At 39.6% G+C, this 72089-nt stretch overlaps 1 pseudogene; it reads right to left on the reverse strand.

Moving 5' to 3' along the window:
* Positions 1-28580: 28580 nt before the first annotated feature.
* On the reverse strand, positions 28581-60264 carry LOC148999032 (uncharacterized; annotated as a pseudogene).
* Between the last annotated feature and the right edge of the window lie 11825 nt (positions 60265-72089).

Here is a 72089-nt window from a genome sequence, read left to right on the forward strand (position 1 = left end):
GGCAAGTGTCACACTTGGCCACAAAATATTCCACGCCGTTCTTCACTCCGATCCACCAATAATGTTCTCTTAGATCTCTATACTTCTTGGTTCTACCTGGTTGCACAGTGAGTACTGACTGATGTGCTTCTTTCAAAATCTCCTTCTTAAGTTCTTCTACTGTTGGCACACATAGTCTTCCTCTATAAGTCAATGCACCATCAGTAGACATAGAATTCAGGTTCTGCTTCTGGACTAAAAGAGATCTTCTCAATCTTTTCTTTCAGTTCTGGGTCCGAGTCTTGTTGGGCAATTACTCTATCCCTTAAAGTGGACATTGTTGTCATAGCTGCAAGGATCACTTTAGACCCTTCTAGAACAATTTCCAATCCTTACTCCGAGATAGAAAACATAAGTGGTTTACTCATTGCATTCAAATCAAACATAAGTCTACTTCTAACCCTATTGGTCATCCAAATATAATAAACAGGAAGCTCTCATGTCTTCTCACGGGTTGTCTACCGGTCTTAAGCGCCCATGAGCCCAGGCTTATTATAATGTGAACCTACCAATGAATGGGCCCCAGATTGTGATTGTGTCCTCTCATGCGTTGGATACTGGTCTTGAGCGCCCACAATCCCCATTGTTGCCATGGGTCACTCGGTTTCAATACCCACACTGATAAGGTGTGATATGATGGGATTTCTAACCAAACACCTCTAGACAAATCCTAAGTATGTCATCTGGTAATCATGGAAAGCGCCAAAAGGCACCATAGGAATGCGTCCCATACCACCTCCACTAGTGTCCCAAGACAGAAACACCCAATTGGCATCCCCCATTCCACAATCACAACCTAGGCAATCACATTACAATATGATTCCAAATATAACATCATACCATAATCCAATTACATTCCAAACATTCACATTCTTACAAATATGCATAGAAATATAATGAATAACATCTGAAATTACAGAGACATATCTATCATGAACATGTCCTAAAACAACAATATCATGCATTCAAGTTCTATTATAATTAAGAATGTAATCTAAGCTATTTGTAGGTGAACGTCCTCACCTTGTCGTCAACTTGGATCCTTTGAAGAGTAGACCAAAAGGTAGGTTCAAACTTGCTAAAGAAACCCTAATAAAACGATGAATTAATGATAGGAACAAACCCTAAATGTTCGAAAATGAAAAGGGGTCAAGATAGACAATTTGCTGTCACTGTACCCTTTGGTTGCCCAGCTTGGTCACCCGAAGCTGCCAAGCCAATTAACCAAGGCTACTGTGTACGGATAGTAAAACCTAAAATCTATCGAAAACTCATCGTTTAAGTTCCAACACACTCCAAAATTAATTCAAAAACTTTGATAATGAATAGCAATATAATGGATAACATTCTAAAATTACAGAGACATATCTATCATGAACATGTCCTAAAACAACAATAAGATCATGCATTCAAGTTCTATTATAAGTAAGAATGTAATCTAAGCTATTTGTAGGTGAACGTCCTCACCTTGTCGTCAACTTGGATCCATTGAAGAGTAGACCAAAAGGTAGGTTCAAACTTGCCAAAGAAACCCTAATAATACGATGATTTAATGCTAGGAACAAACCCTAAATGTTCGAAGATGAAAAGGGGTCAAGACAAACAATTTGTTGTCACTGTACCCTTTGGTCACCCAGCTTGGTCACCCAGGGCTGCCAAGCAAATCGACCAAGGTTACTATGTACAAATAGTAAAACCTAAAATCTATCAAAAACACATCGTTTAAGTTCCAAAACACTCCAAAATTAATTGAAAAAGTGAAATAATGGTGGGAAACTCTCTAACACGATTTAGGCATCCATCATGGTCAAAAAAGTGAAAACCTAACGAGTCCAATATTAGGTTTCATCCGAAATCAAACCGCAGATTCACTGATAGATCAGAGTGAATGGGGATTCACTCTAAGACTAAGAAAATAATAGAATAAGGTCTTAAAACAACTTAGAACATGGTCTAACATGGATTGGAAATCAAACTAATCAAAGAGAAAAACAATCATATAGATTCATGCTAGGCTTGTGAAATCCAACCCTATCCTAACCCTAACCCTGACCCAGAAACCCGATTGTTTATAGGTCCGAAGACCCGGAGTAAAAGAAGAAGTCAACTGTGGGCCATCTCAGTAGAAGATATGAAGTTTGACTCTGAATCCATGGATGTTGATGTTGGTGTTCCAATCTTGGAAGTCTGTGCAGAACTAGAAAGGAAACTGCACCTGACTAAAGGTGAGATTAGTTGAAAGACTTGGAGTATTATTTGACTTGGTTCGAAGGCATTTCTACACCCTAGGTATGTCACTTGATGTGTGTGTAAAAGCCCTTTAGGTTTGGTGTCCATTTGATCCTCTAATTCCTTGTTTGAATTTTGTTGATCTGATTGGTCGACTCATTGGTCGACCAAGCATTCGACCAATAGTGTGTTAAATCCGAGAAAATCCAATTTTAGGGTTTTTCACTCTCTATTTAAACACACTTCGTGTTTCTTAGTGTCCTCTGCCTCCAAAACACTCGAGAACGTGGGAAGACTCGTTTGAAACTCTCCTCGGTGATTTCAAAGAATTCTCTGCAAGATCTGAAGCCTCTCATCTCCGATCTGCCAATTCAAGGTTAGTAATTTTTCGGTGTTGTGATTTATCATTCTTCGATCTTGTTCTTGTCTGAGATTGGGAAGAAGATGCTGCATTCTTGCAACTATCTCTTCCATGATCTCATTCTTTTCTATAGAGTTTATGATCAGCATAGAGATCTCAACCCTAATCCTTGTAAGATCCGTTTGAAACCCTAGTTCTTCTTATGGATCTGATTTCTTACCCGACTGAATCAAATTTTCATAACATACTTTTAATTGATTATGATTACCTTTTTCTTGGATGAAATATAAATCATCCCTAGTCTTTTCTGTGATTTTCATAGTATGTTTTTCATCGAATTCTAGGGTTTTCACCCAATTGGGGAAAGCATGATTTTATATTTGAAGGTAGTGTTCTTAACCATTATTAGTGCCCGATCTTTACTCCCTTAGTGTTAGAATACTATCATATAGTTTTCCTCCAAGTTTCGTGAAGTTCCGAACCCTGTAGATTGAGTTTCGAATCAAATTTCCCGTATTTGCTTTGTACTGACTCTGTTGGTCGACTGGGTCAATAGACCAATCAATCGACCAATGAAGTCAGAAGCTCTGTTTTTCGATCTATTTGGTTCGTTTGCTCTCTGATCTTCTAGACTTCTTTCCTAATGTTGTATCTATGATTGTTAGGGGTTTAATTGCTAAGTTTGGAACCTCTCTCTTTGATCTTTGGATTATCTTCTGTTATTCCCAGATTGACACTGAGAGGGGGGGGGGGTGAATCAGTGTCTTCAAAATTCACTTCAATGTGAAGCTTCTTTAATCTCGAAACAAGATTAATTAGAACTTTCTCGTAGCTATCAACTGCACAAGGACACGTCCACCACACACCACAATGTGGCTGGGTCTACCAGACAGTGTACCACCACTCTGCAATCAAGGCACTCCAATATGTGCAACAAAGAGAAATAAACCAAAAACGCAATGCACCAAAGTTTACGTGGTTCGGCCAAATTGCCTACATCCACGGAGTAATACCCTACCTAGGGTTTCGTATATTACTCAATACACTCCTAGATATTTTGACTACTATAACAGTCCAGGAACACCAATCCCTACTATAGTCTAAAATGCAATTCAGACAAGGGCACCAACCCCAACCCCTTAGACAAGCTCCAACTTGCTAGGTCACAATGTAAACCAATAATTCAAGTTCCCCAAATTACATATGATCTAGGTTCTTCATCATTTAACATAACCTAGAAAATAATAACTCGTGAATACGGGTTACCTCAACTTGTGTGAGATGCATGGTAACAATACTTGTTTCTCTTGGGTTATGGGCCCACCACGCTTCTGCTGCACTTTTTAGACAGGCTAACAACAACCCTTTATCTTTCTTGAAAGCAAGTAACTACAACCATGTTCCCTTCTTTTCTTCTGCTGCTTCTTCTTCCTTCTCTTTCACTTTCTTTCTTGTTCAGCAAAACAAAAGACTTCCTTCAACAACAACTTTTATTCCCAAGCTTCAGATCTCCAAAGGCAACCAACGTCTTCTGGTTCGACCTCCATGCTCTTCCCAAGCTCCTCAAAACGTTCTTCTCTTCTGCTGGAGTTTGCTCTCCTTTTATAGATTAATTTAACTCAGAGTTTGAATCAAACTCAGAGTTCCTATCTGACTTAAACAAGGAGTGTTTTAACATACAAATCGGACTAACTTCGAGATCTCCAATGAACAATCCCACCGTTGGATTTGAAGATCAAGAAGTCGTGAAGCTCTCCTCCAAACATCGTCTCAATCGGACACTGGATGACCATCCGATGAAGAGGTTGATCAAAACTGGACTCAGAGTTTGAATCAAACTCAGAGTTCCTATCTGACTTAAACAAGGAGTGTTTTGATGTACCAATCGGAATAACTTAGAGATCTCCAATGAACAATCCCACCGTTGGATTTGAAGATCAAGAAGTCTTGAAGCTCTCCTCCAAAAATCGGCTCAATCGGACACTGGATGACCATCTGATGAAGAGGTTGATCAAAACTGAACAGAGACCCTCAGAAACGGGATTCTTGAGTTTTCTTTATTTGAATTGGATTCTTTTTCTCAAATCTATTTTCCATATCAAAGCCCACTTAAGTTGCCAACAATGACAACACCTTCATTTTAGGCCAATGGAACAACAATCTCCCCCTTTGGGATTGTTGGCAACTCAACTTCCTTTTCTCTTTTCTCTCCCCCTTTGACAACAAGTACAAAGGGTGCTTTGTGCTCCCCCTACCATAGAGCTCCCCCTACATAGACTCTTCCATAGGAGTGCCCACCGCACCTTCCTAGCCTATGGAGAGATGACGTTCTATGTATTTTCTCACTTACTCCCCTTTGGAGCCACAACCCAAAGCTTTACTCTTAATCTCTTATGCCATAACAAGCTTTCATCCATAACAAGCTTTCATCCTCTTGACTCACCATGCCTCTGTCTTCACTAGTGTTTGATAAGACATATAAGTTTCTAGTTGTTCTGGTTCCTAAAGCCACTACTTTGCCATTTTTTTTTTGGCTTCTTGATTTCACAACCTTTTTTAGTGAAAAGAACTTAATATCCACCATCATAGATTTGGCTCACACTAAGAAGATTGTGTTTGAGCCCACTCACATATAGAACATTATTGGACTTTAACTTTCCTTTATCCAGCTTAACTGAGCCTTTACCTTCAATTTTGACCCTATCATTGTTGCCAAATCTCACTGAACCACCTTTCACTACATTAAGGTTTGAGAACCTATTCTTGTCACCTGTCATATGTGTGGAACACCCACTATCAAGAATCCAAGGTGTCTCGCTACTATGAGCCTTAAAAGCTGTTTGAACTACCAAGGAATTTATCATTTTTTTTTTTTGTCCTTTCTCAACCCAAACTGCTTTATCTGATACATCAATAGGTTCCCTCAGTTTTCTTTGAATTGTTTGTGCATGTCTTTGAGCTAGCTTTTGGGGAAGGTTTATCTCCTTCTGTGAAGGAAGAGCAGTCCAACAATATTTTGCAATATGTCCCAACTTGAAACACCTGAAGCATTCTATTTTAACCTTATCCAATGGGGCAAATCTGTTTATGTTGTTGAATGCCACAACCTTGTTTTGTCTTCTACAGTTTGCCACTTTATGTCCAAAGTTGTTGCATCCATAACAATACCCATTAAAGCCTTGACCATTAAATGTTTTATGATAAGCTCCAGTATAGCCTTCTTTACTCATCTTTGGCTTGGTCTTCCCAATATATGGATTCTTTTGGTGCTCCTCATCAAGACTCATTGGATTTGTTGTATTTCTATTTCCATTGGTCTTATTTACATTTGAACATTCCCCCTTTGAGTATCCAAGACCAGTTTTAATATGAGGTGACCTCTGAACACTCAAGATCTCATCTAGTACCTTATCTCTTTCCCAAGTAGAAGTAAAATGAGTAGTCCCTGTCACTTGATTTTCAACTGTCTTGTCCTTTAAGTTCAATGTAACTGGAGTGAATGATGTGGTAGCTTTTAAATAACTCCTCTTTTGTTCTCCTTCAAGTTCTAATCGTAACCTTCCAACTTCTTTCTCAAGTTCTTCACACTCTATACACTTGAGAGAGAGGCAAGATGATGAGTCATTTATAACATGCTCCAATTCACTAATTGTGACAGTCAACTCCTTGGTTGTTGTCTTAGAATTTTCAAGTTGATTCTTCATTTCTTTATTTTTCTTCCTTTCCTTTTTGAGATCAAGCAAGGCAGAGTACAACTCACCAACATAATCAATTTCACCTTCAGTGTCTTCATTATCATCAGACTTTTCTTTAGTTTAAGGTGATTCATCACCTTCAATAGTCATAAATAAAACCTCATCAGTTGAGTCATTGTTTTTTTCTTCAGTCATCTTAAGACTTTCAAATTGTGCTTTGAAGATTTGCAGTTTGGCTTTCTTAACTTTGATGTCCCCTTCATAGATGCTTATCAACCTGTCCCAGACTTCTTTAGTGTATCTGAGTCCATTACTTTAGCCATGACTTCTTCATTCAGCCCAGACATGATAGCATTTAATGCCCTGAGATTGTGTGCATAAGCCCTTTTTGCCTCATTGTCTATAAGCGGAGCTACTGATTCCTCATAGCCATTAATCACAGACTGCCATACATTATACCCTAGAGATCCAATGTATGTCTGCATTCTTCTTTTCCAAAAAACATATTCTGTACCATCAAAAATAGGAATTTTCCCAAAGTCTTTGGAGCTGCCTTCACTTGTGGCCATTTTTACAAACTCTCTGATCAAATCCCGAAGTGGTTACACTTCTCTTCACGGGAACCTAGCTCTGATACCAATTGTTATTCCCAGATTGACACTGAGAGGGGGGGGTGAATCGGTGTCTTCAAAAATTCACCACAATGTGGCTGGGTCTACCAGACAGGTGTACCACCACTCTGCAATCAAGACACTCCAATATGTGCAACAAAGAAAAATAAACAAAAAACGCAATGCACCAGAGTTTACGTGGTTCGGCCAAATTGCCTACATCCACGGAATAATACCCTACCTAGGGTTTCGTATATTACTCAATACACTCTTAGATATTTTGACTGCTACAACAGTCCAGGAACACCAATCCCTACTATAGTCTAAAATGCAATTCAGACAAGGGCACCAACCCCAACCCCCTAGACAAGCTCCAACTTGCTAGGTCACATTATTTTGACTGCTACAACAGTCCAGGAACACCAATCCCTGCTATAGTCTAAAATGCAATTCAGACAAAGGCACCAACCCCAACCCCCTAGACAAGCTCCAACTTGCTAGGTCACAATGTAAACCAATAATTCAAGCTCCCCAAATTACATATGATCTAGGTTCTTCATCATTAAACATAACCTAGAAAATAATAACTTGTGAATACGGGTTACATCAACTTGTGTGAGATGCATGATAACAATACTTGTTTCTCCTGGGTTATGGGCCCACCACGCTTCTGCTGCACTTTTCAGATAGGCTAACAACAACCCTTTATCATTCTTGAAAGCAAATAACTACAATCATGTTCCCTTGTTTTCTTCTGTTGCTTCTTCTTCCTTCTCTTTCACTTTCTTTCTTGTTCAGCAAAACAAAAGACTTCCTTCAACAGCAACTTCTCTTCCAAAGCTTCAGGTCTCTAAAGCCATCCAACATCTTCTGGTTCGACCTCCACGCTCTTCCCAAGCTCCTCAAAACGTCCTTATCTTCTGCTGGAGTTTGCTCTCCTTTTATAGATTAATTTAACTCAGAGTTTGAATCAAACTCAGAGTTCCTATCTGACTTAAACAAGGAGTGTTTTAACGTACAAATCGGACTAATTTCGAGATCTCCAATGAACAATCCCACCGTTGGATTTGAAGATCAAGAAGTCGTGAAGCTCTCCTCCAAAAATCGGCTCAATCGGACACTGGATGACCATCCGATGAAGAGGTTGATCAAAACTGGACTCAGAGTTTGAATCAAACTCAGAGTTCCTATCTGACTTAAACAAGGAGTGTTTTGACGTACAAATTGGATTAACTTAGAGATCTCCAATGAACAATCCCACCGTTGGATTTGAAGATCAAGCAGTCGTGAAGCTCTCCTCCAAATATTGGCTCAATCGGACACTGTATGACCATCCGATGAAAGGGTTGATCAACGCTGGACAGAGACCCTCAAAAACGGGATTCTTGAGTTTTCTTTATTTGAATTGGATTCTTTCTCTCAAATCTAATTTCCATATCAAAGCCCACTTAAGTTGCCAACAATGACAACACCTTCATTTTAGGCCAATGGAACAACAAATTGCTTGGAAATAAAATATTAATCCCCACTACCGGAATTTGTCTATTTTAGGCAAGTTCATCCTGTATAATGTAATATATTGTAAGTCTGCACACAGGATTTAAGGAAGATCAATGATGTTTTCCATGGTTGTTTTTGCAGTTTTTTGGACCAGATTTGAGGGTTGCTGGTAATATGCAGAGTGAGACATTGGATATAGCTAGGATCGTTGGTCAAAAGATGATAGGAACGGGCCACTTTTTCTCGGATGTTTTTTATTTTCTTGATTGATTTACAATATTTTTCTTTATTTTTATTTTGGTACATGAAAAACAGTGCATACATGTTAGGATTTTGATAATTTGAAATGTTACTTGTCACTCTAGGTTTATGTTTCTTCTAGATTAGGATGATGATTTTTTTAATAAAAAAGGGTAATTTTGGCGATGGGTTTTATTTCTACCGTCGCTAAAAATAAGTATTTATGCCTACGGTTGTCTAAGTAATTGTTGGCAAATATAATTTTCTGCGATGGTTTTAAACTAATGTCAAAAACCCAATTTTCCACAACACTTATCAAAATATTCATTGTAAAAAATATGTTAATTCCCCACGCACATAATACCGTAGCCAAACAACTTTTCGGCGACGGATACAAACTGTAGTCAAAAATATTTTCCTAGTCGGTGCTAAAAAATTATCGCCTATTTTCCATGACACTAGTATAGACGACGAATGTGGCGACGGTAGATAAGCATAGCCCTTTATTTTTTGCAACAATTTTGTTATTTTTTGTTACGCTAATAAACCGTGGCTAAAAATGGGTTTTTTTTTGTCGATCCCAATCTGCCACGGCTTGACCTTATCTGGATCAACTCTAATCCTTTCAGAAAATACCACATGGACAAAAAATACCACCTTTGACAACCAGAACTCACACTTGGAGAACTTCACATACAACTTCTTCTCTCTCAACCTTTGCAAAGCAAACCTGAGATGTTCGGCATGCTCTTTCTCATCCTTCAAATATATCAAGATGTCATTGATGAATATTATCACGAACTTATCCAGAACATCTTGAAATATCTTGTTCATCAAATCCATGAGAGCAACGGGTGCATTTGTAAAATTGAAAGGCATTACCTTGAACTTGAAAGGCCCATGTCTTGTCTTAAAAGCGGTCTTGCATGTATCACTAGCCTTCACTCTCAATTGACGATAACCCGATCTTAAGTTGATCTTGGAGAATACGGCTGCTCTCTTCAATTGATCGTACAAATCATCAATTATTGGCAAAGGATACTTGTTCTTAATTGTGAGCTTGTTCAATTCTCGATGGTCAATACACAACCTCATGCAACTGTCTTTCTTCTTCACGAACAAGACTAGAGCACCCCAAGGAGACACTCTAGGTTGGATGAAACCTTTCCTTAGTAGCTCATTCAACTGACGTGCAACTCTTTTAAGTTGGTAGGTCCCATATTGTATGGAGCTTTAGATACAGGAGCCGCTCTAGGGATTAGATCAATAGCAAACTCCAACTCTCTCTCCAGGGGTAATCCAAGAATTTTTTCAGGAAAAACATCCTTGAAGTCCTTTACCACCTCAAGATTCCCAATATACTTCTTTTCACACCTCACCCGCCGGTCTCGGTTACCCGCCCGACAACCCATGGGAGTGATCCGTCACAGGATCCACGGTTTTAGTCTATCAACAATAATAAATACAAATAAAGACAATCAAGAGTAATAATAGTTCAATTAATGAATTAAAGGATTACAGGAGTCCAAATACTCCAATAAAATAACCAATGAAAGAATAATAAATCAAAAGAATACGAGTTCAGCAGAAGCAATAAAAAAGAATCAAATTATTTTCTTTCCAGTTTCTTTTTCTAAGGCTAAATAATGTTTTTCATGAATTTCTAAAAAAGGGGTCCTCCAATTCTTCTCCATTCGCTGAACAAACTGTCTGGAAATCTGTCTCCTACGCCCATCAATGGGTGCGATAAGCGCACTCCATGCACTCGCAGGAGCTCCTGCATAAACTATCTCCATTTCCCATTGTCGGTGCCACATCTTCTTCATACAGGAAGGTTCCTTCATAGGAAACCAACCCATCTTCCAACACATTTCCTCCATCTGCGTAGACTAATAAAACATATTCAAATAAAGGAATGAGTTCTAGAGAACTCAGTACGAACAATAACAATTCCCATCCATATGTCAAACAAATCAGAAATGCATAAATGATATGTATGAATGCAAAGTATGAATACCGCTAAGATCTAACCATGCAAGTCTCTAACAGTTGACATGCTTTAAGATATACACCAGCCCTCCTCTAGGTAGGTCTAGTTACTCTGATCTGGCAAGGACTAGTTACCTCTGTAAGGATCCTGGGTAAAATGGAAAGTCCACACCTGGCTATCAAACCATGGCTGGGGTTAAGTCAACACTCTCTCACCACGACCATTGGCAATGAGTACTGGCGCATGTCGGGATTTCTAATCCAATGCAAGGTGATACAGGTAACATACCACATGAAGTCTAGATACATCCCCTATGGCACCAACCAACTCGGTTTAGTATCCTTCGTAACCTAGGAATGAGAACCCTCACAGACTGGCTACCGCTATTGGACTTCATTCCATAACCCTATGGTCATCCACATATTATTGGGGCGGAATGCTCTCATGACTCCTCACGACACCCAGTCCGTTCCTTGGACATCCATGAGCCCAACCCTAACATATGCAACCCTACCATTTATATGACTAACAGTGGACCATCGTCACATCACTGTCATCACGGGTCATCCGGCTTCAATTCCCCTACCGAAAGGGTAGTAGCATGTGGGGTACCTAGCCATGCAACTCTAGACTCTACCTAAGTATGTCATCCAGTAGTTATGACAGTAATGGAGACATCAGCAGGCATGTGTCCCATACCACAGGCTTCTGATATCCCAAGCTAAGATATCCAAATAGAATACCTTTTCCATCAGAACAACGTACTATCAACCAACATCATATCACATTCATAATTGACAAAGTGCATGTATAAACAATACAAACAGCGGTCATATAACAAGATCAGCATGTGAAACATGATTACAACAGCATATAAAATGAAAGGCTAATACTAACAGACACTAGACTAGCATGTTCAAGTCAATTCATAAAGATAGGAATGTATGCCCTTACCTGCATATAAGTAATTCGTCCGTAAAAAATAATCCGTAAACAATTATAAAACTTTCTCTTCAAACAGAGGACACCTATACACATGGTTACAATAAGGTATAAGTGAAATCGAATCAAAACCAAAAGCCATTTGGTCACTGGAAACCATCCGGTAGCTCGTGCCGGTCGCTTACGTTGAGTGACCGCCACTAGTGACCGCCCCAAAAACAGAGAGTTTTCAATCCGAAACTCAGGCTTCTGATCATCCGATTTCAATCCGAATTTTGAATGATCATAGTCCGAATCTCAAATCTATTACTCCCATAACCACGGGTGATACTAAACTTAAACAAAGACATCAATTTGGTTATCCAGAAACCTCCTTCTTGATTAGATCAGCCCTTTTCACGAAAGCATGGTTTCGTTTTCGGATCTGATCTCACCAAGATTAACAAAAAGGTAGGCGATGCAATAGAAGGATCAAGAACAACCAAAGAGAAGTACAAATCTACTTTTATAATAGCAAGTGGTGAAGCATAAGTGAACAGGGAATCACTTACCTCAACTACATTGACTATGGATGACAGTAGAACCTTCTGGGACTCTAACAACACTTCAGATCTGCTTCCAGCACTTCTCCACAGCCGTCTAAGCTCCAAAAACGGTAACCATGAATAAAATATTCGTAAAATAGGCGAGAGTTACTATTTATAGGAGTCAGGGGGCAAAATAGGGCAAAATCCCGCAACTAGAACCAGGCGGTCGCTTAAGGCGGTCGCTTGGTTCAATCGACCGCCACTAGCAACTGCCTCCATGTATTTTGCTATACAAGGGTGCTTTGCTAGGGGGTTGATGTCCAAGTACAACCTAACCCTAAAGAAGACATGGGGGAGATCTTACCTTCATTCCGGACATCTCCAGACGTCACTTGCCTTCTAGAAGTCCAACTATCAAGCAAGGCAGGCTCTTCAATCAAAGACTCCAGATCCATGGGTTCAGGGTATGGATCATGGTCTTCTATCCGGACACTCCACAAATTTACCCAACTAGACCTTCAAGTTCTCGGTCCTGCAATACGGATCCCGGGTTAGAAATACGGTGGTTGTTACACTTCTCTTCCTCCTTAACTTCCATGGAAGGACAAAGACTAGCACCACCAATCATTCCCTAACTTGTAGTGCCGCTGCTAAGGTCTTCTCACCATGGTTCCCTAGGTCACCTTGTAACTCAAATGTAGGGGTACCTTTGGGATGAAACTATATCTTCTTCTCCAAACAAGAGATGACTGCCTTCTAAGATCTTAAACCAATGCATACCTAGCTAGGATTACATTGAAAACCTTTATATCTAGTTTCACAAGTTGAGCATCTAAATCCTTTCCTTCCACTGATACAGAACAAGGTCCACATTATCTCATCAAGTTTCACCATGGACCAAGCAGGGGCGGAGCCAGGATTGAACATTGGGGGGGGGTAGAATAATGAGTCTGGATCACCTCTCCGTTGAACGAACACTAATGTCTTTTCACCATACATATTATGTGGGCCAATATGGGATGCACTATGGGTCCCATCTTTGAATTATTTTATTACATTTTGACGTGGGATTCACATTAAAAATTTAAGTAAATTAATAGGAGGACTAAAATATAGATAACAAAATTATAAGAAAATTATAAAAAAGGATATATTGAAATTAAGCATAAAAGGCCAAAATTGTGGGAGAAACACTTTAATAATCATAAAAGAAAAATGTGGGAAAGAAATTTTGGGGAGAAATTGTAGGAAAAAAGATAGATTTGAAGTCTATTAATTAAATATGGGGAAAATAGTCAATTTCCATAAATTAAGTAAAAAGAAAATTCAATGATTATAATTAGATCTAATAATATTAATGGCTGAAATTCTAAACATCCAACTAATAAAACTTAAAATTTAAATTGTTATTAGTAAGAATTGAAACTTTAGTAGAAAGTTTAGGGATTCAAAAATAAAATTATATGATTACGATTAGATCTGATAAAATTGATGGCTGAAATTTTAAAAGATATTTAAATTTCTATGAATAGGAATTGAAATACTAGGAGAAAGTTTAGGGATTAGAAGAAAAAATATCAATGATTATGATCCAGTAAAATCAATGAATGAATTCTAACGAGATTTAAATCGCTATTAGTATAATCGAAATTTTAGGAGAAAAAAAGAATTTAGTTATGCTTACTAGTAAAATCGTGGGAGAGAGAGAGAGAGAGAGATGAATAATTTGAGAAAGAGAGAGTAAATACGGAATACCTGATAATTGTGGAGAAGATTTAGGAAAACTCGAATGTCTGCTAATGACTCCAATATTTTGTGAGAGGTGTGAGAAAAAAAAATAGAGAAAAAATAGGGAATAAAACAGGAGATTCATGAGAGAATAACTAGGAATGAAAATATGAGAGAATAAATGGGGAGAAATTCATGGATCGTGAGTTAGTTTATTCCTTAAAACTAGGGGTTTAATGGTAACCATTAGATAATGATTAAGAATGACATCTATACCCATCATCTTTATCTTAAAATTTTATTTTTAATCTTAGGGGGGGTTAATAGTGGCATTTCACATGTGAAGTGAGAGGAATAAGGAAAAGATATAGGAGGGGGGGCATGGCCCCCCTCGGCCGCAACATGGCTCCGCCACTGGGACCAAGTAGGAGTGTTGACTACTAACCCTTGATTCAACTTCCTAGGTGACAACGAAATACGCATGGTAAATGATGAAGCAATGCATGAGTGTGACGTTCCATTGTCAAAAAATATATAAGCGGGGACTGAAGCAATGAGTAGCATACCTGTCACCACATCATGGCTCTGGTCCGACTCCAGTACGTGTCAGATTATACACCTTTCCTGCCTAGGGAGCCTGAGCTGGTTTAACTGCTGCTGCTGACTAACTTCCTATCTGAGGACATGCCCAAGACATGTGCCCTAACTTGTAACAATAAAGCAAATAATCTACTTTTGATCTAGTGTTGTTATTGTTGCCAATGTTGCTAGCCTATATGTTGAGAGTGGACGGAAGTTAGCATAGACTAGACATGTAGACTGAGGAGCACTAACCAGGAGAACGGCACCAGTTGCACCGCTTGCACTACCATACACAAACCCTGCAACTTGAGGCTGATAGTGTGGCATTGGGTAAAGTGTTGGCCTACTAAACTTTCCTTGATTTTTGTTCTCATAATGGCTACTTCCCTTGTTGACCATTGTTCTTTGCAACTAGTGGCTCTCTTTCAGCATCTTCCACTTTCTTCGAGGACTTGACTACCTAAGCATAGCTTTCAATAGGTTGTATAGACAAATATGCTCTAATTGATGGTTGTAGTCCCTTAAAGAACTTCTTGGCATTCTCAATGTCAACTTTCATGAAACTTTGAGCAAAGAAGAATATTTCCTTAAACTTTTGCTAATAATCAAGAACTGTCAAAGATCCTTGTTCGAGTGCCATAAACTCCGCTTCCTTCACATCTTTGATGGAATCTGGAAAATAATTGTTACAAAAGCATCATTGGATACATCTAATGTCACTTTTGGGTGTTAAGCTGCCAAAACTAGTTGGTGGCATTCCACCACGTGTCGGCTTCATGTTGAAGTTTCTATTACACACAAAGAATCGTTTGGGCTTTGGTACATTGCAAGTACCTAAATGCTTTCTCCAGTTCTCTTAACCATTTGCTTTGCTGCAAGGAATCTTTTGTCAGCCCGGTAAATGAAGGGACTTGAAGCTTTAAGAAGTGCTCCATGAGCTTAAGAAGTGCTTCAGATCAGGCACCTTAGCATTCGGTCAAAGCACCAAGATGGGGAGATCAAGGCTAAGGAGGCAGAGATCTCTCGCCTTCGGGAGGAGACCTCCCGACTTAAGAAGGGTACAGAAGAACTAATGATAGCCATAGGGAGAATGGGGGAGCTGATCAGGAGGTAGAAAGACTCCAAAGGGCCCTCAAGGATTCGGATGCTAAGGTATACAGTTTGGCGAGAGAGAAGAATGAACTTCTGGATCATGTTGCACCCTCTGAGCCCGAACACATATCAATTAAGGCTCAGAAAGCATGCATTCGGAAGTATCTCAACAACAAACCCTTCGGCCAACTAATGATCTACTACAACGCGATGGCCTATTGTGATGGACAGAACGAGGTTTGGAGGTCCATTCTGTCAAGAGGTCCTTTATTTGACACGGAGCCCCCATCAAGAATGTGATATCCAGCCTTATCCTAACCCTGAACCTGACCTGGAATCTTTGATGTTTGTAGGTCCGAAGACCCGGAGTGGAGGAAGGAGAGATTTGTGGGCCCTCCTAGTTGAAGATATGGTGTTTGATTCTAAGCCCATGGATATTGACAATGGTACCCCTTACTTGAATATATACGTCAGTGTTCAGTGAAAAACTACACCTAGAAGAGGGGAAGCTTAGTTGAAGTACTTGATGCGCTTTCGGTCTTGTTTCGAAGGTATTTATCTGATCTAGACTTGTTGATTGACTTGTAGGAGAAAACCCACTTCAATTTGAGTCATTCTAGCCTTTCATTTCCCTGGATCAAGCTTGCTTTTCTTGCTTGGTCGACTGATTGGTCGACTGGGCTAGTCGACCAAAGGATTCCCAAATCCAAGAATTTGATGCTTTTTGAATATTCTCTCCTACACTTAAGTGAACGTTGTGACTTGAACCCTATTTTACTCATTTAGCTTCCTGAGAACGTGGAGAGAGCTTCCCAAGGCACTCTCTTGGTAGTGGTGAAAGAATATTGCATTCAATCATTGCCAATCATTGTCTCCAATCTCCATTATCATCTCTAAGGTATGATTTCTCTCTCTTACACTCTATTCTACTCTAATCTCTTCTCTTACTTGCTATTGTAGCCATGAAGTTGGTGCTGCAACCTTGCAACCACCACTTCATGTGCTCATTCCTTGCTAAATGCTTAAGCCCCTTCCATTTCTACCTATACTATGCTCTCATTTTGATTCTTGTAGATGCATTTCCATGATTCTCTTCTTAACAACTTGTATTCTTGTCCTAAACTGATTAGGTTATGTATGCTAGGTCTGATTTTAAGCTAGCATTTGATTGTAATCTATTGCTTAACACTTTCCCTAGCTGATTCCTTGATTCCCCTTGCAATTTCATTTGATTTCATTTGAAAGCTATGATTCTAGTATATAGAACTTAGGGTTTCAATTTGGGGATTCCTAATTAGACCATTAGATTATGCTAAATACTTGCTAGATAGTGTTCTTATACTATTACTAACAATCCCTCCAAATTTCGGAGTGATCCGAGCTCCAGAAGATTGGTTTCGGACCAAAATTCACTATTTAGCCCCGCACTATTCACTTGGTCAATTGAGTCAGTCGACCAAGTCAGTCAACCAATTAACTGCTGAATTGTGTATTTTCTCGATTTGATCCGTTCGACCTCCGATTTTTCCGATTTCTTCTCTAATCTTTCATCTATGTTTGTCTAGGGTCTTAATACTATCTTTGGATCATTCTCTTGTGATTATCGGATCATCTTCACCTCGACTCAAGGTAAGGATGGTTATCACCATGAATGCATAGACTATGTGGTTATTACATTGGTGTTGACAACTTAGTAGATTCATCTTCTTGGTTGTATTTGGACATCTTATGACTACTGTAGGTACTTTAAGACAGTAGTATCATGTTTATATATATACTCTTTGGTTATCATGACTATTCTTTCTTATCAAATTACATGTATGATTGATCATGTGATTTATGACTTACTTTTCAATATGATGAAGTATCATGTATGTATGATATGGTGAAATTGAGAATGTGGTTTGACAAGTATGATTTGGGATTGGGGAATGTCCTTTTGACATTTTTGTCCTTGGACATCGGAGGGAATAGTATGGGATGTTTCCGAAGATGCCCATTGGCGCTTTCCCAGATCATTGGATGTCATACATAGGACTTGTCTAGTGGTGTTGGCTAAGATGTCCTTGTTGTATTAGACCCGAATCAGAAGGGCATTGAGACCAAACGACCCATGGTAGTGATGTGGATTTAGGGCGCTCAAGACCGGTGAGTTATATCTGTGAGAAGACCTAAATTACATTGCGGATACTCGTTAGAAACCATTTCTTGGTAGGGTTGCAAATAGCTAGACTTGGACTCATGGGCACTCAAGATCGGTGAGTTATATCTGTGAGAGGATGTGAGAGCTTCTCGTCTACTATTTGTGGATGACAAATAGGGTTGGTGAGTCCATATTTAAGAGAGTCGGATACGCTGACTCTAGTGTGAAGGATACCGAAAAGGATCCCGAGAGGGGAGGGATGGATGTATCTGGATCTGACTTGATACGACTGAGTAGATGACTTGCATTGAGCTAGGCTTTACCTTGACATGCGCCAATACTTAGACCAAATGGTGATGTGAGAGAGTGGTGACTTAAACCCAAACCATGGATTGTCCGAGATGGATGCAGGACCCAGTACCAATCGGAGCCGAGTGACTGAGACTTACCCAAAGAAGTATGGTGCTATGACTTAAAGCATGTCTACCATAGAGACTAGCATATATAGAGTTAGAATCATATTTGCATCATCTGTTTCATATCATTTTGCATCATGTTATGTTTTGTATCATGTGGTTTATATGTTATGGAATAACTGTCTTGCTAAGTTCTTTTGAACTCATTCCTTTCTGTGCAATTGTTTTGTTAGATTATCCTACAGGTACGGAAGGATTTGATGGGACCTACACCGAGACGAACCCGGATGAGGCATACTACCCTCAAGGTACTGGCTACCATGAAGATTATAGTGAAGATACCGAGGGTGATTACGCTTCGTACCAGGATTAGTTCGACATTGGTGTGGGAGCGGCCTTGCTTGGTCTCATATGTTTATACCTACGAAGACATTTTGTATAAGACCGAGGAAACAATTGTTTAGACTTTTATCTTGTCATGTCTTCTTTTAAGACTTGGATCGTAAATCTTAACTTGTGATTTGATCTACTTTCCGCTGCTACTGAGGGAGTGATTTCCGCTCACTCTCTTCCCTTTTGATTATATACATTGGTTTTTGTTGTGTTTAAACTTTCTGGGGGGGCTCTCTTCCCTTTTTTTTTTATTTTTTTTTTTTTTTTGTTCCTCCGCGCGGATATTGAGATGACCACCTTAAGAGCTCTCCAACCAAGTTGGAATAACTGAGATGCCTGCACACACAAAGAAAGCAAGAACGGTCCGGCCTAGTTTTGGCCTGGGAACCGCCTCCGACGCTCAAATCAGCCTAGGTAACAATAATGGTTCTTGAGAGAGTTCTCAAGAACGTAATGAGTAAGTACTCAGATGAAAGTTCTCGTTACCTTTCTCCATGTTGGAGGTAGGTTTATATAGAAGTTACTTGGAGGCGGCGATTCCTTAGATTCCGGATCGATAGTTGAGGAGTGAGTGGAGTAGTGGAATAACGGCTCCTTCTTTGTCGCACCTGATATCGCCGTTATGATGACTCACCTCCCCAATTCTCGGAATAGATATGCTGAGTGTTTATGAGTAACTAACTCTTCTTGACTTAGTCAAGAGAGTCTTCTGAGAAATGCTAGAGTTGGATATTTTTCCCAAGTGTGGCACTTCTCCAACGAAGAAACGAGCCTGCCCAAGAGGGAGGTATCTCTCCCGAATGAGGCCCTCGGGACCTTCTCCAACGAAGAAACGAGCCTGCCCAAGAGGGAGGTATCTCTCCCGAATGAGGCCCTCGGGACCTTCTCCAACGAAGAAACGAGCCTGCCCAAGAGGGAGGTATCTCTCCCGAATGAGGCCCTCGGGACCTTCTTCAAGGATGAGATGCACCCGCCCACGGGGGTGCCTTTCTCTCCCGAGATGGGGACTCGGGACTCTAGCTCCCCACAACAGAGCCCCCCATTCCGTGCGATCGGTTTCTCGAGTGTATGGAATGCTTTTCTCATACCTCTTTGAAGGTTTTTTCTTTTGAAGAAATTCCAATGCGTCGTCTTGAATGATAGCCATCATTTCTCTAAAGTCTCGTCGAGTCGAGAAGCCCCCAGCCTGGTTCTCCGAGAGATGCCATTGCCTTTATTAAGGGTGACTACCCGAGTGAGGTCCCAAGTGTGACGCCTTAGAAATTCCATCTCATGAGAGTCTCACTTGGATTTTCATAAGAGGTGGGGAAAACTCCCGAGTAGCTACCCGAGCGAGGTCCTGAGTGTAACGCCATTGAATAATTCCATCTCATGAGAGTCTCACTTGGACTTTCATAAGAGATGGGGAAAACTCCCGAGTGGCTACCCGAGCGAGGTCCCGAGTGTAACGCCATTGAATAATTCCATCTCATGAGAGTCTCACTTGGACTTTCATAAGAGGTGGGGAAAACTCCCGAGCGAGGTTCCGAGTGTAACGCCATTGAATAATTCCATCTCATGAGTCTCACTTGGACTTTCATGAGAGGTGGGGAAAACTCCCGTGTGGCTACCCGAGCGAGGTCCCGAGTGTAACGCCATTGAATAATTCCATCTCCTGAGAGTCTCACTTGGACTTTCATGAGAGGTGGGGAAAACTCCCGAGTGGCTACCCGAGCAAGGTCCCGAGTGTAACGCCATTGAATAATTCCATCTCATGAGAGTCTCACTTGGACTTTCATGAGAGGTGGGGAAACCCCCCGAGTGGCTACCCGAGCAAGGTCCCGAGTGTAACGCCATTGAATAATTCCATCTCATGAGTCTCACTTGGACTTTCATGAGAGGTGGGGAAAACTCCCGTGTGGCTACCCGAGCGAGGTCCCGAGTGTAACGCCATTGAATAATTCCATCTCATGAGTCTCACTTGGACTTTCATGAGAGGTGGGGAAAACTCCCGAGTGGCTACCCGAGCGAGGTCCCGAGTGTAACGCCATTGAATAATTCCATCTCATGAGAGTCTCACTTGGACTTTCATGAGAGGTGGGGAAAACTCCCGTGTGGCTACCCGAGCGAGGTCCCGAGTGTAACGCCATTGAACTCTCTTGGGTTCTTCGTTGATTTGAAGAGCGCTCCTGGGTTCTTAAGCTTGTTAAGAACTCTCCCGGGCTCTTCTTAAGAACGCTCTTGGGTTCTTGAACTTGTCAAGAACTCTCTTGGGCTCTTCGTTGATTTGAAGAGCGCTCCTGGGTTCTTAAGCTTGTTAAGAACTCTCCGTGGCTCTTCCTTAAGAACGCTCTTGGGTTCTTGAACTTGTCAAGAACTCTCTTGGGTTCTTCGTTGATTTGAAGAGCGCTCTTGGGTTCTTAAGCTTGTTAAGAACTCTCCCGGGCTCTTCTTAAGAACGCTCTTGGGTTCTTGAATTTGTCAAGAACTCTCTTGGGTTCTTCGTTGATTTGAAGAGCGCCTCTGGGTTCTTAAGCTTGTTAAGAACTCTCCTGGGCTCTTCTTAAGAACGCTCTTGGGTTCTTGAACTTGTCAAGAACTCTCTTGGGTTCTTCGTTGATTTGAAGAGCGCTCCTGGGTTCTTAAGCTTGTTAAGAACTCTCCTGGGCTCTTCTTAAGAACGCTCTTGGGTTCTTGAACTTGTCAAGAACTCTCTTGGGTTCTTCGTTGATTTGAAGATCGCTCCTGGGTTCTTAAGCTTGTTAAGAACTCTCCTGGGCTCTTCTTAAGAACGCTCTTGGGTTCTTGAACTTGTCAAGAACTCTCTTGGGTTCTTCGTTGATTTGAAGAGCGCTCTTGGGTTCTTAAGCTTGTTAAGAACTCTCCTGGGCTCTTCTTAAGAACGCTCTTGGGTTCTTGAATTTGTCAAGAACTCTCTTGGGTTCTTCGTTGATTTGAAGAGCGCTCCTGGGTTCTTAAGCTTGTTAAGAACTCTCCTGGGCTCTTTGTAAGAAATGCTTGTGTCTTCTTCGCTATAACTTTCTTTTCAAGAAAAAGGATGTCAGAAATGGAGACGTAGACTTTATTGAGAATCAAATGGTCTTTCGACTTGCTTGCATTTTCTGACATAGTCCACGGCATCTTTCTGAATAGTCGGCCAATAAAGGCCTTGGCGTATTATTTTGTGGGCTAAAGCACGACCTCCCATATGCGCTCCGCATATTCCTTCGTGTACTTCGGCTAAGGCATATTGAGCTTGAGAAGGGCCAACACACTTTAGAAGAGGCTGTGTGACCGATCTCTTATAAAGTTGTTCTTCAATAATGGTGAACTTTGCTGCTTGATTTCTAACTGCCTTAGCCTCCTTGACGTCTTCCGGAAGGATATCATTCTTCAAGTATGCTATAATTGGGCTCATCCAACTAAGCTCTTCTTCAATATCCATCGCCTCGGCCTCCCGAATGCTAGGAATTTCTAACTGTTCAATATAAACGGCTGAGCCTAAGGTCGAATATTTGGATAAAGCCAACTTGGATAACTCGTCTGCTACTTCATTTTCCTTTCTCGGAATTTGCTTTATCTCTAGATGATCGAAATAATGGCGACAATCATCAATTTTGGCTAAGTAATTTGCCATTCTTGTTTCCTTTGCCTCGTACACGCCATGAACTTGATTCACGATCAACTGCGAGTCGCTTCAGACTTCCAATTCTCGGACTCTTAGGGCTCGGGCAAGTCTTAATCCTGCTAGTAGGGCTTCATACTCGGCCTCATTATTAGAGGCTTTAAAGTTGAATCTTAAAGCATAATGAATAGTGAATCCATCCGGGCTGATAAGCATTAGTCCTGCTCCACTCCCCGAAGAGTTGCTTGAGCCGTCAACATGTAAAGTCCATAACTCTGGACCGGGTGAATTTTGTACTCCCGAACTAGGCATGCTATTCTCAAGAATGAAGTCGGCCAGAACTTGTCCCTTTATGGCTGGACGAGTTCTATACTCAATTTGATACTCGCTCAACTCAATAGCCCATGTGACCATTCTTCCGGCTAAGTCTGGTTTCTGTAGTATCTTCTTCAACGGGAAGTTGGTCAAGACTACAATTGGATGAGCTTGGAAGTATGGTCTGAGTTTCCGAGATGCGATTACAAGTGCTAAGGCTTGTTTATCCACATCCGGATATCGTGTCTCGGCATCTATTAAAACATGACTTATGAAATAGACAGGATTTTGTGAAGTACCTTCTTCTTTTACTAAGACCGCGCTTTGCCGCTGGAGAAATGGCTAAGTATGTGAATAATTGTTCTCCCGTTGAAGGTCGGGCTAAGAGAGGTGGAGTCCCGAGCTTCTCCTTCAATTTCTCGAACGCTTGCTGACATTCATCGGTCCATAAGGTATCCTTTGCCTTCCCGAGCTCTTTAAGAGCTTTGAAAAAAGGCAAGCCTTTCTCACCCGACCGTGAGATAAATCTGTTTAAGGCTGCTACTCTTCCGGTTAGACATTGGATGTCTCTAACCGTCCTTGGTGACTCCATCTCGAGCAAGGCTTTGATTTTCTCCGGGTTTGCCTCAATTCCTCTTCGGGATACCATAAACCCAAGGAATTTTCCGGAAGAAACTCCGAAAGCACATTTCTCCGGATTTAGCCTCATCTGGTATGTTCTCAAAGTATCAAAAACTTCTTTAAGATCTTCCAGATGACTTCTTCGGACGATACTCTTTATGAGCATATCATCCACATATACTTCCATATTTCTTCCTATTTGGTCTTTGAAGACTTTGTTTACCATTCTCTGATAAGTGGCCCCAGCGTTCTTCAACCCGAATGGCATTACTTTATAAAAGTAACTTTCTCGATCCGTCATGAAGGCCGTATCCTTCTCGTCCTTGGGATTCATCATAATTTGATTATATCCCGAATAAGCGTCCATGAAGCTCAATACTTCATGTCCTGCTGTAGCGTCGATCAAAAGGTCGATCCGAGGAAGTGGATAGCAATCCTTTGGGCATGCTTTATTCAAGTCCGTGTAATCTGTACACATTCTCCATTTGCCGTTGGCTTTCTTCACCATGACTACATTTGCCAACCAAGTTGGGCATTCTATGGGTTTTATAAAACCCGATTGCTCTAGTTTCTCCACTTCGGTCCTGATGGCAGCATGTTTCTCGAGCGAAAAATTCCTTCTTTTTTGGATCATTGGAATTGCATCGTCCCTTATCCATAAGCTATGTTCTGCAATTCTTCGATCTATTCCGGGCATGTCTTCGGCCGACCATGCAAATACATCTAGGTTGTTTTGGAGAAACTCGGTGAGCTCTTCCTTGAATTCCGTAGGCTGTTCGGACCCGATCATAGTCCCTCTCTCGGGAAGATCCAGATGAAGTTGAATTCGCTCAAGCTTTTCAACTGGTTCGGCTCTCTGCATAGCTTCTTCATCCCGGTCATCCCGAATTTCAATACTCATTGTATTGCCCGATCTCTCGGCTTTTTTGACTTTCTTAAGATAATTCACATAACATTGTCTGGAGAGTCGCTGATCCGAAGAGCACTCCCCGACTCCCGCTGTGGTTGGAAACTTCAACTTCATATGTGTTGGAGAAACCACCGCCCCTAAGGCGTTAAGAGTTGGCCTCCCGAGTAGAACGTTGTAAGCTGAAAGGTCCCGAACCACCATGAATGTTGCTTGGACGACTGCATCCCGAGGGGAGGTCCCGATCCTTAGATCCAATTGGATAGTCCCTTCGGATATGGCGGACGACCCGGCGAACCCATATAAGTGAGTCCCGCATGGAGTCATCATCTCATCCTCAAACTTCAATTTCTTAAATGCTTCATAAGATAGTAGGTCGGCGGAAGATCCCGTGTCCACAAGAACTCGGTGAACTTCTCGGTTTGCCAATTTCACTTTGATAACTATAGCATCGTCGTGAGGAGAAGTGACGCCCTTTAGATCTTCGTCGGTGAAGGTTATTGGATCTGGGCATAAGTCATTTCTTCGTTTTCTTGGCAATTGCATCGATCCCACGAACCGTGCCTTTTGCTTCGCCTTCTTAATGGATTCTTCCGTCGGATTTCCCAAAACGATGTAAATGGGGGAAAACTCCCGAGTGTCGGGTTTCTTCTCGGGATTCTTATCTGCCCTCTTGGGACTTTTGGATTTGAGTCTTTTAGTTGATCTAGGTGGGGACTTCTCTCGATCTTGTCGCTTCTTCTGAAGGTACTTTTCAAGATGCCCTTCTTGGATGAGTTTCTCGATCTCGATCTTTAGATTTCTGCACTCATCCGTATGGTGGCCGTAGTCTTTGTGGAAACGGCAATACTTTGTCATATTCCTATCTTCGGGTCGGGCTCTTATCTTGCCCGGCCACTTCAAATTTTCGTTATCTCTGATCTGTAATAGAATTTCTGACCTCTTAGTATTAAGAGGTGTAAAGTCTCCATTGGCGAGTCTTTCTTTCCAAACTCCCTTTTTGTCATCTCTTGCCCGAGCATTTGAATTCTAACCTCTTTCTCCATAATTCTTCTTTTCCTTTACGCCTCTCGTAGACTCTTCTCGGGCTTCGATAACTTCTGCAACCGTTGCTTGCTTTTGGCATTTCTTAAGAAGTGCTCCATAAGTCCTCGGCTTATCTTGAAGCAATACCTCGAGCAAACGTCTTTGGGTTATTCCGCTCCATAGTGCATTGTACGCCACCGTGTCATCCAACTCTTCTACCTCAATAGCCACTTTATCGAATCTTAGAAGGTAGTCCCGAACGGACTCATTTGGTTTCTGCCTAATGGCAAAAAGGCTATCTGCTGTCTTCTTACTCCCGATGCAACTTCGGAATCGGGCAATAAATTTTCTCCCGAGTTCTCGAAAGTTTTGGATGGATCTTGGCGGTAGGCTAGAAAACCATTTTATCGCCGGGCCTTTGAGAGATGCCGGGAAAGTTCGGCATAATAGCTCATCTTCTCGGCCAATAACTGCCATGACCGATTTAAAATAACTAATATGTTCTCGAGGATTGGACTTACCTTCATAGGGTGTGAATGTCGGCATGATAAAGTTCGGTGGAAGAGGTGCTCTCATGACTTCTTCTGAGAAGGGTTCTCTATCAACCACATCATAGTCGTCATCGAGGTCCCGATCATCAAGCCGTCTCTCCATGGCATCTAATCTTCTCCCGAGACCATGCGCCTCTTGACGCTCTTGCGGAGACCGAACACTTCCGAGATCAGAATATTGGGAAGTTGGTCCATGAGAAGATCCATATTGACTAACCGACCCTCTCGGGTTATTAGATCTAGAATGGCCTCTTCCGTGACTTTCTCCTTCTTGCTCCCGAACTCCTTCATTTCTGCGCCCTTTTCTAGGTAAATCTTGAGTTTGTCTAAGCCTAGCCAAACGGTGGAACACACTTCCCCTCGACCGATCCTCTCAGGGACGTGGCTCTCCAATATGCACTCCTTGAGATCTTTCTCCAACTCGTTCGGCTGGCCTTCTTGGTATTCTGGGATTTCTCCTTTCTTCATTCATCGGGCGTTGCCTATCCCGAGTCTGACGGACGGCTTCACGTCTTCGTCCCTCTTGGGAATTTCTGGGGGGTCCGGATGGTACCCCGATCTGATGGACTAAGCCTCGAACAACTCCTTGGAGTTCCAACATTTGTTGTTGGACTTCTCTTTGCATATTCTGCAAATCGGCCACGGTCGCTGGAATAGGAGGTTGACTCGAACCGCCTTCTCCAAATGGAGTTGGAATAGTTAACGGGGGATTCTCCGGAACTCCTTCTTGACCTTCCTCTGGAATAGGAATTTGTCGATCTAGAGAAGGGAGAGTTTGTTCTTCAACACGTCCGTTTTCTGTCTCCCTTTCTCTCGCTCGAGTGAGAATTTGAGAACTTGTCACCTGAGGTGTGGTACGTCTCGTCATGACTTTTTGTGACGTTCCCACAGACGGCGCCAAATTGTTGCTTATAGAACTTCTTCGAGAGCCGGATATTGAGATGACCACCTTAAGAGCTCTCCAACCAAGTTGGAATAACTGAGATGCCTGCACACACAAAGAAAGCAAGAACGGTCCGGCCTAGTTTTGGCCGGGGAACCGCCTCCGACGCTCAAATCAGCCTAGGTAACAATAATGGTTCTTGAGAGAGTTCTCAAGAACGTAATGAGTAAGTACTCAGATGAAAGTTCTCATTACCTTTCTCCATGTTGGAGGTAGGTTTATATAGAAGTTACTTGGAGGCGGCGATTCCTTAGATTCCGGATCGATAGTTGAGGAGTGAGTGGAGTAGTGGAATAACGGCTCCTTCTTTGTCGCACCTGATATCGCCGTTATGATGACTCACCTCCCCAATTCTCGGAATAGATATGCTGAGTGTTTATGAGTAACTAACTCTTCTTGACTTAGTCAAGAGAGTCTTCTGAGAAATGCTAGAGTTGGATATTTTTCCCAAGTGTGGCACTTCTCCAACGAAGAAACGAGCCTGCCCAAGAGGGAGGTATCTCTCCCGAATGAGGCCCTCGGGACCTTCTCCAACGAAGAAACGAGCCTGCCCAACAGGGAGGTATCTCTCCCGAATGAGGCCCTCGGGACCTTCTTCAAGGATGAGATGCACCCGCCCACGGGGGTGCCTTTCTCTCCCGGGGGGGGGGGGGCGGCGGCCCCCCCCCCCCACGACGGGTGGTTTCCCCCCCCCGGTTATTTTATTTTTTATCTTTGCCTTGTTTTCACTTTTTTTTTGGTTTTATTTTTTTTTTTTTTTTTTTTTTTTTTTTTTTTTTTTTTTTGGGGTTTGGGGGGGGTTGCTCGATACTTGATCCTTGGGGCTGTGGATCATATACCCGGGTATGCCAGGTAGGGTACCAGCTAGGTGGATGTGATAAAGAAGCTTGCCACGCCAAAGTCTTTGAAGAGTTGCAGCTAGGGGCTCCCGAGTGGGCCCTTCAGAAGGTAGACTACCCTCCATCAGATCTTAATATCGAAGGTAATCTCAGTGATTCACCTCCAGCTTCTCCCAAACCCAAAGTCATCCAAGTAAATGAGAACGCTGAACTTCCTAACAACGTTGAAGATCTCCTCAACCCCGTTCAAGCCTCTGCTCCTGTCGAACATGCATCTGCCAAACAAGCTCCTGCTGAAGGTAGGCTGAAGCTTTTTTTTTTAGTAGAAGATACAGGGTAGGCTGAAGCTTTTTTTTTTTTCTTCTTGTTTGTTAGACCTAATAAATTTCCAGCTGCTACACTGGTTGGCATTTGTCTCAACTTCAATTGAAATTTGTAGAGTTCTTGTCCTATTCATTTCTTCTTTCAGTTTTATCTCTTTGAAGAAAAAAGCTGCCTTCAATGGACCACATAAGCCATGCACATTGGGCATCAAGTTGCATTTAGACCATTTAGCTCACATGATGGGAGATAGAAACTGCCGTACAACCCTCTACATTTTAGTCGAATTTATGATTTCAAAATTATTAAAAAAAAAATTTATCACAATCAAATGGAAGCTCAATAACTAGGGGTGGCTGTGGGTGGGTTCAATTAGAAACTCTCCCAGGTTAATACAAACTCAACATAAGTTTTCTACCAACTCGGAAACTGAGCTTGACTAAGGCTCTTTTTGGTATCAATTCTCATTCTCTATTATGCCTATTTAAAAGAAATAAGTACAAGAATTCATTATTGATCAAGAATGAAAAATGATTTGGTAAATTTTATAGAAAATAAATTATGATATGAAAAATAAGTTTGGTGTCAAAATAAAAAATTGGTAGTAAATAATAGTGAACAAGTGATAAAAGAGGGAAAAACTACGATTTTTATATAAAATGTGTATTTACTATTTTACCCTCATTTTAACCATAAAATTTTAAGTAAACTTGTGCATAAATGAAAAAAATAAAATTCTCATCATAATTCATAATAGACAAGTTTTTCTATTATTTTAAATAATAAAAAAAAAAACTGATAATAGATGCCAAACAACTTAAAATAATGAAAAAACCTCATAATAGAAAATGAGAATTGATACCAAAAAAAAGCCTTAGACTAATGTAGAGGAGACCAATAAAATATTGGTTCATTTTATTCTACATATGTTAGTACAGTATTCTGTTTATTTTCTCAGTGGACGTCTAATTTTCTCCATGATCAAGGGGCTCTTCTTTCGATCTTCTACTCACTTCCTGTAGCATCCTCACCACCCTTCTCATTGATGGACGGTTTCTTGGACTTAGACTAGTGCAGAGGAGACCAATATTTAGGAACATGCAGATGTCTTCCTTGAAACGAGGCTCCAGCTTTGGATCAATGACATTATCAATTCCTATCTGACCCACGGTCATGCTGCGGACCCATTTCACCAAATCCTCGTCGCCGAATTCAGGATCGATGGGGATTCTTCCTGTGACTAACTCTAGAAGAACCACTCCGAAACTGTATGTATCACTCTTCTCATTCACCCGAAGAGTATATCCATATTCAGCATCAAATTCAAATACAAGTTCAGAAAGCTACCAATAATATTGTGATATCAGCTAGTAAGAAAGAAAGATATACATAAGTAATCAACAAGCTAATTAAATCCTACCAACCCACAAAATAAAGGAAGCCAAATGAAGTAATGAAGTTAATGAGCAGCTTTGCAGAATCCCAAATGAGGTAGAGATCCTTACTTGTTTGAAATCTATGGGGCCCCTCAAAACCCCTGGGCCCCATGGATTTCCCCCCCTCTTCTATCAGAAATTTTGGGACATCACGAAAGAGGATATATGTTGTGGTGTTAGAAACTTCTTCATATCGATAACCATGCCGAAGGAATTGAACAAGACTTTTGTTTGCCTTATTCCTAAGTGTGAAAATCCGGAGAGTCCTGGTCATTTTAGACCTATTAGCCTTTGCGGAGGGTGATCAACATTATTTAAAAAAATTTCGTGGACAGGCTTAAGGTCTTCTTATCAGGTATTATTTCACCTTCTCAATCTGCTTTTATTCCTGATAGGCTGACTTCAGACAATGTGCTCATGGCCCATGAAATTTTTCATTATGTTAAACATCGAAAAAAAGGGGAAAAAAATTCTTAGCCATGAAATTAGATATACAGAAAGCATATGACCGCCTGGAATGGCCTTTTATTAGGGCCACTCTTCTCAAATTGGGCTTCTGTCAGATTTGGGTGGACATGGTTATGGAGTGTATAACTTTAGTCTCTTACACATTGCTGATCAATGGGGTGGAGAAAGGATCATTTTGTCCCTCCCGTGGAATTCGCCAAGGCGATCCACTTTCTCCATTTTTATTTATCTTGGGATCTCAGGTTCTCAGTTCCTTGGTAGGCTATGCCGAAGGTCAAGACCTAGTCAAAGGAATCAATGTGAAAAATAGAGCTCCACGCATCTCGCATCTCCTATTTGTTGATGACTGCTTAATGTTTTCAGAAGTTAACCTTCAACAGATTTGTCATCTGAAGGCATGTATGGACATCTACTGCCAAGCAAGTGGTCAGGTCATTAATGAAGGTAAATCTTTATTCACTTTTAGCTCCAACACTCCGGTGCGTTTTCGAAGATGGTTTTCTAGGGTGCTAAAAATTAAATATGGGGATGGGCTTTCCAAATATTTGGGTTTTTTTGTGTTAAAAAATCAGATATCTTCAAAGACATTGAGGAAAAAATCAAGAAAAGGACCCAGGGTTGGAAGGTTAAGCTGCGTTCTCAAGCAGGGCGTGAGATTCTTATCAAATCAGTGGCATCGGCGATATCTTCTTATTCGGGCTCACATTTTCTCCTTCCTGTTGCAGTTCATAATGAGACTAGGAAAGCGATTTCAAATTTCTACTAGGGTCAGAAAGGAGACGAACAGAAGCTTCACTGGATGTCTTGGTCCAGACTTTGTAGATCTAAAGAGAAGGGTGGGTTAGGATTTCGTGATCCTACTTTACACAATTGGGCTTTGTTGGCAAAGGTGGCTTGACGCTTATGGGCCTAGCCGGATTCTCTATGGGCCAAATTTATCAAATCAATTTACTACCCAAATTGTAACTTTCTCGAGGCCCGGAAAGGATCTGGCTCATCTTGGGCATGGCAGAGTATTTTAAAAGGTAGAAAGGTTCTTCAAATGGGGCTCATTTCTGTGATTGGTAATGGCGCAAGTACCTCTATTTGGGATGAGAATTGGATTCCAAATTTGCCCTCTTTCAAGATCACATCCCCCAATCCTAGATCGGTTGCTATTCGGTGGGTCTCCGACCTTATTGAGCCCACCTCCAACTCTTGGAATAGGCAACTATTACAACAATTATTTACACTGGATGAAGTGAATGCAATTCTCAAAATACAGATTGGGCAAATACCAGTCAGCGACTCTGTAGTTTGGGGTGGAGCAGCAAATGGAATCTTTATTGTTAAAAGTGCTTACCATCTCCTATGTAATCGCAGGGATCTTAGGGCTCGCTTGGCTCCTTCCTCCTCTCGTCGCCACAATTGGGAAGATGTGCCCACAAAGGTATGGAAGCTAGTGTGGAATATTCAAGGCTATCCAAAAATTAGAAATTTCTTATGGAAAGGACTGAATCAGGCAGTGGCTACAGGAGAGAATCTACTAACCAGGAAAATCAAATTGATCCTATATATAGAAGGTGCTGCAAAGAGATTGAAACCTTGGATCATATCCTTTTTGAGTGCAATCATTCAAGAGCTATTTGGTTCGGTCTTGGGATAAATAGCTGCATCGATACTTTGAGGCAAAAATCACTGTAGGGGGTTCTGAACAACTGGGTAAATCTGCATTCCCTGGATAAAGAGACAAAAAAGAAGCTTGTTAGTCTCTTCGGCTTCGCTTGTTGGAATCTGTGGCTGGCTAGGAATGATTTGTGTTTTAAAGAGATGAAATGGAGTCCTAATTCCATAGTGGATAAGATCTGGAGAACATACCGAGAATTCTAGGATCTTCAGCAGAGAGTGTCACCTCCCACTACCCCAGCTGCTAGGGTTTGGAAAGCTCCTTTCAGCCAAAATCTGAAGATGAATTCAGACTTTTCTTGTTCAAGAACTGAGCACTGTGCAGGTTTAGGTCTGATCTTGAGAAACTCTGGCGGAAGATGTCTTTGGGCGGCATCTGTTCCATGTGCTGAAGTGGGTACCTTTACAGGGGAGGCTCTTGCGCTCAGAGAGGCGATCTGGTGGGTGAAGGAACAAGGTCTAACAAATGTGATCTTTGAATGTGATTCGGAATCTCTTGTCCTTCGTATTGGTAACCACTCTCTTCCTTGTGAGACAGAGGCAATTCGAGTGGTGGAGGACATTAGGTTTTTGCTCGATTTGGAACCGTCTTGGTCGGTTTCCTTTATTTCTAGATGGGCCAACTCTGTGGTTGACAATCTAGCTAGGAAGGCCCAGTCCATGGCAAGTAGGACTGTATGGTCTATTTCCATTCCCTAGCTCCTTGAAGCTTGTAATCAGGATGTCTTGGGCCCTTCTTGCCCTGGTTTTAATTAAATCTTCGTTTACCAAAAAAAAACAGAAAAGATGTTTAATGCTATATACATGTAGCACACTGATTGAGCTTGGGATGGATGGTATGACAAACTTGGAGCAATGTAACCATATGAACCAACTATCATGGACATGGATATTTGTTCGTTTCCAGTCATGTCAACCACCTTAGCAATCCCGAAATCGCCCACCCGTGCCCCAAAATCACCATCCACCAAGATATTGTTTGACTTCACGTCTCTGTGGACAATTGGGGAGACACAATCGTGATGCAGATAGGAAAGCCCCTTGGCTGCATCCACTGCAATCTTATATCTCGTTGGCCAATCCAACAAGCTGCTCCCGTTGCTTATGTGCAGCAAATCACCCAAGCTTCCATTTGGCATATACTCATAAACAAGAAGCCTGCAATCACTGGTAGTACAACAACACAATAATTTGACAATATTTTTGTGCCTAATCTTCCCCAATGTCTCAACCTCTGCCGCGAAACCATCATTTGGAACCTCACCACCCCTGAACTTCTTCACAGCTACTACCTCTCCATTACCTAGTATTGCCCTGTAAACGTTCCAAGAAGCTCCAATGCTGATCACATTATCTTCGTTCAGGGAATCCAAGATTTCCTTTTCACTAAAACCCACTTGGTAGAACGGAGTTAAAGTCCATTTTGACTTGTTGTTACCGTTGTTCACGTTTGTCAGACTTGGGTACCTGTAGTAGAACCACCTGACGTATCCAATAAGGAAGACGACGCACGCAATAAATATAAATACAGAGCAAAGCGACCACACGAAAACTTGGTGGTCCCTAGCTTGACTTCTTCTGTGATAGTGCGGTAGTAGATTCCCACACAAGCCTGGGTTGCCCAATAAGCTATCTCTATAAGTTACCTTGTTGAAGAGAGGAGGAAGGTCTCCTGATAAGTCGTTATTTGATAGATTAAATCTGCTCAGCTTCAAGTTCTGCAATTGGAGAGGGATATTTCCAGGGAAATTTTTTCCGGACAGGTCAACTCCCACGAGCACGGGCAAGCTACCAATTTGAACTGGTATTTTCCCAGAGAGCTCATTGTTGGCAAGGTTCAACTCATCGAGCTTCTTTAACGAGGACAGGAAACCAGACGGAAGCTCACCAGACAGTTAATTATTGTGAGGATCCAGCCTGGTGAGCTCAGTGAGCTTTGCCAGCCAATGTAGCAGGGAGAGGCCCTGTAAAGCGATTATTACCACCAGAAAACATGACGAGATTCTTCAGCATTCCAATTTCATTAGGTATGCGTCCATTGAACCTGTTTCCAGAGATGAGCAAAACGGAAAGATTAGAAGCCCCAGAAATCATTTTCGATATCTCACCAGTGAATGAATTCTCCACAAGCTCAAGTAGAGTCACATTGGGCAATCCCCAAAATGCCGCAGGAACCTCACCAGAGAGCCGATTACCCATCAATCGAGCTCTCCTCAAGCTTAAACAATCACCGAGGCTCTCTGGAATCTGCCCAGAGAATCTGTTATAGATGAGAATTAACTGCTAAAGATAGCCCTTTGCACACAAATAAGCCGGTATCTCGCCTGAAAATTGATTGTATGCAACATCCAACATCTGCAACGGGGAATACTTCCCAAGGTCCTTGGGCAACTCTCTGGTAAGCAAGTTTTCGGAAATCCTCAAATCATAAAGGTTTGGAGACCTGGTAATGCATGCAGGCAAAGTTCCCTCCACCTGATTGTGATAAATGTCCAGCGACTCCAGAGATAAGCCGCACAACTCCTTTAGAATCGACCCTTTCAAGTTGTTCCCAGATATATCCAATCTTCTCAACCCCTTCAAATTGGACATTCTAGGTAGCCCACCTGATAGAAAATTGAAATAGAGCTCAATTTGTACAACATTCAAAAGGTTGGTAATGGAGATGGGAATGAGACCGTGAAGATTATTTTTGGCCAAATCCAAGTCCTGCAAGTGTTGAAGTCGGCCGAGTGAGTCTGGAATCTGACCCACGAGATTACACTGAGTGAGCCAGAGAACTTCAAGACGACTCAAGTTACCGAACTCCGGAGGGAGCCGACTCGGTACGAAAGGGTTGTATGCCAAATTAAGTTGTTTCAAAGTAGAAATGTTTCCGAGGAACGATGGAACGGTTCCATTCAACCAATTTGCAATGAGTGAGAGCACCTCAAGGTGTGGAAATCGGCCGAAGCTAACCAGAATATTGCCGGAGAAGTTGTTTTCTGTGAGCTCAAGGTGTCGGAGATTTGGGATATCAGACAGAGAAAAAGGTTTCCATCTTCATCTTTCAAAGTACTGTCAAGTGGCAGCACCCTTACCCTTATCACATATCTGAGGACCTGTCAACATTTTCAATAGTGAGCCTTGCAGCCTAGTAAGCAATATAGACAACCATGTAAGTAAGTCAAACAATTCATCATATATCAATCATCACATCACTGTCATATAATATCATGTATTCCAATTTCCTTTTTCCTTTTTCCTTTTATTTTTTTTTAATTTTTTTTATTATTAAACCAGACCTAAGCACTACCTGTAGAGTGAGCACCATCAGTCTAAACCACACAAGTGGCATCAGTCTCAACCACACCAGTGGCATCAGTCTCAGTCTCAATCTCAGTCTTAGAGGTTCTCATAAAGAGATTCTCTTTCAGTCTTTAGGCACAAGGCCAGGTGTTTTCTACAGAAGGCCATCATCAGTCTAGTATATCTTTTCACTTTTCAGTCTCGCTTCATGCCCTCCCATTTGGGTACATAAGTACCAAGACTTACAGATGCCATTACCTTTTATTCTTTTTCTCTTTCTTATTTTCACTTTCAGAATTGCCTTACCATGCTCTGTCTTTTCCCATAAACATTTTTCAATCCAATCGTCATTCAGTCTCATCTGGACACAATTCATGCGATTCAATCATTTAAATATGAGAGCATGACAAGTCCATATCTGATAAGCATAAGCATCATTTCAAATTCATAATTAACAGTTCAAGAATACTATTAGCATTCCAAGTCAAGCAGTTCAGTCAATTCATTAGGCTGTCATCCAATCCAGGCATTTTGTTCAATACACAAACACACATATATCATGCACTTTCCATATATTGCATCAATGAATAAATAAAATAGACTTTATGTTATCATGTGCATGTTATATGTTTACTAAAAGAAATCACCCACTTAACATTTACAGGTTGGTCAATATTACTTACCTGTCCTGGTTCCATGTGTGTGTGTTTTGACCCTGGATCAGTCAAGAATCCGCTCTCCCTCTTATACCTCGAACAATTACTGACTATTTTGAATGCGTAGAAACCAACGGGAAATTTTCCCTTCTTTATTTATTTATTTTCTCTCTCCTACTTTCTCTCTCCTCCCCACAGTTTTTCTTCTCTTTCCTCTCTTGTCTTACTCCACTCCTTCTCTCTCCTCTCCTCCCCATAGTTTTCTTCTCTCTCTTCTCTAAGCCTTTAATGGCTTCCCTCCATTTTCTCTTCTCTCCCTCCACTTCTTCTCCACTCTTTCTCTCTCTCCTCTTCTCTTCTCCCCACTCGTCTCTCCTTTCTTCTACTCTTCTTCTCTTGCTTCTCCACTACGCAGCAAAAATCTTCCTTATTTAACTCTCTTAAGTCAGTTAATTATATAATATATATATATATATATATATAATATATATAATATATTATACATATAGTATATATTTTATTATATGACTAATGGGCTTTGTTATGGGCTTGTGGGCCCACTGTAATATCTTATGCAAGGCCCACTCTGAGGTGCTAATATTAGTACCTCTGGGTTCAGGAAATCATGCTGATCATTTCCTCATTTTCAGTTCAGTCTAATTCCACTGTTGTGGGATCCACAAACGATGTCTGACCTCGACCAAATGTCAATTGGATCTAGTCTCATTTAAGCTATCCTTTAACTACACTCAAATCATTTGATTAAACCATAAAATCAATCATCGCCTTTAATAATTTTAAAGATTGACACATTCACACACGATAATAAAATAACAATATAAAAAGATGCGAGGCATCACAGATTTGGTCGGATAAATCTCTAATGAACTCATCTTTTTGTGCCTTCTCCTGCTCGGCCAAGGAAAGAGTCGTATCCTTGGCCTCCAAAGAACCCTTAAGGTCAGCAATTTTCGAGCAAAATGTGGAAGCTTTATCTTCAGCCGATTTTGCTCGAGCATCAGACTCAAGTTTCTCCTCGGTCAGGCGATCTACTCGGGCGCTCAACTCTTTGACTTTTCCTTCAAGCATATGGATGGCTGCTACGTCCCTCTGAGAAACCTCTATATTTCTCGTCCAAGCTTGGGTTAAAGCACATACCAGCTTGCCAGAAAGAAAAAAAATTCTAAACGCATGAAAGAAAGCAAAGACATATTACTCGGGCTAATGGAGAACTAACCTGGTCATGACATCCTGTGTACGGGAAGACCCAATGTCTCTTAAGAATTTTTTGGTCAGCAGGAAGAGCAACTCCCGATAGCCAATCCTTTGCCACTTCAGTCCCATCGTTATGATTATTCAAAACAAAGGAATCAGGAATTCAAGGACCCTGGGGAACAAGAGTAGACGACCCAACGGACGGTCGGGATTCAATGCCAGGCTCCAATGGAGAATCATGAATAACGTCCTCATCTCTTCCCGACCCTGCAATGAAAGACATGGACGCTTTCTTCTTAGACACCCAAGGAGGAAGAACAGTGGAGCTTTTTTGTCTCTTTTGGGCCAAAGAAGTCTCCAAAGTCTGTTTGTCTTTAGCAGAGCGAGGCCGATCTGGTTTGGTCGGAATCCTCTCTTCAGCTTCGGCAGCTTCCTCTTCGGCAGCTTGTTTAGAAGACACTGGATCTAGCCTCACTAAAAAGTACACACACCATTAGTACCGACCAAAGTGACATCAACAAGTCAATAAAAGAAAATATGCAGCACAGGGGATAACTTACCGGGAAGGAATCCCCAATGGCTTAAAACATTGGGGTATTCCGTACAGTGACCATGGATGGCAAACATATTCCTGTCCGTAGTTGGAAGCCGAAGAATCCGCTGCCTAGCATGCTCCTCGGCCTCAGTCAAAGCAGGATAATCATTTGATCCATCGGCCAGACCACGAACCCAGTACACGGGAAAGTAGGTTTGGTAGGAGGCCGTACAAAAAAATATTTGGGTCGCCACCCTCTAGTATTGGACGGAAGGGTGCCCATCCTGACGAAGTTCCCTTCCCAACCACATTGAGAAGATGTTCTTTTAGACAAATAGAACCACCCATCCTGTTCTTGCTTCTTCGCCATAAAAAAATGAAGAAACAAAGGGAGGGTCGGTCGGACGTTCACTCTATTACCTTGGCAAAATCCCCAAAAGCATATGACATTGTGCCAACTATTGGGTACAAACATCCCCGGGCACATACGAAAATGACGCATGATGTCCCGAAATAAAGGTTGGACGGGAAGACGGAAGCCACTCTTGAGGGCATCCTCATACAAGGCAAACTTCCCGGGATGAGGAGAGTTCACCCTTTCTTCAGGGGTCAGTACTCGGAGGATATGGTCGGAAGGAATTTCATATTTTTGTTTAATATAATCTAACCACTCTTCGGTCATTTGGGAAGGAATGAAATCTGTGCCCGAGGAGTATGGATCGTAGTCTATATGGTCGGGATTCAATTCCTTAGCTTGCTCGAGTTTGTATTCTTCCAAAGTCAAGCTGTCTTTCCATCTCTTCCGATCAGCTTTAAAACGTGCTCGGGCACTAAGGGCTACAGTTCTGTGTTGGGACTCTACGTCTACCTCCTCACCATCATTGCTTGAGGGTTCTCGACCAGAACGGTCGTCAATGGGTTCTTCGGACCGGACACTAGCACTGAGTTCGGGATTATTAAGAAGTTCAGTTTCTGACTCATCTAAAGGAGAAGAACCTGAAGGTCCTGTACCTATGTCTACCCTATGTTCTGCTAGGACATAACCTCTTTTCAGGATCACCATAGTCTTTTATGACTAAAAGGAAAGACCAAAAGAAGTAGAGGAAGGGGAATATAAACAAGGACAAAGGACAGAAAAACAAAAACAAAAATGAAATATAAGGTTTTGCAGACGATACGAATGAAGAAAAACAATGTGAAAGACGAAGGGAGAACAGTGTAGACTTACTAGTTGAAATCCTCCGGAAAAAATGATAAGGGAAGCAAGTTGAAGAAGAAAAAATGCAACGAACTTTTGAAGACAGTAATCGTTTCTCTTCTTCACAAGCAACAACAATGCAAACAACAGTGAAATGAAGTACAAAGGAAGACGACTGTGACCTATAAATAAGCAACGTGAAGATTCCAATCCAAGAGCTCCAAGGAAAACATCTAATGGACGATCAGGATACTATCACTACAATACGCCCATCCAACGGCCACAAAGACGAACAAGTGGACGGTGGAAGATCAAGAGTCATTTCATCATTATGACAAGCATTATATTCCTATCCAAGAGTTCTAAGCAAGCACCTAATGGGCCATCAGGATACGATCATTCCAATACACTCATCCAACGGCTATGAAAATTAGCAGGTGGACGGAGGAAAATGAAGAGTCATTTCGCCATAATGACAAGCATTTAATGAGAAACGACGGTGATGACATGTATCAATCACGTATAGATTTCGAAGATAGTGCCTTGAAACATGTGCGTAAATGACGGCTACTCATGATGAAGACGTTACATTTCCCCATGTAGTTCATGGTCGAAACGACCAAGCATTGATGTACTGGGCAGATATAATCCATTGGGCTGAACACTATGTGTTCGGACTCAATGGACTGGGGGGCTTATGTTAATGACTAAAAAGGTAATCCCATATCTTCCGGTCTAAATCCATAAACTGCACGGTCCGACCAGGCTTGTTACCTAATACGGTTCGACCAGACAATCCATGGTAGGACCGACCATAATAACAAGTACATCCACCTAACAAGTTTAAGGAACCGGACAAAGGTAGACTCCTAGCACCTATCAACTTGATGAAAAGATAAGTTAGGTAAAGAACGCTTTGTAGAGTTATTTTTCGAGAGCAACTCATCTTAGAGTCATATTCCGAATATAACTCTACTATCTTACACTATATATATATACTCCTCAGGTAAACAGAAGGGGTAAGTATTCATATTTTGGGTGATCAATTACTTGAATTCTCTATTGAGTAGTTGAGATCATATCATTGGTACTGACTTGCTCGTCGGAGACGTACCTCGACCACACAAGATCGAGCACGTATTTTGTAGGTTCATGACAGGGAAGGACGAGCGAGATTCCATGCCAACACCCATTAATAGCATGCTATTTGTTGATTAAATTCCACATTACATCTTGATATTTTCTGTGCCACTTATCTCTTATACATTTTGAACAATTAACAGATGGCATTTTGTTATTTTTGGAGATTTGCATTTGTACTAAAATAGCATAATCCATCCTATTGTACGGCTGGTTGGATGCCCACATATCAATATATCCTGAATAATCAAATATGTCATTTTATTATTTCAGGAGATCTGCATTGTCGGGTTATGAAAAACCCACCGAATAGAACAATCAGCAAATAAGAGAAAAAAAAAGAACACAAGAATATATGGACAAGAGAGAAAACTCCACTATATTTAAAGAAATATACAAGAGGGAAGATTTTGGGATGAATTACATATGGAGGGGGAGGCATCCTTTTATAGCCTCTCCCTCCCACATCGACTCGAACTGGGACTAAAACTCTTAACAAACTCCCACTTCTACTTGATGTGGGACTAAGACTACACAACATATATGACTATATAATTTGGTGAAGACAGTCAAATTAGAAAACAATTGCTATGATTTGATGAAGAGGGAAACACTAAAAAGTAAGAACAGTAAATTAAATCAGCATTCATTTAAGTGCCACCAGCTATGCCACTCAAAACGCTTTACAATTGACACGCTTATGAACCAATAGGATCATTTCCGTATTAAAAATCATTGTTCCACAAAACCTTCCTCATCATTTTTAACACTTTCATCTCATGGGTCTGGGATTTTGATGAGTTTGGGATTTTAAGCTTTTTAGCTGTTGAAGTCGAGTTATTGAATGCAAGGAAAGAAAAATTGTCAAATTCGGTGATTTCAATGCCTGGCAAAACAAACCTAGTACCGAAATTCGATACCGCACCATTTCTCGCGATATATCGAAAAATATCGATTTTTTTTTTTTTTTTTTTTTGCGATTTTTAAGTTATTTCTTGCACTTTTTAGGCGATTTCTCTCACTATTCTACAACAAAATCTTTAGAATCAATGGACAATCTTACCAATTTTATCCCAATGATTCAAGACTCGAAAGGTAATGTGCTAAATGTCGCAAAGACAATAGATTCTTCTTTAGACCCTTCACATGCCGCACATTTTGAATAGTGCGTATCATACCATCATATATCTTTGATGCGTCCAAAATATGCTCAGCCCTTAGATCTCCTCGTGATGACCTGCAAAACGAAAGCGTCAGATGTGGCCCAACCGCTGGGGTCGGGAGTCCACCTCCGAAGGCTAAGTCAGTTGATGAACTTAATCACAAACGGCTCTGCTAGAAGCACAGAGCTAAAGAATGAATAACTGGGAAAGGTGATCTAGATAGCAGAACGCTGATAGTTTAAGTTTATCAGAATGTATCTGAACCTGAGTCTCAGATAGTGTGTTTTTCGATCCTCCTCACCTCGTATGGTAGTGAGGTTTATATAGAGTGTACCTTCGAATCTCCTTCGTTGGATGCACTTGAGCCTTCTTCGGGTAGTCATTGGATCTCAATGGTTAGATCCGTTGAGAAATAGACTTCTACTAGTTTGGACTATTGGAGGTATCTCTGTATCATGTGCGCGTTTCCACACTTTTCCATGTGGCATCCCTCCAGCCATTGATCTTGCTTTCTGCGGATTTCGAAGTGTCATTTCGATCTAGGTCGTCGGTTGTCCTTAGCCTTCAACCGTCGTCTTAATACCTGAGGCTATTTAAAGCCTTCGTGGGTACTCTTCATCTATCCTGCTATCTGCAAGTTAGATTTGCTAAAGTGCTAAAGCGACATTCCATCCTTCTGCCTGCTTCCGTATTCCTCGTACTCCAAAAATAGCTCTATCAACTTCTGAACAAGTGAGTTTTTGATTACTCATCTCTTTCCCCACTTCCCCCTTGAGTAAACTGCACAGTAGTAGTACTTGGGGTTTAGTTAATCGGATTTTTCATAAGTGATAGAGAACTAGGGTTTCCCTTTTTTTTTGTCGTCGTTGGATATTTGTACCTGATACGGCTTTCTGTGTATATAGTGGCTCCCAAGATCAACTCGAACTTTATCAGAGCGAAGTCTAGCAAGAAAATCGTTCCGTCAGTGGTGGTTGGGGCCAGTGAGGTGGTTTCAGCTAGTGAATCCTCCCAGCGTAGGGCGACTGCTGTTGGTGAATCTTCATGTCAGATTCCCACAGTTTCTATTGATACCGTCCCTACGCCTCTTTTACCTGAAGTGATCGCTCGTCTTTCCCAGGAAGATTTTGATCACTCCGTTGTTGATGGAGCTGCCGACGCCCTTGCTGGTGAGACTGTTGGTGCACCCTCGAAGGAGACTCTTCGGGCATCTGAGGCAACTATGTTGGCATCTGATGAAGGTGTGGTCCCAGCAGATGTTGCTCCTATTTCCAATTCTAGTGCTTTTTTGGCATCCTCTTCCTCTCCTTCCGAGTTGGAGGATTTTGCCACCAGGAAGCGCCGTCGGGTGACAAGTGATGCAGCTCATCCTTCTCTTGATGTAGCTCATCCTTCTCATCCTTTGCCTGAATTAGTGTCAAACGAGTTTGACAAAGCGTTGGAATGGTGTACTGCTGCTCGAATGACTTCTGAGAGCGCAGTTCTTTCCAAACTTCCAGATGAAGTCTTTACAAAGTCACTGGTGATGTAAGTCTTTCTTCATTATCCTTTGATTCTGAAAAATTCCTCTTATGCTCCTTTTTAACTCGGAAGTTGCTTGCAGGAGTCTTACTGGTAACTTCCACAACCAAGTGGAAGCAGTTTCTAGGCTCAGTAGGTTGAGCAATGAAGTTTCCAGGCTTCGGGAAATCTCTGAAGCTAAAGATGCTGAGATTGTTCGCCTTCGAAAACTAGCTTGGGATGTGGCAGGAGAAAATAATTCAATGATTGGTCATCTTCAGTCGGACTTGGATGATGCCAGGGAGAAGATCCGGCGACTGCAGCGAGCAGTTGGAAAGTTAGGAGCCAAAGGATCTGAAACGTTACCTCAAAGGCAAGTTGTCGTTCTTTTGCCCGAATCCCTTCCAACTGATGTTCGCAGAGCCTGCGTCTTCAAGTATTTACACAGTAAGCCCTTTGTTGATATGCTGAATGCTTATAACTTGCAGGCATCGGGATGGTGAGAACGAAGTATGGGAATCAATATTAAGGAAGGATCCTCATTTTGATACAACTCCCTACAGTGCAGTTTGCCATCCTGAAGTATTTACCAACCTGGGTATTCCTCCTCCTGACTGGACCAAAGATAAGATTGATCTTCCACCTTCCGATCCAGATATTATGCATTTTCTGGAAGATTCTCCTGTTTATTCTCCCCTGGAAGAAGTCAATTATGACAAGCTCATCTTGAATGCAAGTTTGGTCGAGGACCATACTTCTCCTGAACAAGCTGGACAAAGAGTATGAAATTGCGGAGGATCTTATGCATACAGAAATATTTTTTTGTAATCCTCATTTCTCCTCTTCTTTTCCTTGACTCCATACCAATGGTTGATTCATATGTTTGTTCTAGCAAAGTTGTGTCAATCTTGTATGACTTCTTAGTAATCACCGATGATGACTTTCTTTTTTGACCGAAGATTGTATCCAGCTCTTGTAATTGTTTTGATACTGGCCTCTTTCGATCTTTTGAAGAAATAAGAAATTTACTTCATCTTGAACTTTGCTAGCCACTTGAATCGCTGTTGAATTAGGTCGTAGTTGTTTGAAACAATGCCTTTACTTAAAGATTTCCGGAGAAATACAATAAGTCTGAGAAGGAACGCACTCGAGTTTTAAACCGATGCCTTTACTTAAAGATAATTCGAAAATTCAATAAGTCTTGAAGGAACTCACTCGGGTTTTAAACCGACGCCTTGCAAAAGGAACTCACTCGGATTTTCATCCGATGCCTCGACTTAAGAAGATCCGAAAAAATTCCATAAGTGTTGAAGGACCCACACGGATTTTCATCCGATGTCTTATAGTTGGATCTTGTTCTTGAATGTGGTGTATGATTTGATCAATTTTGCCTCTTTTGGATCCTCGGGTAGTTTGTCATCTCTCAGATACTCGATTATCGGATCCATCCAGCAACGCTCTGCTTCAATATAAGAAATTTCTTTCTCATGATAACTTGGAAAAGTTATCTCTTCAATATAGACCGAAGGGTCTAGATTCTTTTCTTTGGCATTGGCTAGTCGGGATAGCTCGTCTGCCACTGAATTTTCATTCCTCGAAATCTGAGATATCTTCAAATTCCGAAATTGTCCTTGAAATGCCTGCACTATCTCTTGATATTTCTGCAAACGTGGTTCTTTAATACCATACTCCCCCTGGACTTGGTTGACTATAAGTTGAGAGTCACTATAAATAGTAACATCTGCAATAGATAATGCTTTTGACAACCGAAGTCTTGCTATCAGAGCCTCATATTCTGCTTGGTTATTACTTGCTTCAAATGCAAATCTCAAAGCATATCGAATAATAAATCCTGCTGGACTTTTTAATAGAATTCCAGCTCCTGCTCCATCTTTATTACTCGAACCATCCACATATACCTCCCAAGTGGTTGGTATAATGGGATCCTCGGTGGTGGGTTCCACCGGTGCAGTAGTTTCTACTACAAAATCGGCTAATGCCTGAGCCTTGATTGCAGTTCTGGGCTTAAAGTTCAATTGGAACTCACTAAGTTCAATTGACCAGGATACCATCCTTCCAGACAAATCAGGTTTATTAAGAACTTTACTAAGAGGAAAAGTTGTAAATACCTCAATTGGATGAGCCTGAAAATATGGCCTTAGTTTCCTAGCGGCCATCATGAGAGCCAGAGCCTGCTTCTCAATCTGCGAATATCTTGTCTCCGCATCTAGCAGCACGTGGCTTACATAGTAAATCGGCCTCTGTTTTTTATCTTTTTCACGAACATGTACCGCACTGACCGTTGAAAGGGATGTCGCTAGATATAGCTGCAATATTTCCCCCTTCTCCGGTCTAGACAAGATCGGTGGTTGTCCAAGTGCTTCTTTTAACTCCTCGAAAGCTTTCTGGCACTCTTCAGTCCATTTTGCTTCCTTGCTGCCCTTCAAGTCTTTAAGTGCCTTGAAGAAAGGCAAACACTTTTCTCCAGACTTGGAGATGAATCGATTCAAAGCAGCAACTCTCCCTGTTAAACACTACACATCACGAACAGTTTTGGGAGCCTCCATATCAATCAGAGCTTGTATTTTGGCAGGATTAGCCTCAATTCCCCTCTGTGATACCATGAAGCCCAAAAATTTGCCACGAGGAGACTCCAAAGGCGCACTTTTCTCGGGTTTAGCTTCATTTGATACTTTCGCAGTACCGAGAATACCTCAGTCAAATCTGCAATGTGATTTTCTTTTGTAAAGCTTTTCACTAGCATGTCATCAACATAAGCTTCAACATTCTTTCCTATCAGCTCTTTGAAAATCTTGTTGACGGCCCTCTGATATGTTGCTCCTGCGTTCTTCAGGCCAAAAGGCATGACCTTATAATAATAGCTTTCACGATCAGTCATGAAAGCCGTAAACTTCTCATCCTCCTTATTCATAAGGATCTGATTATACCCTGAGTAGGCATCCATGAAACTTAAAGTTTCATATCCTGCAATCGCATCTATCAAGAGGTCAATCCTAGGCAACGGATAGCAATCTTTAGGGCAAGCCTTGTTAAGATCTGTGTAGTCTGTACACATCCTCCACTTCCCATTCGCCTTTTTTACCATTACCACGTTGGCTAACCAAGTTGGGCATTCAATTGGTTCTATGAAACCAGAATTCTTGAGTTTTTCAACTTCGCTACGAACAGCTTCGTATTTTTCAATGGAGGAATTTCTCCTTTTCTGTATCACTGGTTTCACCTTAGGATCTATCCAGAGTCTATGCTCTGCAACAGCCGATCGATTCTTGGCATGTCCTCAGCAGACCATGCAAATACGTCTTTATTCTGTTGAAGAAATGACTTCAACTCATCTTTAAATTCCTCCAGCTGTTCAGACCCAATATAAGTAATCTTTTTCTTATCCTCGGTACACAACTGGATTTGTTCCAGCTTCTCCACTGGTTCGGGTCTTTGCATCTCTGCCTCTTCCCGATCGTCTCGAACTTCTATAGGTAGAGCAGTTACCTTCCTCGGGCCCTCCTTGTCTTTTAAATAGGCAACGTAACATTGCCGAGAGATCTTCTGGTCAGAGGAGACTTGACCAATTCCCATATCAGTCGGGAATTTTATCTTCAGGTGTTTTGTCGAAACAATAGCACCTAGTTTGGATAAAGATGGTCGCCCGAGGATCATATTATAAGCTGGCAGTTCCCGAACCACCAAAAAATTGATTCAGACGGTTGTTTCCTTAGGAAAACTTCCAATAGATAAGTCCAACTAGACCGATCCTTCCGCCACTGCTGATGACCCTGCAAAACCATATAGATGTGTGGATGAAGGTTTCATCAAGTCCTGATCCACCTTCAGTTTTTGATACACTTCGTAAGAAATTAGGTCAGTTGCAGACCCTGTATCAATCAAAACTCTATGCACTTCCCAACGTGCAATCTCTACCTTGATGACTATGGCATCATCATGAGGTAAACAAACATCTCTTTCGTCCTCCTCGCTAAAGGGGATAGAATCTTCACCATTCAGCTTCTTTCGCTTCAGCGTCTCTCCGGTTCCAACAAATTTGGATTTTGTTTTCAGACTTCGGAGTGACTCGGGCTCTGGTCCCCCGAAGATGGTAAGGATCGGTGACCGAGTAGCTTCAATCACCTCCTTGCCCTTCTTAGACTTCGGGGCCTCCCTTGATCGTTCCGAACTAACCGAACGATCCCTTTTAGGAGCAGCCGTACGTGGCTCACGTGGCTCCTCCCTCCTTCTGCTAACAACACTGGACAGATGTCCCTGAGATATTAATCTCTCAATATTAGCTTTCAAATGACGACAGTCATTAGTATAATGACCATAGTCCTTGTGGAATCGGCAATACTTCTCTCGATCCTGCTACTCTCCGGGTTTCAAAAGAATTTTAGGCGGCCACTTCAAAATATTTTTTCTTTTGAGGATATTTAAAATATCAGCCCGAGGAGCATTCAATGGAGTGTACTCACTTTTATCGGGAGACCTTTGGCGCCAAGCCTGAGATTTTCCAACCCGATCACGGATATTCTTCTTTGGCTTCTGCTTCTGCTCAGGAGCCTTCTGTTCCTTATTGGAGACTTTATTATCTCCTTGGCGCGCGTCTAGAATCTCCATAACTTCAGCCTCGCTTCGGCATCTCTCGTACCAACTCAGCATAAGTCGCAGGCATATCCTGTAGTAATAACTCCAGGAGTTTCCGATTAGTGAGTCCCGTGAATAGAGCAGTTTTGGCTACTTGCTCATCCAAATTTTCTATCTCCATTGTTACTTTGTTGAATCTTTTCAGAAACTCTCTGATTGATTCGTTCTTTCCTTGTTTGACAGTAAACAAGGTTTCTTCCGTTTTCTTAACCTGTATTTCACTCTGGAATCGCCCTATGAACTTGCGCGCCAATTCATCAAAGTTTACAATCCTCCCATAAGGGAGGTTTGAAAACCACTTTTGTGCTGCTCCAGTTAGAGATGAACCAAAAACCCTGCATAAAATTTCATCAGAATTACCTAAAACTGCCATGGTCTGTTGGTAATAGCCGATGTGAGCTGTTGGATCTCCGGAGCTATCGAATGTAGAAAAGGTTGGCAAACGGAAGTTATGGGGAAACTGATATCCCACAATTGGCTCGGCAAAGGGAGTCTTCCGAATGACTGAGTAAATATCCTTAGTTATTCTTCCCTTAGCCAACTGCCCTAATTTCTCATTGATGTTGTCCAATTCCTGACCAATCTGGGTCGGGTGATCTTCAGCAATATGATCACGACCTCGATTAACACGATCATCCCGTGCTACTCGATCATCACGAACAGCCCGTCCTTCCCGAGCATTCTGCTCGTCGCGAACTGCTCGATCATCACAAACGGTTCTTCTGACAGTGGGTGAGTGAGTTCTTACCCCTGTATCTAACCTTGTATTTGAATCAGTTGTACTCTCTTGCGGTCTGTCGAACCGATCGTCTCGCCTAGGTTGATCATCAATCCTCCTAAGTCCTCGGTCTCCTTCCCGAAAATTCTGACCGATATTCCGGTCTTCAGCCAATCTCTGATCATGTGGCAATGCACGTCTCCCTGAATCGCGTTGATCAGGTTCTTGTGGTAAAACCACCCGTCTGGTGAGCATGCGGAGTGCTTGGCTCACCTCCAAGAGTTGAATCTTTACCTGATCCAATTGATCCTGGAGTGTATCAGGAGGATTACGTCCTCCCTGACCTTCATCTACCTCGATAGGATTTTGGCTTCCCTGGGGAATATCTGGATTATTCGCTCCAGGGATCTGAACACCGGAATTGCATTGTGCAGCAGCTGCTGCGGCTGCCGCAGCTGCTGATCTAGTCACCATGGCTTTTCAAGTCGTTTCCCACAGACGGCGCCAAATGATGCATCCAAAATCTGCTCAGCCCTTAGATCTCCTCGTGATGACCTGCAAAACGAAAGCGTCAGATGTGGCCCGACCGCTGGGGTTGGGAGTCCACCTCCGAAGGCTAAGTCGGTTGATGAACTTAATCACAAACGGCTCTGCTAGAAGCACAGAGCTAAAGAATGAAGAACTGGGAAAGGTGATCTAGATAGCAGAACGCTGATAGTTTAAGTCTATCAAAATGTATCTGAACCTGAGTCTCAAATAGTGTGTTTTTCGATCCTCCTCACCTCGTATGGTAGTGAGGTTTATATAGAGTGTACCTTCGAATCTCCTTCGTTGGATGCACTTGAGCCTTCTTCGGGTAGTCGTTGGATCTCAATGGTTAGATCCGTTGAGAAATAGACTTATACTAGTTTGGACTAGTAGAGGACTCCTGAGATAACCTTTAGGTTATGTGATAATTATCCCTTCGATAATGATTATCCGCAGCCGTCAATTCGAGTCTGCCATCATTAGGGTAATTACCCTAATCCATAAGTAGGATTAGGGCACGCTTGTAGCAGAATAAGCTTTCGTCTTCAGCAAGCCATCTTCTGGATCTGGTTCGCTCGGGAGCGAGTCGGTTCCCTCCGTCTCGACCGGGGTCGAGGGTCGGACCAGGTATGAACCTGGTCTGATCATAATTTCTCCGTATCAATCTTCAACTTGATAGTGCCAACTCCAGCAATCTCCAAGGCATGATCATTTCCCATGTACACAGACGATAGGTTCATAAGTGTGAAACCAATCTTTGCGAGAGGTCATGTGCCATGTTGCTCCCGAATCCAAGATCCAAGCATCAGTGAGTTCCAATCTATCCTTGGATACCGTTGCTGCTTCGCTGTAAAGAATATCTCCTTCAGCAATGCACCCTTAAGATGTTTCTGCCTTATCTACACCCTTTTTGAATCGACACTCATTTTTTAAGTGTCCCCTTCTGCCACAATTATAGCACTTGAAATTCTTCTTACCCCTAGATTTTGACTTCCCTTGATTGTGACTCCGACTGGAATCTCATTCCGTTGACCTTCCTCGAGTCATAGACAGAGCTTCTGCTTGTTGTGAGCTTGCCTGTCTATCTTCCTTGCCTTTTCGTCTACTTTCTTCTTCAAGAATTGTAACAGCGACATTATCAAATACCAGATAATCAGAGAGGATATTACTGGTTAAATTGATGATGATTAGGTCATATGAATCTGGAAGACTTTGGAATAGAATTTCAGCACGTTCCTGTGGTAAAATATTATGTCTCAACGTTGAAAGTTGAGAACAAAATGAAATCAGAGTATGTAAGTGCTCTGTAACTGATGTAGATTCTGCCTTTCGTAAGGTATACAACTTTCTTTTCAAAAAGATTTTGTTGTGAAGTGATTTTGCTTCATAAAATTTGATGAGGTGATCCCAAACCTCCTTAACAGTTTTCTTCTCTTCTACGCCAGCTAAAATATCATCAGATAATGCCAAATGCAAATTGGATAGGACCATTGCATCTATTCTGTTACACTTTTCGTTATCTGTGTTCTCCGCCGGCCGAACACTGATGGCTTCCAGACAGTTATCTGTTATCAATAATGCATTCATCTTCATTTTCTATAATGAGAATTTTGTGCCGTCAAACATGCCGATGTCGATCCTTGCTGTCATTGCTTCTATCACGAACTGTTTTTGACTACTGAATAACTCCCACTATTTCATGTGAAAAGTATCTCCTCAGGTTACTTCCAACTAGTATATTGTTGAACCAAAGTACACCAGGAAAATTTCCAGGAAAGATTGGAGGGACACAACCGGTCCGTTTAAATACCAAAATCCTTAGACAAAATTTTCCTAGACATGCACTTGATCACCCAATATACCTTTCCAGGATACCCGAAAAGAAAACAAACACGTGAATAATGACTTCAAAAAATTTCTGAATCACCTCCATAGGATGAAAACAAAACATTGCTCTGATACTAACGTCGGGTTATGAAAAACCCACCGAATAGAACAATCAGCAAATAAGAGAAAAAAAAGAACATAAGAATATATGGACAAGAGAGAAAACTCCACTATATTTAAAGAATTATACAAGATGGAAGATTTTGGGATGAATTACATATGGAGGGGGAGGCATCCTTTTATAGCCTCTCCCCATCCTACCTTCTCCCACATCGACTCGAACTGGGACTAAAACTCTTAACAAACTCTCACTTCTACTAGATGTGGGACTAAGACTATACAACATGTATGACTATATGATTCGGTGATGACAATCAAATTAGAAAATAATTGTTATGATTTGATGAAGAGGGAAACACTAAAAAGTAAGAACAGTAAATTAAATCAGCATTCATTTAAGTGCCACCAGCTATGGCACTCAAAACGCTTTACAATTGACGCGCTTATGAACCAATAGGATCATTTCCGTATTAAAAATCATTGTTCCACGACACCTCATCATTTGTAACACTTTCATCTCATGGGTCTGGGATTTTGATGAGTTTGGGGTTTTAAGCTTTTTAGCTGTTGAAGTCGAGTTGATTGAATGCAAAGAAAGAAAAATTGTCAAATTTGGTGATTTCGATGCCTGGCAAAACGAACCCAGTACCGAATTCGATACGGCGCCATTTCTCGCGATATATCGAAAAATATCGAATTTTTTTTTTTTTTTTTTTGCGATTTTTAAGTTATTTCTTGCAGTTTTTAGGCGATTTTCTCACGATTCTACAACAAAATCTTTATAATCAATGGACAATCTTACCAATTTTATCCCAATGATTCAAGACTCGAAAGGTAATGTGCTAAATGTCCCAAAGACAATAGATTCTTCTTTAGACCCTTCACATGCCGCACATTTTGAATAGTGCGTATCATACCATCATATATCTTCAACTTGATAGTGCCAATTCCAGCAATCTCCAAGGCATGATCATTTCCCATGTACACAGACAATAGGTTCATAAGTGTGAAACCAATCTCTGCGGGAGGTCATGTGCCATATTGCTCCCGAATCCAAGATCCAAGCATCAGTGAGTTCCAATCTATCCTTGGATACCGCTGCTGCTTCGCTGTAAAGAATATCTCCTTCAGCAATGTACCCTTGAGATGTTTCTGCCTTATCTACACCCTTTTTTAATCGACACTCATTTTTTAAGTGTCCCCTTCTGCCACAATTATAGCACTTGAAATTCTTCTTACCCCTGGATTTTGACCTCCCTTGATTGTGACTCCCACTGGAATCACATTCCGTTGACCTTCCTCGAGTCATAAACAGAGCTTCTGCTTGTTGTGAGCTTGCCTGTCTATCTTCCTTGCCTTTTCGTCTACTTTCTTCTTCAAGAATTGTAGCAGCGACATCATCAAATACCAGATAATCAGAGAGGATATTACTGGTTAAATTGATGATGACTGGGTCATATGAATCTGGAAGACTTTGGAATAGAATTTCAGCACGTCCCTGTGGTGAAACATTATGTCCCAACGTTGAAATTTGAAAACAAAATGAAATCAGAGTATGTAAGTGCTCTATAACTGATGTAGATTCTGCCATTCGTAAGGTATACAACTTTCTCTTCAAGAAGATTTTGTTGTGAAATGATTTGACTTCATACAATTTGATGAGGTGATCCAAAACCTCCTTTGCAGTTTTCTTCTCTTTTACGCCTGCTAAAATATCACAAGATAATGCAAGATGCAATTGGAAAGGGCCATTGCATCTATTCTGTTACACTTTTCGTTATCTATGATCTCCGCCGGCCGAACACTGATGGCTTACAGGATTTATCTTTTATCAATAATGCCTTCATCTTCATTTTCCATAATAAGAATTTCGTGCCGTCAAACTTGTCGATGTGGATCGTTGCTGCCATTGCTTCTATCACGAACTGTTTTTGACTACAGAATAACTCCCACTATTTCACGTGAAAAGTATCTCCTCAGGTTACTTCCAACTAGTATATTGTTGAACCAAAGTACATAAGGAAAATTTCCAGGAAAGACTGGAGGGACACAATCGGTCCGCTTAAATACCAAACTCCTTAGACAAAATTTTCCTAGACATTCACTTGATCACCCAATATACCTTTCCAGTATACCCGAAAAGAAAACAAACACGTGAATAATGACTTCAAAAAATTTCAGCATCACCTCCGTAGGATGAAAAAAAACATTGCTCTGATACCACTGTCGGGTTAAGAAAAACCCACCGAATAGAACAATCAGCAAATAAGAAAAAAAAAAGAACACAAGAATATATGGACAAGAGAGAAAACTCCACTATATTTAAAGAATTATACAAGATGGAAGATTTTGGGATGAATTACATATAGAGGGGGAGGCATCCTTTTATAGCTTCTCCCCATCATACCTTCTCGCACATTGACTCGAACTGGGACTAAAACTCTTAACAAACTCTCACTTCTACTAGATGTGGGACTAAGACAACACAACATATATGACTATATGATTTGGTGATGATAGTCAAATTAGAAAATAATTGCTATAATTTGATGAAGAGGGAAACACTAAAAAGTAAGAACAGTAAATTAAATTAGCATTCATTTAAGTGCCACCAGCTATGGCACTCAAAACGCTTTACAATTGACGCGCTTATGAACCAATATGATCATTTCCGTATTAAAAATAATTGTTCCACCACACCTTCCTCATCATTTTTAACACTTTCATCTCATGGGTCTGGGATTTTGATGAGTTTGGGGTTTTAAGCTTTTTAGCTATTGAAGTCGAGTTGATTGAATGCAAGGAAAGAAAAATTGTCAAATTCGGTGATTTCGATACCTGGCAAAACGAACCCAGTACCGAAATTCGATATGGCGCCATTTCTCGCGATATATCGAAAAATATCGTTTTTTTTCCTTTTCCTCTTTTTTTTTGTTTTTTTTTTGCGATTTTTAAGTTATTTCTTGCACTTTTTTGGCAATTTATCTCACGATTTTACAACAAAATCTTTTGAATCAATGGACAATCTTACCAATTTTATCCCAATGATTCAAGACTTGAAAGGTAATGTGCTAAATGTAATTAGATGGAGAATCTACATAAAATCATTTTTAAAAATAATTCAAATTATAAATATATTTTATAGCAAAATCTTCAAGATTAATGAGCAATCTTACTAATTATATTCTAGTGATTTAATCCTCAAAAGTCAACATGCTAAATGTGATTAGGGAAGCATATATACATGAAATAATTTATAAAAACAATTTAAATTATGGAGGGATTTTGTAATAGAATCTTCAAAGTGAATGGAAAATCATTCCAATTATGTCTGAATGATTTAGGCCTCAGAAGGTAACATGTTAAATGTGATTAGGAAGGAGAATTAAAATGGAAAAATATATATGAAATAATTCAAATTTACCACATATTAGCATCAAATTAGGATAGGCATCAAATTTGTGTTCAAATGACCAAAATACTATCTAAATCGGGGTCGAAAAGGAAGGAGGGGAGGGAAGGTAAAAGGCGTTGAGGGACGAAGTAGGAACTCAAGATTTCTTTGATCTTATTACTTCTACGTAGGAAGGTAGGAAGCTACCACTATTGCGTGTTAGAAGCACATCAACATACGATCTGATATTTTATTGGGAAAAATGATATTGATCCATGCTACCACTAATGTCACTAAAAAAAAGAAAACTGTTGGATGATGGAAGACCTTTAATTTCTTCCACTTAATTAGATATTTCAAAGACTATTCTCAACTCTATGGTCTCAAAAATTTGTCGAAGACCCAACTTCCCTAGGGGAGGTCTTGGGTTCGGACCCGTTCAGCGGCATTAATTATATATATATAAAATCTCCCTCGAGGATGTAATCGTGGTGCGCGTAAGCTGGCCCGGATGAACCTCATCCAAAAAAAAAAAAAAAAAAAAAAAATTGTCGAAGACGTGGACTGTATTTTGTGAATGTCTGGGGTAAATGAGCTTCTTACTTCCAATTATACAAGCATACGGTTACCAAAAAAAAACCATACAAGCATACAAAGGAGAGAAGGATTTCAAATGAAATCATAACAAAACCAATATTTAATCTCTATAGATTTGTGGTCTTAGATCCTTGAGAAAGCTTCGAATGTGATGAAGTATAAAATTCTCTTATTTTGTACTTTAATGATTTTTTTCAAAAAAAAATTATATTTTAATTCGAATTCCAATCAAAATAAATTACTTCTTTAAGAAAAAATAAATAAATTTAGAGATACACTCTAGATTCGTAGTGACAAGAGAATCTCACTACCAATTAAAATCTATTTCAGATTATTTTCAAGTAAAATTGTGCCAATAAGTGCTTGGCTAATCCTCTACATGTACATACTTCACAAGGCATCAAAACACGAAAAGCTATTAAACTTCCCAAATGAAACCTGTTGTTGCAAGCATTATTGCCTGAGCACAACAAGTTTGGCTAATTAATAGCATGGCCGAGTGGGTTGAGAATTGTAAGAAAGTAAAAGCTGAAAGTGAAAAATCATATAACCTCACTTCCTTAATTGTTTAGACAAATTGGAATGCTAGAAATAATTGGGTTAAAGGGAAAAGAAGATCAACAGCATATGAGATAATTTCAAAAGCCTCAAAAACTCATGAGGAATATTGGCAACAAGGAGCAACAGATGGGTTACTCCAACTCAGCCTTTTATTCAAAATCAATGTGGATGCCGTTTAAAAAGGTCAAAAAAAACCATGAACGGGTGGGCTTGTCTTTATTGTTAAATATTGGGAGGAAAGCAATTGCTGGCATGGTCCATTCCAACAAGCTCCCAATTAGCAATTGGATGAGTCAGTGCAAAGCCACAACAAAGTTTTCCCCGCTTAGATGAAGCCGTTGATTGAAGATATCCTCATCTCGGCGGGGAATTTTTTAAAATTTAAGATTTCTTACATGCTTAAAAAAACTAATTTAATAGCAGATGTCCCGACAAGAAAGGGCATTTCACTTAAGAATGCAAAAAAATAACTATGTTCTAGTGAATGGGTTTTAGAGTTTATGCTGGGTCACTCTCTAGCATCTCTTTTTTCAATGAAATGCTTGATTACCCAAAGAAAAATGCATTATTGCCTTAGCGATGAAAGGAAAATATGTAATAATGCATGCATATATTTATCATATTTACTTTTCTAGCAAGGCCAAAGAAGTTTCTACACAAGTGAAATAGGTATCATCACGAGTCTAAGTCGGTGACCCACGTGGGTAACAAATTTTTGAAGCCTTATTTTTCCTATTTTGTTTTTTTTTAAAGAAGTCAAGAAAGAAAAGAAAGAACACAATCGAATGGGCAGGAGGAGGACCACGTCCCTCATGCCAAAAGGCAAAAAGGCAAAAAGAAAATGGAAAGTGAAAATAAAAAGACAAAGACTTCATTATGAAAACCATACAATAATATAGAGCAACTGAATCTGGGCACGGGAAACAAGGCCGATCAAAAGGGTCCCACCTGAAACGTAATATCATCCACCAGTTCTCAACACGTGTCGCAACAGAGTGAATCTAAGCATCACCCGTGGAAGCATTTACATGTCGCTGCTTCCCTTATACAAAAATGCCGAAACAAGAAAATTCTAAAAATGCATATTTTGGACATAGGTATTCCATCCATGCATCTTAAGACTTAAATAGAGGTTTTAGATCACAAGATTGTTCTCCGGTCTCCATCATGCTTTCAACCATTATTAAGACCGCAATAAATTTTGACACACCTGGCACATATTAGAAATAAACTTGCTGGGTTGAGATCCCTCCCATGTCAATTTCCAAATGTTTTGTTTGGTTCTCTCTCTCGGACAGATGATTCGATCTCTATGTCGGTATTTTGGAAAACAAAATAAGAAAACGAATCAAAGGTGTGAGTACAAGCTCCACCCATGGATGCCAAGTGTATAAGGAGAATTGATAGCTAATATCCTGATCAATTTGTTCTAGAAAATGCAACTATAATCGTTCTTTGATTCTCTGATGCATCCTTTACTTGGTACAAATTAAGGCACCTGTCAATTATCCGAAAGGACCAAAATTGCACCCTTGGCATAAGATGAAGCAGGTGCCATTTACCATAAAAATAAATGCTAGATTTGAAAACAAGGAACCTTACCGTGCATTTGTTTTTTTTTCCTTTTCCTTTCCACTTTTGGCTAACTTAGCGTGCATCTCCTGATCGTAAAAAGAAACCTCAAACAGAGGTATTGATGCAAAAAAGAAAAGAAATAGGTGAAAGGGTGAGGACAATATTACCAAAAAAACAAAAAAAACAAAAACCTTCAGATCTGAGCCAATGTATCACACCAATTCACAGAATTATACCTTCAGATCTTACTATGCATTTGTTGTTTTTTTTTCTTTTCCCTTTCCACTTTTGGGTAAATTAGCGTGCATCTCCTTATCGTAAAAAAAACCTCAAACAGAGGTATTGATGCAAAAAGAAAAGAAGCAGGTGAAAGGGTAAAGAGAATATTCAAAAAAAAAAAAAAAAAATACCTTTAGATCTGGGCCGATGTCGGACACCAATGATGAATTATTCACAGAATTCTACCTTTAAATCTTACCGTGCATTTGTTTTTTTTTTCTTTCCCTTTCCACTTTTGGGTAAACTTAGCATCCATCTCCTGATCGTATAAAGAAACCTTAAACAGAGGTATTGATGCAAAAAGAAAAGGAGCAGGTGAAAGGGTGAGGAGAATATTACCAAAAAAAAAACCTTTAGATTTGGGCCGATGTAGGACATCAGTGAAGAATTATTCACAGAATTATACCTTCATATTTTACCGTGCATTTGTTTTTTTTTTTTTTCCCTTTCCAATTTTGGGTAAACTTAGTGTGCATCTCCTGATCGTAAAAAGAAACCTCAAACAAAGGTATTGATGCAAAAAGAAAAGGAGCAGGTGAAAGGGTGAAAAGAATATTACCAAAAAAAAAAAAACTTCAGATCTGGGCCGATGTAAGACACCAGTGAATATTCACAGAATGATACTTTTAGATCTTACCGTGCATTTTTTTTTTTTTTTTTTTCCCCCTTTCCACTTTTGGGTAAACTTAGTGTGCATCTCCTGATCGTAAAAAGAAACATCAAACAGAGGTATTGATGCAAAAAGAAAAGGAGCAAGTGAAAGGGTGAGAAGAATATTACTAAAAAAAAAAAAAACTTTAGATCTGGGCCGATGTAAGACACCAGTGAAGAATTATCTTACAGTGCATTTGTTTTTTTTATTTCCCTTTCAACTTTTGGGTAAACTTAGCGTGCATCTCCTGATCGTAAAAAGAAACCTCAAATAGAGGTATTGATGCAAAAAGAAAAGATGCAGGTGAAAGGGTGAGGAGAATATTACCCAAAAACAAAAAAAAAACCTTAAGATCTGGGCCGATGTCGGACACCAATGAAGAATTATTCACAGAATTATACCTTCAAATCTTACCGTGCATTTGTTTTTTTCCTTTCCCTTTCCACTTTTGGGTAAACTTAGCGTGCATCTCCTGATCATAAAAAGAAACCTCAAACAGAGGTATTGATGCAAAAAGAAATGAAGTAGGTGAAAGGGTGAGGAGAATATTACCAAAAAAAAATACCTTTAGATCTGTGCCGATGTAGGACACCAGTGAAGAATTATTCACAAAATTATACCTGAAAAAGAAGCAAGCGAAAGGTTTGTATGCTAAATTAAGTTGTTTCAAAGTATAAATGTTTCCGAGGAACGACGGAACGGTTCCATTCAACCAATTTGCAATGAGTGAGAGCACCTCAATGTGTGGAAATCGGCCGAAGCTAACCGGAATATCGCCGAAGAAGTTGTTTTCGGTGAGCTCAAGGTGTCGGAGATTCGGGATATCAGACAGAGAAAAGGGAAGGGCACCCGCCAAATAGTTAAAAGCGAGGTTGAGATGTTGGAGATTCCATCAGGAAGGGAAGAGTTTATGCTATTGTTGAAGAGGGAGAGAGAAGAAAGATTATGAAGGCGACATATAATAGTAGGAAAGGGTCCGGCGATGTTGGTGTTGGAGAGGTCGACGGAGGTGACGGAGCCGGTGACTGAGTCGCATTGGATGCCCTTCAATTTACATGGAGTCTCCTGTCCGTCAATGTTCCAGTTGGAGAATGCTCGTCCGGGGTCGTCAAAGCTTTGTTTCACTTGTAGCAGTAGAGACCTTCCTGGTTGAGGTTGAGAGAGACAACCAAATTTGGTATTGTGACAAGATCAAGGAGAAACCCTAACAACAGAAAAGTGAGAGAAGCAAGCCATGGAGTTGAACCAGAATAACAGAGTAAGTAATTGAATTGGAAATACAATATCAACTCAATAAGTGGTTAAGCTCATTGATCAAGCTTTTGATGATACAATTAATCAGAACTCGTGTTTCTATTTATATCGGGCCAATGAAGTTTAATGCATGGTGGGAGTCAAGATGTTGCTACAGTGCTGCTAGAGTCAGGATGAAGTAAAATTGATTGATGAAGTTAGTGATGCATGTAAGAAGAAGCACATGGTGATTTTGATTCCGTGAAGTCTAAAATTCTTAATAGCAACCTCTTGTGGTGTAGGTCATCTTGGAACTAATACTACAACCATGCATGGAATCAATTCGTTCATATTTATTCTGTGGATTCTTCTTGTTCTTGTAACCTTTGTTCTCGCTATGGTACATATGTACCGTTCATATTTAAAAATTTTATGAACGGTACATATGTTGAAATAAAGGTGTTAAATAGGGGCATATTTTTTAAATGTTAAAAAATTTAACATAGCGAGAACAGTACATATTAAATAAATAGGGGGGGAAGGTTTTCATGTTAAATAAAGCTCATTTATCAAGCTCTATGAACAGTACATATTTAACATTTAACATAGCGAGAACATTTAACATTGTTCTCGCTATGTTAAATGTTGAATATGTACCGTTCATATTTACATCGCTATGTGTAAATGTAGCATTGGGCTACAGCTTTGTATTTTCACTAATATATATTGTGCACATTTGTACAATTGTGTATTCTACAAAAAAAAAAAGTATAATGTAGATGTATATTGTCCAATGAGTATTTACAGGAATATGTATTCTACAAATGTGAAAATGTGTATTGTGCAAATTTGTGTAAATATACATTGTAGAAAAGATATTTGCACTATTGTGTATTCTGCAATTGTGAAAACGTATATTTTGCACATTTGTGCAAATGTATATTGTGTGTAAATTTATATTGTGCGAAATTTATTTGCTTTAATGTGTATTGTGAACATGTGAAAATATATATTGTGCAAATGTATACTGTGTTATTTGCAATAACGTATATTGTATAAATGCAAAAATGTGTATTCTATACATTTGTGCAGAATGTATTTGCACTAATGTGTATAGTGCAAATGTGAAATATGTATTGTGCAAATGTAGGCGACAAAGAACAATAGAAAAAAGTTCAGTCATTTCTTTTAGTTTTCAAAACAAACATGGTCCTCTTGGCCCAAATAAACTCTACTCTTGTGCGTAAGATAATACTATTGATTTCAAACACCTCAATTCCATAATGTCATAAATTAGTTGTTAGTTGATCAGATGTGTTTTCCTCCACTATATTCAAAAATTTCAGTCCTAATATTATTGCATTTTGAAAGAGATCCTCCATTTATTGTGAAGTATAGTGGAGAAAATTAAACTTCCACTAAGAAAATAAACAAAAATACTATGAAAACATATGTAGAAAAATGAATTTATATGCGTCTGAGTCAGTGGTTCGGCACATTAAGTTGCTTTTTGGATTCTTAAAATTTCTTACCATATAAATTTATTATTTTTTTAAACATTATATAACATGCATGTGAAACTCAATGTGGGTGTCCATAAACAACAAACAAAATTTTGTTTAGGATTGGTTAAAGGTAAAAGTAAATGAAGGATATAGAGAGAAATATAAAAAATGAAGTTTCTGTTGTTTCATTATTTTTTAAGGTTTTTCTCCCACAATTTCAACCCATATGCTCAAGGTGTGGAAATCGGCCGAAGCTAACCCGAATATCGCCGGAGAAGTTGTTTTCGGTGAGCTCAAGGTATCGGAGATTCGGGATATCAGACAGAGAAAAGGGAAGGGCACCCGCCAAATAGTTAAAAGCGAGGTTGAGATGTTGGAGATTCCGACATACAGAGATTCCATCAGGAAGGGAAGAGTTTATGCTATTGTTGAAGAGGGAGAGAGAAGAAATATTATGAAGGCGACATATAATAGTAGGAAAGGGTCCAGCGATGTTGGTGTTGGAGAGGTCGACGGAGGTGACGAAGCCGGTGACAGGGTCGCATTGGATGCCCTTCCATTTACATGGAGTCTTCTGTCCGTCGATGTTCCAGTTGGAGAATGCTCCGTCAGGGTCGTCAAAGCTCTGTTCACTTGTAGCAGTAGAGACCTTCCTGGTTGAGGTTGAGAGAGACAACCAAATTTGGTATTGTGACAAGATCAAGGAGAAGCCCTAACAACAGAAATTGAGAGAAGCAAGCCATGGAGTTGAACCAGAATAACAGAGTAAGTAATTGAATTGGAAATACAATATCAACTCAATAAGTGGTTAAGCTCATTGATCAAGCTTTTGATGATACAATTAATCAGAACTCGTGTTTCTATTTATATTGGGCCAATGAAGTTTAATGCATGGTGGGAGTCAGGATGTTGCTACAGTGCTGCCAGAGTCTGGATGAAGTAAAATTGATTGATGAAGTTAGTGATGCATGTAAGAAGAAGCACATGGTGATTTTGATTCCGTGAAGTCTAAAATTCTTAATAGCAACCTCTTGTGGTGTAGGTCATCTTGGAACTAATACTATAACCGTGCATGGAATCAATTCGTTCATATTTATTCTGTGGATTCTTCTTGTTCTTGTAACCTTTGTTCTTGCTATGGTACATATGTACCGTTCATATTTAAAAATTTTATGAACGGTACATATGTTGAAGTAAAGGTGTTAAATAGGGGCATATTTTTTAAATGTTAAAAAATTTAACATAGCGAAGAACGTACATATTAAATAAATAGGGGGAAGGTTTCCATGTTAAATAAAGTTCATTTATCAAGCTCTATGAACGGTACATATTTAACATTTAACATAGCGAGAACAAGGTTAAAAAATTTAACATAGCGAGAACATTTAACATTGTTCTCACTATGTTAAATGTTAAATATGTACCGTTCATATTTACATCGCTATGTAACATGTTGATTGTTTTTTCTTTCTCAAGTGGATAACTTTAGTAAAATTTATTGTTGTTATGGGTTGTATCAGTCAAGTATAAAAGAACATGGATCTACATCTATAAATTTGGCCATTTAATATTTTTCAGCAATTTGCTTTAGTAAGGTATCTAGAGTTGTTGCCAATTGTGTAGTGGTTTTTTATTTATCAGTAGCATGGACTTCACAATGAATAATACTCTCTTTGTTGAGCTAAGCCTTCAAATGTGTAAATGTAGCATTGGGCTACAGCTTTGTATTTTCACTAATATATATTGTGCACATTTGTACAATTGTGTATTATGCAAATGTATTCTACCAAAAAAAAAAAAAAGTATTATGCAGATGTATATTGTCCAATGAGTATTTACAGGAATATGTATTCTACAAATGTGAAAATGTATATTGTGCAAATTTGTGTAAATATACATTGTAAAAAAGATATTTGCACTATTGTGTATTCTGCAATTGTGAAAACGTATATTGTGCACATTGGTGCAAATGTATATTGTGTGAAATTTATTTGCTTTAATGTGTATTGTGAAAATGTGAAAATATGTATTATGCAAATGTACACTGTGTTATTTGCAATAACGTATATTGTATAAATGCAAAAATGTGTATTGTATACATTTGTGCAGAATGTATTTGCACTAATGTGTATAGTGCAAATGTGAAATATGTATTGTGCAAATGTAGGCGACAAAGAACAATAGGAAAAAGTTTAGTCATTTTTTTTAGTTTTCAAAACAAACATGGTCCTCTTGGCCCAAATAAACTCTACTCTTGTGCGTAAGATAATACTATTGATTTCAAACACCTCAATTCCATAATGTCATAAATTAGTTGTTAGTTGATCAGATGTGTTTTCCTCCACTATATTCAAAAATTTCAGTCCTAATATTATTGCATTTTGAAAGAGATCCTCCATTTATTGTGAAGTATAGTGGAGAAAATTAAACTTCCACTAAGAAAATAAACAAAAATACTATGAAAACATATGTAGAAAAATGAATTTATATGCGTCTGAGTCAGTGGTTCGGCACATTAAGTTGCTTTTTGGATTCTTAAAATTTCTTACCATATAAATTTATTATTTTTTTAAACATTATATAACATGCATGTGAAACTCAATGTGGGTGTCCATAAACAACAAACAAAATTTTGTTTAGGATTGGTTAAAGGTAAAAGTAAATGAAGGATATAAAGAGAAACATAAAAAATGAAGTTTCTGTTGTTTCATTATTTTTTAAGGTTTTTCTCCCACAATTTCAACCCATATGCTTTATTTTAAATTTTTTTAAAATAATTTACTCATAAATTTGCCTCTCACACAAATTCAAGGTAAATGTCCTAATCTTCTAAATGATTAACTTCTTTTGTGTTGTTGCAAATTCTTACATCGTTAAGGAATGTCCAACAAAAAGAATGTCTAGCTAAAAAAGAAAGTGACATAATAAGAGAATATTGGAAAAGAGTGATTGTATGAAAGTGACTTGGCAGTTTGGATCACTTTTTGAAATTAAGAGATAATAATGTGTGAATTACTTTGGAAAGTATATGATGAGACAGAGACAAATGGAGATGATTTATTTTCGATGGTACTGGAGAGGATTCTAATCCATAGTTACCTTCTTGATCCGTGTCTAAGGTTTCTTCAATATTAGTTTAGGTGCAATTTGATTTATATCATCTTCATTAAATGGGTATACTTTTGAGAAAGCACGGCTAACATTGTCATTTTAATTATTAGAATTTTATACATGAGTTTCTTTTGTTTTCATTAGAGACATGATGTACCCCCATTATAATTGAAACCTTACAAACCTCCTTACATGCTTCACACTGTCAACTTATTTATGATTTAATGTTTTTATCCTCACTTAATAAATTCATTTTAGAATTTAATGTGAAATTACGAATCTCCCAAAGCCCTTTTGCTTACATAAAATCTCACTTTTAACAAGTGGGTGACCTCTTCCAAATCTCAAAGCAAATATTGTTGATGGAAATAAAAGGCAAGAAAATCAAACTTATTTTGGAGATTAAGAAGGGACAAACGACAACAAAATTTAAGAAGAAATGAAGACTCAATAGTGCAATGTGGATCTAGATTCTTTGTTGTCCTCTAGAGTCTCTTGCTCATTTTCACAGAAAGGTTTCCATTTTACAATCGATTACCTGAGAATTTGGGGGGGGGGGGGGGGGGAGTGTTCTCCCTTCCTCCTTTTGCCTCAATAAGCATGAAATTTACTTTCATCTTTAAACCTTAATTTTTTTCCCCCTCTATCTTTAAAATCTGAAGACTATACAATTAGTCATGGATCGTCCATCATAAGCGGCTCTAATTTAATTCAAAAAACTTAACCGTAGGATTTATTAACACATAGTAGTTCAGCTATCTTTGTGCCTTTTCAAAATACAACAGAAAATAGAAAACAAAGGATTTGGTCATAGCAAAGTAGCAAGTTGACGACTAGAAATGCTGAGGATGTTGTATTCAAAAATTTATCCAGTCCATATCTTTGTTAGAAATGGACCATCCATTTCCTTGTAGATGTATAACATGTGTCCCAACATCAAATCAAATGGTTGAAATCTATTTATAAGTCACATCAAAGAGTTGTTATTAATTTTTTTTTTAAATGATGTGACTTGTAAATAGACCTCAACCTTTTGATATGATGTTGGGACGCATGTCACACATTTACAAGGAAATGGATAGGATATTAGTTCGGTTATATTCATTCTGGTGTACAAGCCCATTAGACTAACGTTGAAGTCTAACGTTGAAGTCTAGGCCCATTAAACTCAATTTGCAAGTCAGGTCCATTAGTACTAACATGATTAACAGGACTTGAAGAAATATTTCCAAAACTAGCCCATTAGGAATAATCTCAAGTGTAGTCTAGAAGTCATATTTTCATGTCCAAGCCCATTCGAATTACTTTTGAGCCCAGCAGAATGCTTTTGATGTTCAGCTCCATTAAAAACAGAATTATGCACAAGCCCAATAGAATTATCAAGTCCAAAAAGTGCAGGCCCAAGAGAATTATTAAATGTAAGCCCATCATACCTTAAGCCATTAGAAACAAATTGTTGTTGTGATGAAAGTCCACTCATACTTGAACCACCATGTGAACAAATAAATGGAGGAGGAGACGGCCATAGAGAAGAAAACTCAACAGTAGATGAAGAAGAACAGGACATAACCAATGCTAGAAAACACTTTTCATCCAACACAACATGCCTAATTAAGATAAGAAATTTCTAACTGAAAAGGTTGAAGCATTTATATCCCTTGTGTTATAAACTATATGTTAGAATATTAATTAAATATTCCACATAAGATGGGCTTTATTGATTGTGTTACACTTTGATTTGGTTTCTTATTGGTCTGATATGGGTAATATACGGTTACTAAAACTCTTATATGGACTGGCTAGTGTGGGCTAATAGGGACCGTTAGATCTTGATGGTCGATCTAACGGATTTGCCTATATAAAGTATGCTCGGTCCCTCCTCTAACCCTAATGATAATCACATTATTCTCTGCGTTAGTTCAAAGAGGTTATACCATCCAGCCAGTAAATAGGGAGAAGTCTAGGGGAGAAGATCTAATATCAAGTTGATAATAAAATCAACTTCCACCTCAAGATTGTTCTTAGTGGGAGACAAAAGAAGATATTCCGCTGCGCTTCATCTCCAATGGATCCCTATGTAAAGGTATGTTCATCATCATCATCTGTCATTATCATACTAAGGTATTTTTAGTCGATCTATACGATCCTGTATATAAATATTCTTACATGTGGTATCAAAGCCTGTATAGAATCGATTAAAGACCCATAGGATTGTTGAATGATGAATTTAGGATTCTAGAATGGAACCTATGAAACTTGTGAATTTTTCTCTTGATTTTTTCATCGAAACCGTGGGGTTTTTTGTCAATAACTTGTTTTTCTATAAAGGATCTTGAAAATCCGTAACCACCAGTGTGTAGATCTTGAAAAAACGAAGAGATTGATACATTATGGGTCACCATCGGACTTCAGACGTGCCGGCAATCGTTGTCGGAATCCGGCAACGTTTTTTTCTGATTTTTTATAAGGTGCAATGCTGACGTGGCAGTTTGACCAGGTCAACGGGTCGGACCCACGGCCCATCAGGGTGACCTGAATCTGAATCTGTCGGGTCAAACGGGCCGACCCGGTTGACCGTCATCGGTCCAACCAAATGGGTTTACTTAGGTGAACCAGATTTATTATTTGAACCATTTTGGACCAAACTCGTTTTTTACTCAGTGAGTCAACTCACTAACTTCGTTTCGGTTTAATTTCTGATTTTGATTCTTCGGTTCAATTTTGATTCGATTCGATTTCTGATTTCGATTCTTCGGTTCAATTGCTGATTTCGATTCGGTTCAATTGCTGATTTCGGTTTGGTTCAATTATGATTTCTGTTCAGTTCGACCTAATAAGATTCTGATTGGACCTTTTTTTTATTTATTGGTTGAACCGGTTTAATAATAATAATAATAATAAATCAGAATACTATGTGTTTAGCATTTTTTATTATTATTATTTCTGACCAAACCGTATGGAATTTTGAAGCGTTTTCTTGGAGTTTTATGTTTTGGACCCTTCCGAACGCAATGAAACCACTTTGAAAACCTAATTCTACCCCTACATATGTGAAATATGATATATCATGTTTTGGTTGAGCCGATAATTTGAATGCTATTTATTTAGTTTTTTTTTTTTTTTATTTCTGGCTAAACCGTAAGGAATTTTAAAGCTTTCTCTTGGGGACTTATGTTTGGAACCTTCCGGACACAATGAAATCATTTTCAGGACCAAATTCCACTTATATATATATGAAACATGATATGACATGTTTATGGTGTGTATGTAACTTCACCGTTGGGTGAATTTTTTAATATGATTTTATCATATGTGTTTGAATTGTGAGTATGTTTTATATGATATTATACCATTGCAAGATATATATCATGCATACCTTATAAAAATTTTGATTACCTTTTAGTAATCCTGGAATCTTGTTCATACAATATATATTCATGAATTCTGCCTAAATGTGTTTTCATGATGATATATGTGTGATCTTCTGTTAGTCACCTTTTTTGTCTATAACAATATGATTGTTAATGAGATTCTTATAAAGTCAAACTTCAAGAAATTGTAGATGATGTGTTGTTAACCACACATTCTTTGTTACTGAGTAACTGATGGATATGGCTCATAAGAGTATAGAAGACAAAAGTTGATTTTTTGCAGAGGTGAAAAGTAATTATGTCTCATTTTATTGCCCCTTAAGAAGTCCATCAAGGAAAACTTGAAGAATTGTTTACCCACTAAATGCACTGTTTTAAAATTGTTGAATGCAGTAGCACAAAGATACTAAGTCTTATCTAGTGTTGAAATAAGTATATTTCTGTAAGAGTTTTTTTATCATAAGGTGTGATGGTTTTGGAAGAGTTAGGGATTATTTCATTAGGATGATTATTTTTCAGATAAAACTCATGATTCCTAATGTTTCTTTTTATTACCCCTGTTATTATCCATAGTACCCTTTGCATCCTCTATTAAGTTTGGAATTATAAAGACCAATACTTTTTTTCTAAGAAGAAACTTTGTTCTTATAAGCATCAATACTCATAAAAATGTTCAGGATAAAAATGTTCAGGGTAAAGATAAAGAGTCCGGTCAAATTAACAATTTGGGACCTGTGAAAACTTCCTTATAAATAGAGATGATTGTTGTAAGTAGAAGTTGCATTGAGTATAAGGTCTGGTTAACTAAATGTGAAAATGAAAGTTATGATTATCTGGTTTTTGTTTGAAGATCTGATTTTCTCTTGTCTGATTCGGTCCTGGTGTCTAGATATTAGTCCTTATTCCGCCACCTTGCGTATAAATTATCATTTCATCATATTTATTGATGACCACTCTTAATATGATTTTTGTACTCAATTAAGGAATAGTCTAAATCTCTGAGATCCTCAAGAATTTTTTAGACTGAAGTTGAGAAATAGTTAGATCTGACCGGGGAGGAGAGTATTATGGCTGATATGAGGATGCTGGACAGCTTAAGGGCCCATTCACCAAATACTCGGCAAATTCGGATATAGTTGGTCCGTTCACTATGTTTGATAGTTCCGAGAAAAATTGTGTAACCGAAAAGCTTTATCACATTCTTGTGGACATAGTGAGTATGGTAGGAGAACTATTTTGTCTGAATTTTTATTTTATAAGGTGAAGCCCTGATAACAGCCTTTTATATCCTTGAATATGTTCCTTTGACTCCCTTTTTCCATTGCAGATTATTCATAAATCTAACTTAAACCATTTTAGCGTTTGAGTTATTCTGCAAATCTAAGGTTGTATAATCCAGTATTGTAGAAGTTGGAACATAAAAGTTTTTCATTGCTAATTTGTTTCTTACTCAGATTTTGTTTTTACCATCTTTATTAAGATAGTAGAATTGTGAATTCTTAAATAGTCTTATGGAGTTTGATATAACCAAGAAAGGTAGCTTGTTCCCAGACTACTTGATATAATTTTAATGAATATGCCTATAACATTGGCATTATGGTTGACCCAGTTATTAGAAAGTTGTCTTTAATCTTTAATTAGATTTGTTATTGGGTGTAACGAGATATATGATATTGTTCATGAGACATAATGATGTTTGGGAAGCTTGTTAAGTTGCCCAAAGGCTTTAAACCCATTTATTTTAAGTCGGTGTATAAGACTAATAAATATTCATGAGGAAGGATTGTAAGGTTTAAAACCAGATTGACAACTAAACAATTTTCTCGAAAAGAGGAAGTTGACTAGTAAGATTTTCTCACTTATCTCTTTTAAGGACTCTTTTAGAGTTATACCAGATAGATGTGAAAACTGCATTTCTGATTGGAAACCTTAATAAAGAAGTCTATCTCTTTTAACCTGAGGATTTTGCGGTAACCAACCTGTGAGAGGACATGGAGCTTCCTGTCCATTATATGTGGATGACCATTGGGTTAAGGAATGTGATCCAAAAGATGCCTCCCTTTGAGGATATATACCATTCATAGGTGGGAAGGTATCGAACCAAAAGGGCACTAGGCATGAGGGAGATATCCAGATCGTATATAGTACGAGACCGTATGACTTTGTATTGGGCCTAGAGTTATCCTTGACATACGCCAAACCTTATACCAAACTGTGATGTGAGAGAGTGGTGACTTATAACCCAACCATGGCTTGATAGGATTTTACCCAACAACCGCAAAAAACCCAATAAACGTCTTTTGCTGAGGGAGAGTAACTGAGACTGCCCAAAGGAGATTGGTGTTTAGCTTAATGCATGTCTGCTATAGAGATTTCATGATAGAATTAGGAGTACATCATCATAACCATGCAATTGTCATATTTTTCCATTTACTATATTATCATCTTATAAATATGATGTGGCTATCGTGATCAAATGCATGACATGAATGTTTAGTTGACCTCACAGGGTTTTGTGGAACTCATTCCTTTGTATGTGTACATTTTCTTTAGATTTTCCTAAAGGTTATGAGGACCCCACTTTAGATTTTCCTAAAGGTTATGAGGACCCCACTTTAGATTTTCCTGCTAAGAGCGTCTGCAGCCACATTGGCTTTTCCAGGTTGATATTGAATATCACAATTATAACCTTTTACCAATTCCAACCACCTATGTTGTTGCATGTTCAACTCCTTTTAGGTGAACAAGTACTTCAAACTTTTATGATCATTGTGGATGGTGATTCTTTCTCCGAACGAATAATGGCTGCAAATCTTTAAATCAACGACTAATGCTGCTAACTCCAAATCGTGAATAGGGTAGTTTCACTTATAATATATCCTTCAATTTCCTTGAGGCATATGCCACTACTTTTCCATGTTGCATTAGAATGCAACCTAAGCCAATATTTAAAGCATCAGTATAAACTGTCAATCCATTAGAGTCATCAAGTATACTTAACATTGGGGCACATGTCAGTTTATCCTTCAATTCTTGGAAATTCTTCTCGCAAGCATTAGTCCAGACAAGTTTCTCCCCTTTTCTCGTAAGCTTATTCATTGGAGCAGCCAATCTAGAAAAGTTCTCAATAAACCTTCGGTGGTAACCTGCCATTCCCAAAAAACTTCTAATCTCAGTCTCAATTTGGTCTATTCCAATCTGTAACTGTTTGGACCTTGTCAAGATCAACTTGAATTCCTTCTGGTGAAACCACATGGCTGAGGAAAATTACCTAAGATAACCAGAAGTCACACTTGCTAAACTTGGCAAAAAGTTTAGTTTCTCTCAATCTTTGCAAGGTGAAATGAAGATGTTCAACATGTTCCACTTCATTCTTCGAGTTAATCAAGATATCGTCTATGAATACAATCGCAAACTTATCCAGAACATCATGAAGTACTCAGTTCATCAAATCCATAAATACCGCCGAAGCATTTGTCAAACCAAAAGGCATAACCTTGAAGTCATAGGGACCATATCGAGTCCTAAATGCTGTCTTGCAGATATCACTTGGCTTCACTCTAAATTGATGATATCTGGATCTCAAGTCTATTTTCGAGAACATTGCTGCTCCTTTCAACTGATCAAAAAGATCATCCATTCTGGGTAGCAGGTACTTATTCTTGATGGTCAACTTGTTTAGCTCCCGATAATCGATGCATAGACCCATGCTACCATCTTTCTTCTTTACAAACAGAACTTGAGCTCCCCAAGGAGATACACTTGGTTGGATAAATCCTTTTTCTAAGAGCTTGTTAAGTTGGTTACGTAGTTCCTTCAGTTCGCTAGGTGTCATTCTATATGGTGCTTTTGACACAGGAGTGGCTCCTAGAATCAACTCTATAATGAACTCTAGTTTTCTTTCTGATGGCAAACCCCACAAATCTTCTGGAAAGACATCCACAAAGTCTCTCACTACTTTGACTTTCTCAACTTTCTTCTCTTTCTTGGTTTCATTTCAAGATGAAGCATTAAGTGATGCACTTTCCACCAATGCATTCACTTGCATCACCACAGTCAAGGTCTTCCTTCGTCACCTTGAAATTCAAAAGATGAATTACCATCAAGCTGAAACTATAATCTTCTCAAAGAGCATAGGGTAACCGATTTGTGTACAGTCAACCAATCCATTCCCAAAATTACATAATAGTCTTTCATATCTAAGATTACTAAATCAGCTTCCAAGTTTCTTCCACAAATTGTAACAGGGCAAGCTTCTATCACTTGATCCATTTGAACTACTGATCTAGTAGGTGTACTAGTTACCAAACATATTGGAAATTTCTTAGATGTTGCAGTAGTTCTTCTTAAGAAAGGAGATGATATGAAAGAATGAGATGCACCAGTATCGAACAAAACAAAAGCAGAAACTGAAGCGACTAGTAGCATACATATCACGACATCGTGACTCTGATCTTGCTCAGTCCCAGAGATGCTAAACACTTTTCTAGCTGGAGGAGCTTGTGTTGGCTTAGCTATAGTTGTTGCTGGCTGACTATTCCTTCAAGGGCAAGTGCGGGCATAATGTCTTATCTATCGGCAGAGAAAATAGATAGGCTCTTTCAATGTTGTAGTAGTCACTGCCATCGGAGGTCTTTGGTTCACATGTCTAGGGTTTGCATAAATCGGCTTAAAGGCTTGAGCATTCCCAGCTGGTTGATTCCCACCATTCTGATTGTACTGTCCAATTTGAGCATTTCCATAACCTTACCTAATGTTGGAATAGGGTATGGTGCAGGTCTAGTAAACTTCCTGTTAGTTCTTTCAACATAGCTTGAACTCTTGTTCTGCAGGGATAGCTAGAGATAGTAGTTCTCCTTCTCAGACTCTTCTATCTTCTTAGCATTTTGTACCATCTAATCATAACTCTCAATAGGAAAGATGGAGAGGTATGTCTTGATAGATGGTCTAAGTCCCTTGAAAAACTTATTCGCTTTCTCTCGATCTGCTTTCATTGATTCAGGGGCAAAGAAAAACAGTTCTTCAAACTTCTGCTGGTACTCCAGCACAGAAAGAGGTTCTTCCACAAGAGCCATGAACTCATACTCTTTGGCATCCTTCACAGCTTCAGGGAAATAGTTCTTACAGAATACTTCTTTGAAAATTTCCCAAGTAATTTGTTCTCGTGCAGAGCTTCCAAAATAGGGCAAATTGCATTCTACCACGCATCCGCTTCATGTTGGAGCTTCTGTTTAGCAAAAAGTATCTTTTGAGTCTCAATGCAATGCAAATTCCTGAAGGCTTTCTCCAATTCATTTGTTAGGGAAAAGAGTATCCTTCGTCACATTAGTAAAGTTCAGCACTTGGAGTCTCAAAAAGCTCTCCATCATCTTTGAATGAGGTAAGACCGCATCCCGACTACACAAAGCAAGTCCGATAGTTGCATTAGGATTCACTTGAGAAGTACAATTTTCATTGTGCATGGCCATAAACCCAGTCATGATTTGGTTGAATTGATTGCTTTACTGCTGCATGATGTTTCCCATGATATTCAGAACATCTTGCAAATGAACAATCTGGGGAGCACTAAGTGGATTTCTAGCAATTTGACCATTCAAGGGATTCTAATCTCCAGCATCACCAGGAGATGCTACTCCATTAGGCACAGTCATATTCACATTCTGACTAGAAGAGGCTCTTCGGCTCCTAGTGTTAACCATCCTACTAATCCAACACTAAGGCAACCAGTCAAAAATTTTGTCGGAAACTCATTCCCATACTTTAAAAATGCATGCCACACTTAACTCATCAATATAGGTCATTAAAAAAAATCATTTGTATGCATTAAAATCAAAATTTTCCTCAAAAAGACCAAAATCCAACATTCTATCAATGTTGGTCACTTGGCTTGGTTGCCTGGAGAGACCAATTTGAGCGACCAAAGGTCATCTGCGTGGAAAAATGGGTTAAAAGGGCCCACAATGGTTCATTCAACTCATTTCCACTCTTCACCAAAACGTGTTTGGGCTCTAGAGAAAAGTTCCTCTTTGCATTCCAAGTGATTTTGGGTCTCCTTTGGGCTTCCACAACATCAACAACTACCGTCT

This window comes from Hakea prostrata, unplaced genomic scaffold (assembly GCF_041222555.1).
Source record: "Hakea prostrata isolate BN-2017 unplaced genomic scaffold, UWA_Hpros_2 contig_63, whole genome shotgun sequence".
Classification (NCBI taxonomy): domain Eukaryota; kingdom Viridiplantae; phylum Streptophyta; class Magnoliopsida; order Proteales; family Proteaceae; genus Hakea; species Hakea prostrata.